The 60,832-nt window shown below is 38.9% G+C and overlaps 13 protein-coding genes and 1 pseudogene across 14 annotated transcripts; 7 read left to right on the top strand and 7 right to left on the bottom strand.

Moving 5' to 3' along the window:
* Positions 1-10,710: 10,710 nt before the first annotated feature.
* Positions 10,711-13,380, top strand: GCK72_015002 (uncharacterized protein; the record flags this gene model as incomplete). Its single annotated transcript, XM_003108506.2, has 5 exons — positions 10,711-10,760; positions 11,943-11,988; positions 12,555-12,907; positions 13,034-13,169; positions 13,273-13,380. 5 exons carry the CDS (start codon positions 10,711-10,713, stop codon positions 13,378-13,380), a joined length of 693 nt encoding a protein of 230 aa, XP_003108554.2.
* GCK72_015001 (uncharacterized protein) lies at positions 13,269-14,739 on the bottom strand (the record flags this gene model as incomplete). The annotated part of the gene is made up of 2 exons (XM_053730569.1): positions 13,269-13,397; positions 14,626-14,739. The coding sequence occupies 2 exons, from the start codon at positions 14,737-14,739 to the stop codon at positions 13,269-13,271; spliced, it is 243 nt and encodes an 80-aa protein (XP_053585341.1).
* GCK72_015000 (uncharacterized protein) lies at positions 13,858-15,002 on the top strand (the record flags this gene model as incomplete). Its single annotated transcript, XM_053730568.1, has 6 exons — positions 13,858-13,943; positions 13,993-14,064; positions 14,112-14,229; positions 14,276-14,578; positions 14,623-14,848; positions 14,905-15,002. 6 exons carry the CDS (start codon positions 13,858-13,860, stop codon positions 15,000-15,002), a joined length of 903 nt encoding a protein of 300 aa, XP_053585340.1.
* A 129-nt stretch (positions 15,003-15,131) lies between these two features.
* Positions 15,132-15,698, top strand: GCK72_014999 (uncharacterized protein; the record flags this gene model as incomplete). Its single annotated transcript, XM_053730567.1, has 1 exon — positions 15,132-15,698. One exon carries the CDS (start codon positions 15,132-15,134, stop codon positions 15,696-15,698), a length of 567 nt encoding a protein of 188 aa, XP_053585339.1.
* Positions 15,699-15,907: 209 nt separating this feature from the next.
* On the bottom strand, positions 15,908-18,945 carry GCK72_014998 (uncharacterized protein; the record flags this gene model as incomplete). Its single annotated transcript, XM_003108734.2, has 10 exons — positions 15,908-16,239; positions 16,290-16,392; positions 16,449-16,613; positions 17,097-17,257; positions 17,301-17,541; positions 17,588-17,711; positions 18,070-18,248; positions 18,294-18,411; positions 18,667-18,738; positions 18,788-18,945. The coding sequence occupies 10 exons, from the start codon at positions 18,943-18,945 to the stop codon at positions 15,908-15,910; spliced, it is 1,653 nt and encodes a 550-aa protein (XP_003108782.1).
* A 1,443-nt stretch (positions 18,946-20,388) lies between these two features.
* Positions 20,389-21,360, bottom strand: GCK72_014997 (uncharacterized protein; the record flags this gene model as incomplete). The annotated part of the gene is made up of 4 exons (XM_003108442.2): positions 20,389-20,496; positions 20,548-20,780; positions 20,834-21,211; positions 21,258-21,360. The coding sequence occupies 4 exons, from the start codon at positions 21,358-21,360 to the stop codon at positions 20,389-20,391; spliced, it is 822 nt and encodes a 273-aa protein (XP_003108490.2).
* Positions 21,361-22,094: 734 nt separating this feature from the next.
* Positions 22,095-24,104, bottom strand: GCK72_014996 (uncharacterized protein; the record flags this gene model as incomplete). The annotated part of the gene is made up of 3 exons (XM_053730566.1): positions 22,095-22,118; positions 22,164-22,328; positions 23,904-24,104. The coding sequence occupies 3 exons, from the start codon at positions 24,102-24,104 to the stop codon at positions 22,095-22,097; spliced, it is 390 nt and encodes a 129-aa protein (XP_053585338.1).
* A 4,521-nt stretch (positions 24,105-28,625) lies between these two features.
* Positions 28,626-33,740, top strand: GCK72_014995 (annotated as a pseudogene). Its single transcript has 7 exons — positions 28,626-28,663; positions 30,117-30,266; positions 31,077-31,160; positions 31,211-31,316; positions 31,363-31,791; positions 32,446-32,644; positions 33,619-33,740. Coding segments are annotated over exons 1-7 (1,128 nt in total).
* Positions 33,741-40,092: 6,352 nt separating this feature from the next.
* On the top strand, positions 40,093-41,603 carry GCK72_014994 (uncharacterized protein; the record flags this gene model as incomplete). Its single annotated transcript, XM_053730565.1, has 5 exons — positions 40,093-40,283; positions 40,332-40,481; positions 40,530-40,613; positions 40,665-41,349; positions 41,397-41,603. The coding sequence occupies 5 exons, from the start codon at positions 40,093-40,095 to the stop codon at positions 41,601-41,603; spliced, it is 1,317 nt and encodes a 438-aa protein (XP_053585337.1).
* A 7,187-nt stretch (positions 41,604-48,790) lies between these two features.
* On the bottom strand, positions 48,791-51,463 carry GCK72_014993 (uncharacterized protein; the record flags this gene model as incomplete). Its single annotated transcript, XM_053730564.1, has 11 exons — positions 48,791-48,826; positions 48,911-49,358; positions 49,405-49,615; positions 49,809-49,897; positions 49,954-50,172; positions 50,221-50,513; positions 50,563-50,709; positions 50,755-50,953; positions 51,001-51,217; positions 51,265-51,393; positions 51,439-51,463. The coding sequence occupies 11 exons, from the start codon at positions 51,461-51,463 to the stop codon at positions 48,791-48,793; spliced, it is 2,013 nt and encodes a 670-aa protein (XP_053585336.1).
* Positions 51,464-51,787: 324 nt separating this feature from the next.
* GCK72_014992 (uncharacterized protein) lies at positions 51,788-52,339 on the top strand (the record flags this gene model as incomplete). The annotated part of the gene is made up of 2 exons (XM_053730563.1): positions 51,788-51,983; positions 52,131-52,339. The coding sequence occupies 2 exons, from the start codon at positions 51,788-51,790 to the stop codon at positions 52,337-52,339; spliced, it is 405 nt and encodes a 134-aa protein (XP_053585335.1).
* Positions 52,340-54,674: 2,335 nt separating this feature from the next.
* GCK72_014991 (uncharacterized protein) lies at positions 54,675-57,070 on the bottom strand (the record flags this gene model as incomplete). The annotated part of the gene is made up of 8 exons (XM_053730562.1): positions 54,675-55,000; positions 55,051-55,153; positions 55,196-55,360; positions 55,820-55,980; positions 56,031-56,195; positions 56,472-56,655; positions 56,701-56,818; positions 56,985-57,070. The coding sequence occupies 8 exons, from the start codon at positions 57,068-57,070 to the stop codon at positions 54,675-54,677; spliced, it is 1,308 nt and encodes a 435-aa protein (XP_053585334.1).
* Positions 57,071-58,526: 1,456 nt separating this feature from the next.
* Positions 58,527-59,963, top strand: GCK72_014990 (uncharacterized protein; the record flags this gene model as incomplete). The annotated part of the gene is made up of 7 exons (XM_003091113.2): positions 58,527-58,610; positions 58,682-58,845; positions 58,895-58,984; positions 59,031-59,164; positions 59,210-59,370; positions 59,425-59,657; positions 59,729-59,963. 7 exons carry the CDS (start codon positions 58,527-58,529, stop codon positions 59,961-59,963), a joined length of 1,101 nt encoding a protein of 366 aa, XP_003091161.2.
* An 88-nt stretch (positions 59,964-60,051) lies between these two features.
* Positions 60,052-60,627, bottom strand: GCK72_014989 (uncharacterized protein; the record flags this gene model as incomplete). The annotated part of the gene is made up of 2 exons (XM_003091116.2): positions 60,052-60,150; positions 60,484-60,627. 2 exons carry the CDS (start codon positions 60,625-60,627, stop codon positions 60,052-60,054), a joined length of 243 nt encoding a protein of 80 aa, XP_003091164.1.
* Between the last annotated feature and the right edge of the window lie 205 nt (positions 60,628-60,832).

Genomic DNA, 60,832 nt, shown 5'->3' with positions numbered 1-60,832 from the left:
AATCGATCGTTTCGGTAGGTCAAAGGGGGCGGAGCCTAATCTGGTATGGTATAAAAATCTTAGAATTTTTAGGGTACTAACATATCAAAAAATCAGTCAAAACGGATCAACTTGGTACATGTGTAACATGGCCTGGTGGCTTGAGCGAGACATTGTCTCTTAAGAACGCCAAAATAATTAAGAATTCCCATCTTAACCAAAAACACACACAGATTTTGGTATTGGCACGCATACAGATTAAGTATTAGTGCAAAAAGATTCGGGTAAACAGGGTTCTGCGGGCAACTTTTTTCGGATTCTTCCGAGAAGTACGGTAAAGCGCGCTGTAGGTTTTCGAGTTTTAGCATAGACCAACGCATTAAATACAATATGAAGCATGTCTAGACCAGTACCGATCGGAAAATCGGTTCTCAGTTGATAACGTATTTCTTTAAAGGAAACCCTGAAGTCTCGGAATGACTGAAGTTTCAAAAATATTGTATATCGAATCTCGATCTTCATTTTTGTAACTGACCTTTTTTGCGCTGCACATCGCTTCAGAGATATGTACAAAGCATCACCCTAATGGTTTTTTCCACTTCTTCAGTTTTTCATTGTGAATTGCTAACTTGGAAAGTGTCTCATGGTCTCCCAGATCATCCCAAAGTTTTCATTTTTGCAGAATGTGTAGATCACACCTAGACCTATGTTTTTGCTGTTGGAAACATTTTGGTTTGTCTTCTTCATAGAAAGTTACAATCTACCGAAGTGAATGACCTCAAAACTGCTTCCATGTTCACTCCGTCTACTACAACTTTCTAAAGATTCCTATAAGAAAAATGATAATTGTAAAAGGAAAGATCTAGGTTTTTCCTACGTTCCATAAAAACATAAAAACTTTCGACTACATGGCACAACCTCATATTTTCCCGAACTCCTACAGTTCGTACCACCAAAAATGAAATCAATTTTATCAGATAACACAATCTATTGAAATAACTCTTTAATCTAGATTTCTAATGGTTTGATCTTAAACATCACTTCGAATTTCCTGATTCTCAATCCTGTCTGAATCCTCTTGACGTCTGTCTGCCTACATTCCATTTACGTCTTCCTGAATTCAAGAATTTTTAGAATTTTCTGCTTGTCACCAAGTGCACGTATTCTTCATCCCTCTCTTTCTCCTAATCGGCTCCGCCCTATCCTCTTCTTTTTTCATGTAATCTTAGGCTCCGCCCATTTTCTAAGCGAGCATCATCATCGAGATTCATAATTCACGAGTGCGCCTTAACTATTCTCCCATTTTCCGAGAACATTTGAATTTGAAATATTCGAGAATTTTTCAAAAATCGGCGGAGCTCTTTTTCTCAATTTTTGCTCTCAACAAGAAAAGAGCAAAAAACGAAAAAAGAAGAAGATTCTTTTGGGAATTCTCTCGACACCACATTTCGGAGAAGAAGGCCACACCTCTTTTTTCAAAGAGAAAAGCGCTCGATTTCTGTTTTCCTTTAAACTTTTTATTGTTTACTTTTTATATCCATTCTCTTCTTTTTTCTCTGTTTTTGGCATCTGAAAAATGGGAAAAAATGGGCGAGAAGGAGAGATGAAATTGAAGAAAAACACAGAGAATTTCTGAAAAAAAGAGAAATAAAAGGAGAGAAGTGAAAAACAAGTGACAAAAAGTAATCCAATTGATGGGATAGAAAAAAGAAGAAAACGGTTTTTACGGCCTGTTAAAGGGTCGGCCCTATTCAATTTATGTTGCCTTTTTGACGATGTATTGCACGAAAATTCCCTTTTTTGTTGAATTTGACCAGACGGGTTTACTCCGATAAATTCGGTTAGTAAAAGGAATCGGAGTTAGATTTTTGAGATTTTGAATAGACTAGAGTGATCTACAGGATTAGGAGCTGCTTAGATGCGGGAGCGGCTTAGCAGTTGGTAAGATGTATCTGTAAGACATGATATTTTTCATTCTGAATCTCAAAAGCATTTCGAAATGGTATATTTTGAAACCGAGACATCTCGAAACCCATTACTGCTCAAAATCGAGTAGACATAACCAAAATGAAAACGAAACAGTACGAAATTTTTGAAAAAAAAGTAGCAATCAGATCCATCGGAATCAGAATTTTCGATACTGAAACTGCTACAGATAAGAGCCACCTGTTGGCCTAGCGACTCTGAAACAGTGGTTCACTACAAAGATTTAATTGGAAACCATTCTAAAATGCGAACTTTGGAAACGGATGTTCCAGCGCCAACTAGTTTTCGAGACTAGTCTACTCAATCCTGTATGGCTCAAAAGTTTCTGCATGTCTTGTCCAGAATCGTGGTCCCCGCCATTTCGTTTTTTTTTCAAACCCTATTTCTCACCCTCTAATCACTCGTTGGTTTGATCTACTCTCTCACATCATCCGAACAACTTCTGACCTACCAGATCATATTACTCAGTTCCTTTTCGTATTGTCACACGATCAGCTGAAGATCAACGCCTCCAGAAACTTTCTGGTTCTCTGATCCCTTCTTTCGGAACTTCCTTATTTCATTACACACGGAGCTTTTGTTCCCAAAAAAAAAGAGAACGAGAAAGGGTTTCTGGGGGTAATCAAATTCAGCGCGTAGGTTTCTTCTCTTTTTGCACTTTCCTATGGGGATTTACAGTTATTTCGGGGAGAGCTAGAACTCTGGTAAGCAGCTTCGAAAGTGATTTGAAGCCTAGCAACGTTTAAGGAAATCGGGAAGATAAGCTGTTGGAGGAGGTGGGGTAGCAGTGCAGTGATACTAAATTAAATATAGAAGATTTTGTATGCATGGAGGCATTTTCTCTCTCTCTCTCTCTCTCTCTCACTTTTCACTCTAAAATTCTCACCCTTTTTCCTCTTTTTTCTCCTTCTTCTCATCCTTATACTACCAAATACACACCGCATGTATTTACATGTGCATATTCGAGACTCTCTCCTATTTTTCTTCGTTGGCATCAAAAATTGAATGAAGACAGAAGGGGCTCACTATTTTCAGCTTGTACCTTTGTGTTGTAGGTTTTCTGATAACTTTTAAAACTTTTAGAGAATGTGGTTTGGTTGCTATGCACTTTCAGTTTTACTTATTTTGAGTTGGTAGACAAATCTGTAAACCCTGGCATAACTATTTTCTTCTAATTCTAGATTTCCCTTGTTTGTATTTTTCACTAAACCTAGTTTCAGAGACACCTGTTTATTCCTGTTTACTATAATTTTCAGTTTTTTTTCCCATGTTTTGCTAACATTCTTATAATAGCAGCTTTTTGTTAAACCTGCTAAATATGATAACCTTTATCAGTTTCACAACTTTCAAAGCCTTAATTATAATTGTTTATAATTGGGGCGTTCAAATCTGGTTCTGAATATTCTTGGTTCCAAAACGTCCGATGCCAGATTCCTTTTTTTTTTGTGAGATCTCAATTTTCTTGATTCCAAAAATCTTTTCATAGCCAACTTGAAGATTTTTCAGTCCAGATAATGAGAATCCCTAATTTGTTCAAAAACCAACGACCAACTTCAAAGACTTCTCTCCGAGAGACCACCCATCTCTTCATTCAAGCCTCTCCTTTTTCTCGAAAACTTGTGCTCATCAATCTTCTGGCGTTGACTACGTAGCTATGCACTTTTTGAGCTCCTACTTCTTTTGAAAAGAAAAAGTTTTCCGGCGTGAAAATTCGAGGAGTTTGGCATTCTAGACGATGAAAGGTGGCTTCTGCTAACAGTAGAACCAAGAATCCATGGCTCCGGAAGTCCAGAGATTCGTACCCAGAAAAGTTGGGAGCAAAATTTTTCCGTTGATCACTGATTTCTATTCTTCTGCCTTTCTTCCTTCTCTGTTTTTATTACTCTTCTATTGTGCTCCATGCCATCGGCGGGTCCGTTGACTTTCTCTTTGTCTGATTTCCGTTTTTTGGAGAAGAGAAGAAGGCGACGACGAGTTGGTTGGTGCCAGTTTCCTCGTATTTCACACCCCACCAAATCTACGAGTCTTTTCTCTTTTCGAACTTTTCTCCATCTCATTTTTTTTACTCTTCTGTCATTTTCATGCGTCTCATTTTACATTCTGTTTGAGCAATGTGAATGTTTGTGAAATTATTCAACATGGATAACGGATACAACCACCCTTTTTTTCTATTTTATTTTTTAGTTTTGGCTTGAAAATTTCTTGATAGTTAGGCATAATCAACATTAAAGAAATATCACGGTACTGTAGAACATTGTATCTGCCAAATAAGATTTGGCTAACACTCTTCTCTTTCTCTAAATTTTCAATTCTTTCTCGATTCCAATTTAAAAAATTAAATCAAGCTCATCTCAATATTTTTCAGATCCATCTACTCTCTTTTTTGTATAGAAGACATGCAATAACCGCTTACCGCGCACACTGGATTTCCTCTTTAAGGTGAGCAAGAATTCTCCTTTCCTCTCCTAGACTTTCGAAGAATTCAGAATCATAAATCAACTCTTTCGAAAGTATAAATAATTCATTTCAGAAACTGCGGTTCGGCCGTTCAAAGGCGGCTCGACAGAAACGCATCGATGAGAGTTTTAATGTATTCGCACGGCGGAATCTTAACACGTAAGTTGCAAAAAAAATGACAAGGATTTTAAAAGATGTTTGGGAGGGCTCGAATCATGCAAAATCTTCTGAAAACTTGAAGCAGAAGTTAAAATTAAATTAAATGTTTTCCTTGTCTGTTCAAAATAACATTTTCCGTAGAGCCGTAAATGAAGGTTTCCTGGTTGTACGCGAATGGTATGGAGATTATTTGTTTAATTAATCAAATTTATTTATTGAAAGGCAGGAGCTAATTAAAAAACGATATTTACAAACTTTCTTGACCTAAATTTTTGAGAGCATCCACTACGGTACACAATTTTCTGGAACCCAGATCGCTTATCAATCGAAGATTCCTTAAACATCTATTTCCTGAGCTACAGTACACAACTATCACAAAAATCGTATGACCTTTAAAACAAACAATTTAGAAACTGGTAAGACTGTAATGCCTTACCTAATTTTATGTAACACACGATTGAAATTATAAAATAGACTCCCAATGAGAATGGTGAAAAAGGAAACTGACAGTAAGCTGGAAAAAGCTACGCGGTACCATCTAACAATTTTTTCAACTTCTAAGCAGACATTATCAAATAACTCCTCTCAAAACGGGCATCTGGTCAGAACTCTCCTCTGAAATTAAAGGTTGTCTAAAAATGCATTTTATAAAATTCAACTAGCACTGAAAACCCTCAAAACGTGAAGTTCTGTTTATACCCCCCCAATGACTCCCACTAATGTTTATTTATGTCTTGTCTCCATAAAAAAATCCCAAAAATATTTTCCTTTTGTCTTTTCTCTTGATTTCATAATTCTATAGAATAAATTCCTCGTGGTGGAGGGGTGAGTGAGTCGTTAATAATTGGTTGTCTCTTTTCTTCTCCCCCCGTTTTCTCAAGTTTTCCAAACATTTTCCAAACAAATTCTTGTGTCTTTTGATCCGAGGAGTACGGCACTTACTGCACAAATTGTAGTCGGGTAGGGATATTTTTTTTTTCAAATTCTGACACCGATGGAGGTAGAACAGTACCTCTCCAGACCCTGCTCCACCGGAAGTTTGCACCACCGGATTTGTTTATACCGCCCATCTTCCAGATGAGAATCTCCTGATTTCTATTATTCCACTCCTTCTTTTCCTTTTTCCACCACTACATTCTCCCACTACAACAATGAAATGCAAATCACACGATTCGCTCTACCGCCCATTCTCGCTCCCGTTTTTTTTCCTTTCTGGAGCACTTTTTCTTGTGTGGTGCTCTCTATTCAATCCATCCAGGTCTCCTCTACTCAAAAGAATTTGACCTCCGCCCGAAAAGATGATAATCTACGAAAAGAAGGTTGTGTGACGTAGAAGTTGTTAAAGAAATCAAAAACGACTTCCCACTCCGTGAGAGCATCACAATGGAACCCATGAGGAATCCCACCTTTTTTGCGGGCTCTTTTACTATTCTGGGAGGTTTTATTTCCATTTTTAGACTGCCCTGAATCCCTTTATATAGCTGGAATTATTTTGGTTTTGAGGAAGTTTTGGATTCAGAAGTTTCTTTTTTGATTTCTTATGACAGTTTTTACTCACACCTCAAGTTTCCGTCATACTTTTCGGAGTTTTTATATGATTTCATAAGACAGATCCCGTTATTAAGGTATTCCTTGAGTTTTTGAGAAATACCATGAAAATGAAATTTTGCTATAAAAATAAGCCCAGAGCTCAGAATGCTCAAACTGGTCATGTCAGAATTAAAGTTACAGTACCAGTCGATAGAGTTACATATATTTTTGTTGGAGTTGAAGATCAAGACTAATAGATTCATCTTTGTAGCTTATAATATTTAAGAACAGTCCTTTTCGCCGGTGGCACCAGGTTACAACTCTAGGAGAATTCGTACAAAAAAGTTGGCAACTACAAAAATGAAGATCCAGATTTTCTCTCTCTACTCTACAGAAATTGAAATCTTCTGACATCTTGATGAGTTCTTAAAGTCATCCACAGAAATTTGCGAGGTCCTTTTCGATGTTAACCTAGAAAACCAACAGATGGAATGTTAGTTTCTTCTAGTTTCCTTCATCTCGTTCGACTTCCTCCTCAACTCTATGCTACCACTTCCAGACCTACTTTACTCAAATCAGATTTCCAGTCTTTGGATACTCTAGAATACTCGTCTCCTTGTTGTTTCTTCTGTAAGATGAGTAGTAAAGGAGCCTGAAAAAAGTTAGACACTCACTCCTTCTCAGTCAGTGTGTCTTCTCAATTACTAATTGCATTTTCGACGTCGAAAAACGAGTCGAAAGGAGGCAAAAAGAAGAAGACGAGGCAGGTGAAATTGAAACTTTTTCCTCGTCGTCCTATGCTGTTTCTGTCCATTTTTGTCAGTTGTTTTCCACCCGTTTTCCCTTTTTGGCTCTTCCCTCACGTTTCATTTTTTGACTTCTCTTTTCCTTTTTTCGAAACTTTTGAATTACTAAGGGCACGTACCTTGGCAACTCTTGTTTCTGGTAGGCTTTCTCTCTTTTGTTTGTTCGCGGAGTGAATTTTTTTAAACAGAATTTAGAGAAGTTTAGAAGTTTTATGTAAAACTTTTATTGTCCAGGTCGTATGTACATGAAGTTTTCTAAATTCAGCCATAAATACTAAATGTTTGTGAAAGTTTCTGAAGGAAAAGTTTCCGATTCTAGGTACCTGGCTAGTTCGAATTTCTAGTTCAAGCGTTTATACCAGAAAATCTGTGATCGTAAGATTGCGGTATCTGTCTGCAGGAATTTACCCAACTGAAAACAGAGCTATTTTGTTTCAGTGCACGCAAAAGTTGGAAATCTGATTCATGACAATGCTTCAAGACAGAACGTTCATAAACATTTAGATGTCTCACTTACAGTAATACCTTCTGAATCTCCAAACTTAACCAAACATTTTCAAATCAATCCAAAAAACTCTTGCCTTTCAAAACCCCTTCCACCCTCGCCTAAAAGTTGGGGGATCCTCGATCAAAAATTCTAGATCTCTGAAATCATCGAGTATAATCTCGACTTTTTGATTTTCTAGATTATGTTTAGATTTTGCAATCTAGTTTTGTAGAGATTAGAACATAAAATTCTAGAATTTGCTCAAAACTCCCCAAGTACAATCTGAGTTGAGTATTTTCTCTATTCTTTAAGTCTGGTCCGTCTCAAGAGGCACTGTGACAAAGTTGGAGAATTCAGGTAGGAGAGAGAGCAGACAACGAGACTGTCTGACTTCTCTGCGCCCTCTCTCCCCTCCTCCGCGTTTACTGTTTTTGCCCTCTCAGATCTTTTCGAACTCAAGTTTCCAACGAAGTCCCAAAAGTGTGACATAAGTTGTATCCAATTTGTCCTATCTCCATCCGTTTTTTCCCTTCACAACATCTTCAGACTTCTCCCCCTCCTATCCTCCCCCATCATTTTTCTTCATGTCCTCAATTTTCCTTTTTTATGCTTCTGCATCTCCTTTAAGTAAGTAAGTAGTATCTTCTCTGCGTCACACACATTTTATCTGCGTCTCCAGAATCCCGCGAGCCGCCCAAAACTTGTTTCGTATGAATAGAAAAAAGGCTGACCCCTTTCTTTGTCCAGTCGGAGGAAAGAGGAGGACAGCTTTATTACTCCAGAAACTTCTTCTACTTCTCCATATTCTGAATTCGTCAAAACCATGAAGAAGGGCTCTTCTGAAGGCTAGTTCATCCAGAAATAGTATTGGCCTACGGCGAAGATTTTGCTAATTTCGATGAGAGAATATGGAAAAACTTCCATCATCACGCCTTCTTCTCCCCCCTTATTCGCTCCTTTTTCATATTCTTCAACTTCTTATTTATTCATTATTTTCCTTCAACAATTGGACGACGACGACAACGTCTTCTGAAGCAAATTGAAAGAGAATTCCTCATTTTTTATAGAAAAAGCCACGTCTTCATTCTTCTATTATTCTACTACTATCACCTTCTAATACACACCAAAAAACAATTCAAAATTCCTCCTCCTAAAGATTCGAAACCACCCAAAATTTCACTTCTACGAAAAATCATGAATCGGATAGGACCCCGAAGACGGGGGTTTCGAACGAGGTGAGTTGTTGGTTGACACTGTGTTGCCTCTCGCCTTCGACACACCTCTAGAACAAATAGGCCTCTGACGGCAGGTGTCAACCGTGGCCTTGTGGCCTAATGGATAAGGCGTCTGACTTCTAATCAGAAGATTGCATGTTCGAGCCCTGCCTGGGTCAAATATTTTTGTTTTTTGCTTTCAACATTTTATTTTAGGAATTTTTTCAGACAGAACGGCAACAATCAGCAAAAGGAAATAGTGGAACCGGTGATGGCCAGCGGTGTTTGTGTCCATTCGGTGCTTCCGTTTAAATCCGCCAATGCGGCAGACTGCCGTAAGTCTTTTTTTGTGTCTTTGTTTTGTTCTATTCTTTTTGTTATTGATGTGTTGTGTTCTTCTGAAAAAATGAGGAAGAGAGCCGTGCCCCATGGACACCCCGTTCCTCTTCTCTTTTACCGATTCTAGTCTGGGTGGGTGGCCGGAGCTTAGATTTGTTTTTGGTATTTCCTTAAGTGGGCGGGGCCAACAGAGAAACCAAAACCAATATATTCATTCCGTTTTTATTTTATTTTTATGTTTCTTCAGAAGATTTTTCATAGTTTTACCTCTGATGAGATTTTTAAAACCGTGCTCTACCGAACTTTAAAAAAGGCCACTGAAAAAAGGTTTCAGTAGGTCTTGACGCGCAAGTATGTTTTACTAACTTCACAGATGACCTAGAACTCCAAAAATGCAATACCTAGTCCACCAGCCAACACTCATTTACCAGAATTTCTCTCCCAACTTCTACCCTTTTCTCGGTTTTACCACAGTTTTGCTATGAAAAAATATCTGAAATCCCCATTTTCAGCACCCCCTCCCTCTATATACTATTTGTTTTCCATCACACATTCATTGAGTATCTCCCCCTCTCACACAACTACTGTGATCCCTTCAATCTCTCCCATTCATCTCTCCCAAAATCGCTTCCCATCTACTTCCGGTTTCCAGTAGGCGTCAAGTGTTTCTCGGAACAAAAAAACACTAGATATGACAGAGAGAGCTCATCGTGGATTCAGAAACCAATTAGTGTTTTTTTGAACGAAAAGAAAGCTGTCAAGTGAAATGAAACGAGTACTTTCTTTTTTGAGATATTGCATTTTTGAATTCTTAAGCAGCCACATTGACAGCAGATACTGTGATGATGTGGCCTCGATGGGGTCATTATGACTTCAGAATGCAAGGAATTGGATAGAGGATACGGCAGAGATGATGGTGTTTGTTCGTGAACACGAAACACATATAAGTCTAGAGGTTCGGAAGCATGGCCTGAGGATTTAGGTTTGGTCCCAATTTGAAGAAGTTTAGTCTAGTGGACGTCTTGTCCGCTGAACCTGGTTTCGGCTCACTGCCCAACTGGAATCGGGTCATTTCGACAATTTTTCACGGATTAACGGATTGTTCCATGAGTTCAATTTTTTAGAAGATGAAGAGCAAGTTTTGAGCTCTATTTCTGTATTTGACAATTTTCGTGTACGAGTCTAACCTAGAGAGAATGAAACCCACTTAAGCAGATAAAAATTGATCCGGATTTCAACTTTTCAGGAGGAAGTTGTATAGAAACGTTGTCAATTATAAAAATAGAGTTATAGGACATTCCAATCGCTGCCGGTACTAGATCCTGATCTGATTTTTCAGTTTCTAGATTGCTAACTTATAGGACCTCAAAACTTTGAAAAGCGATACCCTTACCCCAACATCCAGGCTCCTTTCGACGCTCCCCTCTCAGAGATTGAAACCTCACCTCTACCGTATCCCTCCACCTTTTTTGTTCCTTCTACTTCTTTTCTTCTTCTTCCTATTCCACATTTCCTTCCGTCATCCATCATCTTCTTCTTCCGAAAAAGCTCTTCCCTACAATCATTCCGTCAAAAACGTCTTCTTTCGCTTCCAGTCGATCGGACACATTCTGTCACTCCACCTCATCATTATCTACCTCACAAATCGTTCTCCCTCCCGCCTCACTTCATCTTTTTGACGGATTCGGGAATAAAGAGAAGAAGCAGAGCCACATAAAAAACGTTCTTATCCTATTCTTCTTGTTGTTTGCCAATGGAGGTGCTTCTTCTTCTTCTTCTTTTCAACGGACCCCTGTTGGACCGGTGTGTGTTCACTTGGACCCTCTCTCCTCTTCCCACACATTTCTCGTTTCTTTTTCTCATCTTTTGTGATTCTTGATCAACCAGAAAACGATGGGATTAACTTTTGGGAGCGAAGAAAAGAAGAGTAACAGAAAAACCATTTTTCACATTTTTTGAGGTTTCTCGGTTGAAGATCATTCTTGAATAACTTGTTATTGTTTTCGCCTGGAATACGGTACAAGTCTTAAATGTCGATTTACGAATCTTTGTGTTGATTTACGACGGCTCACTGTTTTCAACAAGGAAGTTACCCTGTGTGGATGGAAACCGACGATGGATCGTGTAGATTTACGATTGTTAGCGAAGATTCACGGAGCAGAATGTAGATTTACGGCGTCTTGTGTAGATTTACACAGACTTTTGTAGATTTAAGAAAGTTATGTGTCGATTTACACAGCTTTGTTTTTGTGTTGTAATATTTGGTGTCAGTTTACAAGAGGGTAGAATTACAAGATTCATTTCAACATTTGCTTTTTTTTCTTTTTGAAAGTTACATCCTCATTTTTCACGGATTGAACAGCGCTTCATTTTTCTAACCTTACAAATATGACAACCGGTACCGAAACATTCCGGAATCGAATCCTAATCACTGCCTGAACTTTTATGACCTCTTCCCCTTCCGTTTCCAAATGACACTAAAAGAAAAGGATCAAGAGTCTTTTGCTCTCTCCCTCCTGACACATAAAACTCGAAGATAGATGGACAATTATTTTGAGATGATCCAGGAGAAAAGGACCTTTGGAATCATGAAGGCGAAACGAGGCGAACTCTAGAAATATATAACCAGTGCCAAAAGCCACATGTTCAATTTTCCAGATGTGTCGCGCCCTCATTTTTCTTTTTCTTTTTTCTCAAGAAAAGATTTCTCACTTTTCATTGTGCTCCTCCGGAAACTAATGGAAGAATAACTGGGTGGGGTAGAGAATGTGTAGGACAGAGAGACGCAGAGTGAGATATCTCATCAATTCTTTTGACTCACCTCCCCACTGTTTCGCAGGTTTATTGGCACCGAGAGAGCACCGTTTGCTCCTCGGAGGCTTTTAGAGTTATTAGAAAATTGTTTTTCGAAGAGATCACGGTGTCCTTTGGACTCTAATACTTTTGATGGCTCTAGGTTCCCAAACTAAATGTTCGGTGTTTCAGAGCTGTCTGTAGTCTTCATGTGGTTACGGTATTTTTGAGCGTTACGGTAGGAGTCAAGAGCATACTGAATCTTTGCCTTGTAAGATAGTTTCAAGTTTCAGTTTTGTAAAAATGTGGTACAGTTTTACCAACTGTGCTCTACCAAAATCATTTCTCATTTCATTTTTGAGCTTTGGTGGAGCGCGATTGTCATGCTGAAATTACAATTTTCGATTTACAAAAAATGGGGATACCTAGAAAACTATGTAGAAAAGTAGTCTTCTGAAAAACCTTAACCCAGAATCCCAATCAGTTCAAAAAGTGCTTGTCCCCCCCTCCCTATCTCCATCAATCCATGTTCCTGTCATCTCTTTCTCTCCAATTTTGTGACGTCGACATTTCATTTCATCAAATTTTCTCAAAGAACTGAGAGCATGTCATTTCTTCTTGTTCTCGTTTTCCCGCCATATCTCTCTGCGTCTCTCTTATCTAACACTGTTTTAACACATCTCTCATTATGTAACAGACACCACAAAAACAACTCAAGTGTATTTTTGTGTGTAGAGAGTCGTAGTCTCTCTCAGAGGTCCAATTTATCTCCCTCTTTTGTTCGAATTTTCAGACACATTTCAGTCCTTTTCTGATAATTCTCATATTCCGTTTGCAGTAGCCCGACGAGACATGTACCGTCAAGGAACCAATCAATCCGTGTGCTCCGACGCCGATGAGTTCACTCAGGAGGAGCTTCAAGAGTTTGCTCAAGCGTTCAAATTATTCGATAAAGATGGTAACAATACAATGAATATCAAAGAGTTGGGTGAAGCAATGCGTATGTTGGGACTGAATCCAACTGAAGAGGAGCTTCTGAATATGGTCAATGAGTATGATGTGGATGGAAACGGAAAAATTGATTTCGGAGAATTTTGTAAAATGATGAAGGAGATGAATAAGGAGACCGATCAGGAGTTGATTCGTCTTGCATTCAAGTGAGTTTTCGAACTGAAAAGATCAAAAACCAGTGGTTACAGTACACACATTTCCTTTCGATTATTCAAATTTTGATGTTACTCAATCCGCTTATCAAAAAGTCTCAAAAAATAAATGTTTTTCAGAGTGTTCGATAAAGATGGTAACGGGTACATCACTGCACAAGAATTCAAGCATTTCATGACTACAATGGGCGAGAGATTCAGCGAGGAGGAGGTTGATGAGATTATTCGAGAGGTTGATAAGGATGGAGATGAACAGGTGAGACATCACAATAAAATGAGAGAGTGTGCAGAGAAACTAGACTGTATGCTTCTCTGTCACCTCTCTTTCCCCTTAACTCTCTAACTCCTTAATGTTTCAGATCGATCTTGACGAATTCGTCAACATGGTTGCTCCAATCGTCTCTGAAACCAACAAAACGGATCCGTTCGCCGAACCGGCTGCCTCAGCGAATCCAACAACTAAATAAGTTCGTTTATCACTTTCCTGAAAGAAAACTGCCATATATATTTTCTGTACATAATATCTCATTCTATCTCTCTCTCAAAAAGTACATTCCTTATCGCTAGATGGTTTTCCGGTAGACCCCTCGTTGTCCCAGTACACCCCAGTTTTCTGAATCCCCCTCCCAGTGGACCATTCCCAATGATACTTTTTTCGATCTCTGATATATTTATTTTTGTCTGACTTTAAAAAATAAAGAATATAAAATAATATGTATTATATAAACACATCACAAAACAAAGGAGTACAGGTTTTATCTGTCAGACGGACGAACAAGATATTTTTCTCTCTGACTCTCCGTCTCCTCTCTCTCTCCCATTCTGATTCAGTCCAAACAGTTTTTATTCTATTCGCAATGGTCACCGACACTGGAAATTTTCTTCATTTTCATGTCAATGACATCCCTCATTTGTCTGCAATTTTATTATTTGGACTACAACAGATGCTGGTTTGTTTCTCGGCTCTTCTAGTCACTCCGTATCTTTTATCTAATATGTTATGTGCTGGTGCGGAGACTATTGCTATAAGGTGAGTCAGGAGGACAAACAGATACACAGACAGACACCGTAGAATCTAGAGTACAACTGATTGCTGCCACTTTTGTAACGACTGGAATTGCAACGATTCTACAAACTACATTTGGCTTGAGGTATACTGTAACTCACCCTTAGGTACTGTACTTGTTAGATTCATCAGATTAGCAATACTTCACGGTCCATCTTTTGCATTTCTACCTGCTCTACACACATTCGAAGAAATGTATCCATGTACTCAAGATACAGATACAAGCTTGTGGAAAGAGAAAATGCAGTTGGTGAGTTTTCTGAAACAATCTTAAAACTAAGACTCAGAACTTCCAGATCTCCGGGTCCCTATTCCTCGCTGTCCTCATCATGCCTATAATGGGAATTACTGGACTCGTTGGGAAGATATCCAAGCACATTGGACCTATCACAATCGTCCCGATGTTGGTTCTTTTATGCATCGGAACTGTTCCAGATATTGAAGAAAAAATTTCCCTTCACTGGATCTCTATTATTGAAATTTTGCTACTCATAATTTTTGTGGTGTTGCTAGAAGACGTCGAAGTTCCAATCCCAGGCTATTCCTTCTCCAAAAAGCAATTTTTCACTACAAAAATGAGGATTTTCAGTCAGTTTCCGGTGAATTCAAAAAGATGATCCTTAGCTTATTCAAAATTTTTTAGTACCTCCTTGGTATCTGCTTGGCCTGGTTCTTGTGCTGGTTGCTGACTGTAACAAACATCGAGCCTGCCAGCGGTCCAGCTAGAACTGATCGAAACGAGAGCACATTTGTGTTCCATAGCACTCCTTGGATCCAAGTACAGTACCCAATGCAATTCGGATTTCCCCAGTTTAGTTTCCCATTGGTTATTGCTTTTACAGCATCTACAGTGGCAGTTATGATCGAAAGTGTAGGGAATTATGGTAGCGTATGATTTTTTTTAAATTTAAGTAAAAGTATTCAGGAATCTGCGCTCAGATCTCACAACAAGGGAGTCCACCATCTTCAAGTATCAACAGAGCATTTGTGGTGGAAGGTGTCGGAAGTATGTTGGCTGCTTAAATGGGATGCGGGACCGGGGTGACCACGTACTCGGAAAATATTGCTATCATGCAAGTTACTAAAGTCAGTTTTTTCTGGATTTCTAATTAAATTTAGCTTTGTTTCTCCTAGGTTACAAGCAGAATCACTATGCAATGTGCTGGTCTGCTCCTCATCCTTATCGGAGTATTTTCAAAAGCCGCAGCCTTTCTCGCCATGATTCCTGAAGCTATCATCGGAGGTGTGCTCGCTGCTGGAATGAGTATGATATGTGGAGTTGCATTTGCTAATCTCCAAACTGTGGATCTCCGTCTCTCTAGAAATCTTACCATCGTTGGATTGTCTATCGTTCTCGGATGCACAATCCCCGTTCATTTCGAAAAACACGGATTCCATACCGGTCATAAAACAATGGATGATGTACTGGGAACACTCTTAAAAATGAGAATGCTCGTTGGTGGATTGATTGCTTTTTGTCTAGATGTTATGGCTCGTGGAGCGACGAGAAAACAAAGAGGATTGGAGGGAAGAATGGAACGAGAAGCTGTGGCGGTGGAGAGGGATGGATTCGCTTTTTCGTCGTGGGCGAATCAGACGATTCTGAAGATTCCATCGATTACTAGGTTGCCAGTGGTGCCGTCGGAGAAGAAGATAAGAAGAGTGGAGGAAATGAGAGCAAAAAGAGTGAAGGAGAATGTGTTAGAAGATAAATTTTGAATGTTTTAGTATGGATAATTGTAATGTACAAATGAATACTTTGGGAACTTGAATAATTGGAAATGCTTTTCTAGTCTCGGGACTGCCAACGGCATCTAATGGACAGGTACTCTTTTTTTTCAATTCTTGAATCATTTATCCAGTTAAAGCTCTTTTTATACAATTTTTTACAATCTATTCACAATTATCATCAATATGTACAAACACAATTATGCTTTCTCAATCTTCTCAATTATATCAAGCTTATTTCTCTTTTCTTCAATTTCTCGAATTTCCCGTTCCGAAGGTATCACTGGCAAGTATGTCAGCCATGAATACTTTAAGAAGAATTGATTGACACACGATGGAAGTGCATATCCGTTTGATTCAACTGTTGGCTGCTCTTCCATATCTGATTGCTCCTCATCCATTTCAGAAATGAATCCTCGCTGTCTTCTAGTTGCTCCACCGGTGATATTATCCAGTACGAAAGCAATGACTCCTCCGATCAGCATTCGGATGGTTAGGAGAGTTCCAAAGACATCATCGACAATTTGGTTTCCTAAAATACAGAATCAAAATCCATTTACACTCAGAAACTGTGTATCTTACCTGTATTCAATGGAGTTTTTTCAAAATGAGTCGCAGTTGTCAATCCCATAATAATAGCGATTCCAATAATTGTCAAATTCCTGGATATCTTCATATCAACGGTCTGTAACAACCTGTTGTGCTGTTCGAGAATGCTCTTTGTCAGATTTCGAAACGTACTTGTAAGTTGCTCAATGAAACTCCGTTAATCAGACAAACACCCATTGCAAGAAGTCCTCCAATGATTGGTTCCGGAATCATTGACAAGAAAGCGGCAAATTTCGAAATGACTCCGGCGAGGATGAGAAGAACCCCGGCCATTTGCATTGTGATTCGACTCGTCACCTGAAAAAATAAAAAAAGTTCCTGCTTTCAGTTTCAGTTTCTCAATACCAACTTTACCTTTACTTTTTCTTATCAAATAATCCGACCAACTGGTCACTTGGTTTTCTTCCCCTTATCAGTTAAAAAACGTAATAAATTTTAATTCCAACTGGTCAATTCTATTGTTTTATTTACTATCAGGTTCAGGAACACAGTCGTAATTCCAGGTTGGTATACAATGTCATGTGGTTGAAAATCAAACCACCAAGTGGTTGTTCCGGTGATCATTAATACGCATTATAGTTTTGAACAGTTTGAAAAAAACTGGTAGGTGAGTGAGCATGTTGGTTTACGAGGCTTGTATACTTTACGGGGAGTCCTTCTATCTCTCAAAGCAGTGCAAATGTTCATCAATTGGTGGCAAGATAGTCAGCAAGTTTAATCCCCCACGTGGTTTTAGTTTACACACCGAAATTTATGACCGCTGAATAAAATTTGACCAACCTTCGTCACCGACATGATCGCAATATTTTCTGCGTAAGTTGTTACTCCAGTGCCAACACCCCAAAGTGCTGCCAGAATACATCCAACGCCTTCTACGACGAAGGCACGATTTGTGTTGGATGGAGGAGGACGGGCTTGTTTGGAAATTTTGGCGCATAGGTCTAGAATACTGATGGTTTCACAGTAACCATTTAAATGACTCACTATAATCCCCAATACTCTCAATCATCGCTGCGAAACAAGATGCCATGAAACCACAGACCAGAGCCAAATTGAATTTAGGAGGTCCGAAGAACAACGGCATTGGCACTTGTACCCATGGAGTCTGATCGAAGACGGTGATCGAAGCGTTCTGATCAGTTCTTGCTTCTCCGCCACGTGGCTCTGCATTGGTTACAGTCATAATGAAACACATAAACCAGACGATTGAAATTCCAAGGAGGTACTGAAAATGAGAGAGTTTAAGAGTGTTGAAGGTAAACGAGACTTACTGGGAACTGACTGAAAATCTTCTGACGGGTAAACTTGATCTTCTTTTCTGACATGGAGAACACAGGTAGAGGGACTTCATAACGTTCCAAAAGGACAACGAACAGAACTAATGTGAGGAACTCTCTGAAATAAAATGTTGCTCATATGAAAATTCCCAAGCAAAGAGTTTTCTAAACCCTATGTTACATGAACATCATGATCTACGGTGACACTTTTCCAAAAATTGTTATTCTCATTTTGCACACTCTTTTGCTCACTTCCTTTTTCTATCATCTAACATAATGGTCGCTGAAATGTTTACCCTCTGACACCATATTTCGGGAATTCCTTTTTGCGGGAAACCTCTGATAACCTACGTTCTTATCACTTTTTGACTTTTAAAAGTTGCCTTATACAGCTGATCAACGTCATGTGATCATCGGTCTCCTTGTCTTATACGAACAATTTTTCGTAGGGAAAGGGCAAAGTTTGAAGAACTTACACAATTGAGATCCAGTGAAGGGCCATTTTCTCTTCGATATCTGGTACGGTGCCAATTGTCAATAAACTCATAATTGGGACGATTGTAACTGGTCCAATATACTTTGAAATCTTCCCAACGAGACCCGTAAATCCGAGAATTGGCATGATGAGAACTGCGATCAAGCAGCTTCCGGAGATCTGAAATTTCCTTTATCATTCTAGAAGCCTTTCATCTATTATTACCATCTGCATTTTCTCCTCCCAATTATTGGTGTTAGTGTCTGCATTACATGGGAAAGTCGCCTGGAAGGTGTGGAGGGCAGGAAGGAATGCAAACGAGGGACCGTGGAGTATGGAGAGACTGAAAGATGGTAATGGTGTAAATATTTTTGGAGATGATTTTTGGAACTTTGCAGAAATAACTTGAGGTAGGGAATTAATGAACTTTAATGAGTTAGGTGTGGGAGCAAAATTTATGATTTGAGTTATTGGCGCGGTGCCATTGAACAAAGTCTCGATAGAGAAAATATTTCTAGTAGATCACAAAAAACTCAAGTCGATGCATACAATTTCTGGATGGTAAATCCCAATGTAGACTAATGGATCCCCTACTCACCGCATTCCAAAAGTAGTTTGCAATATTGTGGCGATACCCGATGTGACGAATGTAGCTGAGATCAGTTGAACACTGAAACCTCTTCTATCATCTCATTTCAGCACTTTTCCCGAGCACTTACCGTATTTGTAGAGCCTGGTCTCCTGCGCATAACATATCTGATACAACATAGGGAATAACTAGTAACGATGAGAGACAGATCATCATTTGTTGCAGACCGAAAAGCATAATCGAAGGGGGACTCGGCACCTCATTGACATGAAAATGCAGTCCACTCATGGTTGATTTTTGAAATGATTCTGGAAATGAATGCCGCTGGAAAATGAAATGAAATGAATGTTCAGTGAAAGAGATAGAGTGAGTTAGTAGAGGAGTTAATCGTTTTGTTTTCTAGATAACAAGCGTGTAGACCAAACTTGTGACTTTTCAGGGTGAAACTGTATAATTCTCCATCTCTACTGTTCTTTGTGTCTCTTGCAGGCTCCGCCCCCTTCTTTTCAATATATTTTGTTTGTGAAATGATAAGAGGTTAGACGTGGAGAGGAGAAGTGAAGAGGAGACTAGTGATCCTTGATTTGCAAAGAAAACTTTGAGAATTACAGATCTTGTTTTCTGATGTGGTTTGACGTCATACCAGGGAGAGTGATCTTCAAAGAGGAGGGCTAAAAATAATAATTTTTGACCTTTGAAGAATGTTTTGGGGGAACTAGAAATTTGGGGTACGATTCATTTTTTTGAAAGAAAACATTTTGAAACCGAAACAACTCGAAACCGGACATGTACGAGTGATCTGAAGAGTCTCACTCATGCTGTAATGTTCATGGGCTTCCCTAGTTCCTAGATGTCTCAGTTTAGAAATGTCTAGCAGATGACAATGTTCTTTCAGAAAAACTAAATAAAACCTTCTTCCATGTCTGAAAACTTCAATTTTAACTGATCAAATATTTTACATTTTTATCGACCAAAAACTAGACAAAAATACCACTGAAATTCACCAAACTATCCTGTTTTTGTTTGTTTGTTTTCCCATGTTCACTATTGCAAAACTATGTTCCTATTACTTTCCCAGTCACAACAAGGAACCAAATTTCGTGTTTTAATCATGAATTTATTGCCCTAGATTTCTTTTACTCGCGACCAAATTACTTTATGTCCCCATCTTTTTCGCTAACTAGACACTGATTGATAAGATTAGAATCTTTTTACTTTGGTCACGAAATAAAAGATTTTGGATTAGTTGAGAACGTTCAGTGAACAATGGTTTTATTTGAAACAGAAAAAAGAGACATATGAAATTCATAGTTACATTCAAAACGAGAAATGTTCGAATTTTCAAAATAAATCTGGATTATTAGAGATTAGGTAGAGAAAACGGGTAGGCTAAAATTGTAAATGAACAGTAACAAAATGAACAACAAGAACAATATGACAACAGGAGACAGGATGATTAGTGAACGGAAAACAAGGAAAATAGCGGAACTTTGGGTTTTTCTACGGGACTGTTTTGGGGGGGGGGGGGGGGGGGGGGGGGGTATTAGAAGCTCACAAAGATACGGTCCCAAGGCGGGAAGAACACTTTTGCAGTTTTCCTACCGTAGATCAAAACAACTTTTAGATGAGAGGGGTGGTCAGCCACCGGCCAGGCTTGAATAGATGAGTTAAAAAAGGCATTTGAAATAATGATGGGTGGTTTTGTGAAGAAAATTGAGAGCTCTTATAGAACTAGTATCCAAATATCTGGCGCATATCATACATGTAACTGTGGTATTCCTCAATGAGATCGATTCTAAATTCAGCGGGATGATCATCCTGTTCAGGTTGTTTTTCAGCCTGAAATTCTTAGAGGATTGGATTATTTCTCGTATTTTCTGTATCCTTTACCTCCTCTTTTTGTTGGGGCGGCTCATCCTTTTTTGTCTCCGGAACTTCATATATTTCTCTGCGAATTTCCTTATTGACCTTATTTACTGGAAACTTTTCCTTCTTCATCTTTAAACCAACAGGTTTATAAGGTTTGAATTTCGCACCGTGCTGTTTCAGAAGTTTGAATCTTCTTTGATACTCTTCTTTCAAAGCTTTTTTCACGGCCATGTCCATACTGCGCCATATTTTACCTGAAAAAGTATATGGATAAGTTTCATGACTCAATAAACTAGGACAGTCTCACCAAGTTCAATTGAAATTTCTTTGGCGTTCTTGCTAGGATATCTCATGCTGAGTTCACTTCTCTTTCTCACGGTCCATTCCATATAATGGTTCAGTGGCCTCTTGATAAATTTCTTTTCTTCAACGATAGACGGAGTTTCAGATTTGCTTCTGGAGTCTGATGAAATGTTTCTCAAAACGTCGAAAAGAACAAAATGTTCTCCTTTATGATTATTGGTAGAAATAGATAGTTGTGAGAAATCAGAATGAAGAGAAACTCCTCTAGAATCCGATTCTTCAGTGCGATCAGTCATAAGAATCGAAAAATCATCGATGTGATCGGACACATTATCAGAAGTGTTTCCACTTGAATCAGATGCTTCGGTGGTATCCATATCAACTAAAAATCATAGCTTAGTAGACCCTCAAAGAATTCCAAAACATACCATCAAGTGTCGCAGCTGCCATCAATTCCGTGATTTCCATTGACTCTTCACCATCAGAGCAATGGAAATCCCATTTGAAGTTGGGATGATTAACAGCAATCATCAAGAATAACAATACAATAAGCGATACATCTGCCTATTTATATACAGCTCATCCCGAAAAGAGGCGGGTGCACAAAGTGTAATATGATCAGGCGAGCTTTTGATTAACCTTGTGTTGAGACATAATAAAAAGTTTCACCAGATGTTGATGCGCATCTGATTTATGATGTGTTCTTGCGCGCTCCTTTGATTTTATCGCATCCGAGTTGTAAACATTAGCGAATACGGTGCAAACTACATATGTATGTATCAATTTACATAGAACGGGCCACGTGAGTATGGAGAAGAGGAGGATGAAGGCTTTATTGATGGGACAGATATTGGGAAACCGGAAGATCATATCTTCTCCATAGAAATCTCTCTTCTTCGATCATCTTCAATTTCCTGAATGGCACTTCTGGAAGGTATCACTGGCAGATAACTTATTGACAGACGATGGAAACGCGTAACCATTGTATTCAACGCCTAGTTTCTCTTCAATATCTTCGTCATCTAGAAATCCACTTTGTTTTCGTGAGGCTCCGGGAGCAATATTATCCAGTGTGAATGCGATAAGACCTCCGATAAGCATTCGAATGGTTAGTAAGGATCCGAAAACATCATCGATCGTTTTATTGCCTGGCAGATACAGCGTAAATTACTATGCAAAATCTCACCTGTGTTCAACGGCGTCTTCTCAAAATGGCTAGACATGGTGATTGCCATTATGATTGCTATTCCAATGAGGGTCAAGTTTCATGAAATTTTCATATCAACAGGCTATAAACGGAATCAGAATATGCTACGTTTCGGGGGAATACTTACTGCTAGGTTACTCAACGAAACTCCATTGATCAAGCACATTCCCATTGCAAGTAATCCTCCTATGATTGGCTCGAGGATCATTGAGAGAAACGCGGCAAATTTGGAAACGATTCCAGCAAGAATCAGGAGAACTCCGGCAATTTGCATGGTGATACGGCTAGTCACCTTTAAAATCAATGCTGGTCAAGGGTTTCTAGATTTGGTGATGTTATTTTGCCACTTTTAACAAATCTATGATTAGCAAATCAATATAATGTTTTATTTAGCTATCATCAGTTCTGCAATCTTCCTTTGCAAAGTTCAAACGATCAGTTCCATTTTTTAAACTCATTCTGATCAAAATGCAAAACTGCCAACGTGTTTATATTTAGTTCATTTAATTCCTTTAAACCAACAATCACTAAACCAACCATTGTTACGGACATGATGGCAATGTTCTCTACGTAACACGTGATTCCAGAGCCAACACCCCAAAGTGCTGCCAGAATACAACAACTACAAAGGCACGATTGATGTTCGAGGGGGAAGACGAGTTTGCCTTGAGATCTTAGCGCATAAGTCTGTAGAGTTTTCCATGGAGTTTTCTCCAAGACTGCTAAACTAGCATTTCTATCAGTCCTTGCTTCTCCACCGGGAGGTTCTCCGTGATTGTAAGGATGATACAGATGAACCAGGCAATGATGATTCCGAGCAGATATTACAATATGAGAAACATTTTTGTAATTGTTATAACTCTACTGACCGGTAACAGCCCAAAAATTTTCTGATGAATTTCTTGTGTGTCGTGGAGTGAGTTGGAATTGGAATTTCCGTCTGCGCAAGGAATATAACAAAAACTATGAGAATCAGGAATTCTCAGAAAACTTCAACATACTTTCAAGATTTTCAACTCTTCTACTTACACAATAGAGATCCAATGCAAACCCATTTTTTGCTCAATATCTGGCACGGTGCCAATTGTCAATAAACTCATAATCGGAACTATTGTAAATGACCCAATATGTTTCGATATCTTTCCAATGAGACCAGTGAAACCGAGAAACGGCATGATGAGAACAGCAATGAGACAACTTCCGAAAATCTGAACGTTTCTTGTAGACTGGATCACATTTACTGCAATCTATTCTATACCAATTGTAATTTCTCCTCCCAATTATTTACATCTGAGTTGGCAGTACAAGGGAATGCATTCTGAAAGGTATGTAGAGCAGGAATAAAAGCGAACGATGGATAATCTGAAAAAGTTCAATACATTTCGCTATTCCTACGTTTCGGTAACTACCGCAACCCAAAAGTAGTCTGGAAAATAGTAGCGATACCGGATGTGACGAAAGTGGCAGATATTAATTGAACACTGGAAACTCATTTCATTTCACATTTCACCCTGATACCTACCGTATCTCGAGAGCTTTCTGTCCAGCACATAACATATCAGATACAATATACGGAACAACAAGTAAAGCGGATAGACAAATAATCATTAGTTGTAAACCAAAAAGTAGAATGGATAGGGGACTCGGGATTTCATTTACATGGAGATGAAGACTAGTCATAATTGAAACTTGAAGTTTGTAGCTTTCTGAGTGAATCCAACACTAGAAATGAAGATGAACAGTTAGAAAATATTATCTGTGTTGAGGAGGTTTATAGGGTTGGTGAACCCAAACCACCTCAATGAGTGAGAGAGACAGTGACTTAGGAAACAAGACAACATTTAATACAAACGGTTTATTATCGTACTCCCAAAGGTCGAGCACCTTGGTTAGAGAGTTCTTGGATCCGGTGCCATTGTTGCAGTTGTTGGGAGCACGTCCTCTTGATGGTGTAGAACTTCCGGTAGGCGAGTAACTTCTGACGGTCGATCGGTGGATGGCTAACTTCCGATACTAATTGTTTGCAAATCAATAGCTTACATCGACAGTGACACGTAGCAAAGGTCATCCATATGTGGGTATGTCGCACGTGTCACTCGGTTAGTGGGTTTAACCTTTGAGGGTAACAATAAGTTCACCGTTGTATATATTAATAACCAGTCGGTTCACGTCGCCTAACGGCGACTGAACCTCTTTCCCAACACCACCTTTCTAAGTATTACAGCGCCTGCGGCGCTTCTCACATGGTTCAAACAATCAGGCTCTCAGAATTATCTTTTTCTTCTGGTCCTATAACTCAGCTTCAGTTGTTAGTAGTCTTTATTAGCTGAGCAGCCCGTTTCAGAATAAACAATTAAAACACCCTTACTTTTCTGATAAGATTTCGACAAATTACTTCAGAAGAACAGAAACTTGGTAACTCTGTTTTCCCCTTATCAAAAGGCAGGTGATCCTCTAAATGTTAAGTTTTTTTACTTTTGACTGATCGGCGGCGATGCCGCCTACCTCTTCTGAAGGCAAACTGAGGCGATATTTAGACAACTCCTTATTCTAGAACCTTCGTCGCCTGACGGCGACTGAACCTTCTTCTCAACACCACCCTTCTAGGTGTTACAGCTCCTGCGGCGCTTCTCACATGGTTCAAACAATCGGGGTATCAGAATTCTCTTTTTCTTCTGGTCCTATAACTTTTCTTCGATTGTTGGTAGTTTTTATTAGCTGAGCAACCCGTTCTAGAGAGAACTATTTAAACACTCTTATTTTTCTGATAAGATTTCGACAAATTACTTCAGAAGAACAGAAACTTGGTAACTCTATTTTCCCTCTCATCAATAGGCAATCGATCCTCTAAATATAAAGTTTAAACTTTTGATTGATCGGCGGCGATGCCGCCACCCTCCTCTGAATATGGCAAATATGGCAAACTGAGGCCATATTTAAACAAATTCTTATTCTAGAATTTGCTTCTTTTTTGAAGGTAACCGAGCTACGACAAAGTTCCTCATTCAGAAATCATGGGTCTCAGAATTAACTGTACTAAATACAGGGAATGTGTTCTTTGCCTGACTGAGAAACCTTTTACCAAATGAGAATTTCCTTTTCACATCTTCAAAAGATGCGTTTAAAGTATTCTTTTGAAGATTTTGACTTATCAGCGGCGATGCCGCCTCCCTCCCCCAAATTCTTTAAAGATTTTGTTTCATGAAATCTTCTGTTTAATTTGATTCAAAAAGTTTTGCTTCCTAAATTTTGGACTGTTCGGCGGCGATGCCGCCTCTCTTCTCTGGAATACTTCGAAACTAACACTATTTCACAAATTTCTAAGTTCAAAAGTTAAAGAAGCCCCTTATTCAGTCTATTTTGATTTCAATCCTTTTCATTCGTACCTGAGTGCTTCACAAAAATTCTCAAAGTTCTTAATGAAAACAAAACTCTTTATTCCCCTAAATATCTCACTCTTAACATGTCTGCCTACTAAGTTCCTGGTCGTTTTCTTTTATTTTCTCTTTGCATTAGTGGCTGTTGGTCCATCATCTCGAATAAAAACTAACTAACTAAAAAAAAAGGAAAAAATTTTGAGTTTTTTAACGATCGGCGACAATGCCGCATGACTTCCTCATGAAGATTCGGACGAAAGGTTTATTGTTAACTACTATCAGTTTCTGACTCGGTGTTTGTAGGATTGTGAATTTTTAAACACCGTCAAAGTTGGACCTCAATCATCCCTTCTGACAGAATTGTAGAGGTGTGTATAGAGTCAACAGAAAGATAGCTACTCCACCCTTTTGTTCTAAAATCTCGACCATAATTACAACTTTCATATACTGACTGTCTATGCTCTTATCAAAACAAAAAACCAAAAAACTTTTCGGACCTGGCGGGAACGAACTCACTACCCCGTGCGTAAGAGTCATCTGCGTAGACCGCTATACCAAATACGCGCGGCCGCGGCGCTCTCGAGAATGCAGTCAAGAAACACCGAGTCAGTAGTTTTGAGCTTTCAACCACCCTGTCGGGACACATCTTTTCTGAACGCTTTCTACTGTTGAAACCGACATCGTCTCCAGAGGACGTCAAATTTGATATTTTTGAAAAAAGAAAAGTTCGGGCATCATCTAAGGGAAATTTCCAATCTATCTATGTAGGTTTCATAAAAATTGGTCCACTACGGAGGGAGTTATGACATGCAACAAATAAATCGACAGACATACTCTGTTGAATATTATTAGTAAAGATAACGTAATAAAGTCTACGAGTTAGACGATACCAGTTGTGGAAATAATGATGGAGTATTATTTCCACGACACTGGGGGGACGGAATAGAACTTCCATAGTGGTAGCGTAATGGAAGTTCGTCCCATATTCTCTCAATAATAGAGTTTTTCTCGACAAGACGAGGGTTAGGTTGGAATCAGAATGGAAATTGTCGAAGTAGTCGCTTGAATCGATTGGGACTGAGTTTGATTTGTGTTTCTTCCTTCTATTTGAGTTTTCCTTCATGCTCTGGTATTATGACCAAGATCACGAGTTGATCAGATATTTGTATACTCTGTAGTTGATAGTTCTTATGTAGGTGTTCGGTTATTGATGACTGCAATATCCGAGCCTTTTACTGATTTTGTGAGGTCCTTTTATCGGAGAACACTTGCGGAAGTTGTACTGTAGCCTTCCTTGTCAGTTGCAAAGTGCTCCTGGTCCGTCTATCTTTCTTCTTTGCTGTTCCACTACTTTGGGCCCTTTCATGAAACCACAAATAGGATTGATTTTCGAAACCATCCTCAGAATGTCATCAGTGCGATGTTTCGGTGGAGTTTTCCAGGTGCCATGATGTGAGACATACGATACATCCCCTGGATCTTCGCTGCCCGATTTCTGACTGTTTTGAGTATCATCGCACTGTGATTATCACCGATTGTGTATTGTTTTTTTTTATCATACAATTTATGATATCTTAGTGTTTTGACCAAGTGTCATTGTGTTCTTCTCTTGCTGTGAAACAAGAGTAATGCATCCAGTCCATGTTCACGAATTGAACGTTGCTAAGCTTCAGTATGACCTCGATGGGATATTTTAAGGTCGGATAGACCAAATCGTGACATCGAGCATTTGTTTTTCGTAGCTAGGCTCGGTTATTTCCAAGTTGACATTCATCGTTTCTACGAATCAGGACGGTTTCCTTTGTTTGGTGTTTTCATTCCAGTCAGGTATAATCCGATGAGTACTGAATGAATTTAGGCGTATTGCGTAGTTTGGTTATAATTGTTGAACAACGTTGTGTTCCGGTTTGATAGAACCACAATTGGTTTGAACTGGAAAGGTGCACAGTTCTTTTTTTGTTGTTGCCTCGTCCGTAAGCCGATGACAACTTTGATGATCGACCATGCAAGTCTTACAGCTGCGTAGATCGGATGCTTGCTGTGTCGTTGTTGTCGCGGAAATTCCACGTTTCGCTTTTGGCCAAATTCACCAGTGAATGACTGTCGAGATTTTCAAGTTGGAAGACATCCAAGATGTTGTCGTAGTCCAGATTGCATATTGTAGATGATGTACAGAAGCTACCTTCGATTAGGTGCGATGGGTGTTGTGCCACGATTCAGGCTAATTCAATGCGATCATTGATATAATGAATAGATTTTAGTTATTCATGATGGGTAGGTACGAGACTTTTTGTTTTCAGAGAGAATGACTATTCAGATTTAGTTGTGGTGGTTCATTTTATAGGTCTGTTTCACGATTAGAAACTTCTCTCGTCTCGCTAGGATAACGTCCACGATATGACGCCCTACCAGTGGACCGTATGTTGCCACTCGTTTGGATCCTACCCGAACCCATACAGCCACGTATTGAGCAACAATTTTGCTTTACGATAGCTTTCTTCGAATAAGAGTTGCTTTGCTATGCGATTGGATATAGCTTATCTACGATAAGAGTAATGTATCCTTCGAGTAAGGTGATCAGAAGTTTGATTTAAATATACCGTGCTCACGTTCGAATAACGCGGCTTTAGTTGAATTGGTTCCGAGCCCTGCATTCTCTCACCCCACCAAAGTTCGACTAACTCTGGTCGATGCACCATGTTGAGGAGGTTTATAGGGTTGGTGAACCCAAACCAACTCAAGAAGTGAAAGGTACGGTTACTTAGAAGGCAAGACAAAGAGGAATAGATTAAACGGTTTATTATAGTTACACTTAAGATGATAGATACCTTTTCCTGACGACGAAGAACGTACGGTTCCAGTAGACGACGAACTTGATGATCGAGAAGCCGGCATGGCGAGGAAAGACGTTCAGAGGTGGCGGCGGTGTAGCTGCGATAACTGATAGATACTGATTAGATGTTTCTCGAGAGCTTCCGTTGACTTTGCCACGTAGTAGAGGTCGTTCCGGTGAGAAGAAATAGTGCATGTCATTCGGTCAGTGGGTAAGGTAGTTTATCAATCTTTGAGGGTAACAATAAGTTTACCGAAGTAATCTTTTTAATTATACGTGAAGGTGTCATGTTGAGGATGTTTATCGGGCTGGTGAACCCAAACCACCTCAATGAGTGAGAGAGACAATGACTTAGGAAACAAGACAACATTTAATACAAATGGTTTATTATCGTACTCCCAAAGGTCGAGCACCTTGGTTAGAGAGTTCTTGGATCCGGTGCCATTGTTGCAGTTGTTGGGAGCACGTCCTCTTGATGGTGTAGAACTTCCGGTAGGCGAGTAACTTCTGACGGTCGATCGGTGGATGGCTAACTTCCGATACTAATTGATTGCAAATCAATAACTTACATCGACAGTGACACGTTGCAAAGGTCATCCAGATGTGGGTATGTCGCACGTGTCACTCGGTTAGTGGGTTTAACCTTTGAGGGTAACAATAAGTTTACCGAAGTAATCTTTTTAATTATACGTGAAGGTGTCTTCGAGTAAGACTGACCCAGTTGGGGAAATATGGATGGAATATTATTTCCACGACAATCTGCCTACATTTTTCAAAAAAAGGTCGAATGAAACTGGTGATTGTAGGTGATCAGATTTTAGGTTTTCTCCACCTCTTTCTGAAAAAATTAAGTTCCTGCTGTTGCTCAAGCAGACCAGGAACTTTTGTAATCTTTGAAAATTAGATGGTCAGTATAGTATAGTTTGAAAGGCACATCTAACTATAATATTGAAAAAGTTTCGCAAATTACAGGAGGTCGGTGGCCAGGAGGTAGACGAAGGAAAAATACCTGAAATTTCCTAACAAGCTCCCCAGTTGCCTCCAGTTTTTATTTGTCTGTTTTTCATATAATCCTATCAGCAATTTGTCTTCCTTGTTGATACTTGTTGAACACCTAATAAAACAAGAAACGGGGACTTTTCTTTTTTAACCGTTTTCTGTTCTATCCCATTTCGCTATTGTAAATCAACAGTTATCTTTCTTTTTCATCTCCTGCGCTTTTCTGAACATTTCTTCATTTGAATTCCGCGCCAACATGTGCGACGCAAGCGCGCTCCGCTGGAGAAGAATCAAAAAGATTCGGCTATTTACGCGTTCCTTGCACTTCTTTTATGTGTCTGTGTTGGAGACTGTGTTTTGTATTTTAAATTTTTCTCTTTTTTCATTCTGGTGCGTCCAAAGTTGCTACAAAAAGCAAAAACGACAAATCTGCGCCAGCCAACGTTGATTTGTACATTGCTGATTTCGCAGGTTTTGCAGTTGAAAAATTAAGGATGAGCAATAACGCATAACTGTGATTAAGCAAATCTAGAAATCAACTTTCGCCGGCGCAGATTTGTCGTTGTAGCAACTTTGGACGCAACATTCTTTTTTAATTTTAAAATCAATAAATTTTAGCCAATTTCAGAAAAATGGCCGAAATTCCACCAAACATTCCAATCGATCTTCGCACCCTCATTTTCTATAATATTTATCAACAAAAAACGATCGAAAAATCATATGAAAACTACGAAAAATTGTGTTCTGCGACAGGAAAGCTGCCGTTTTCGTTTGAAAAATTCGAGAATTTTTTCCATTTATGTTCGAAGGAGAGTCTCTCTAGGCAAGCGTTTATGAATAAAAAAAATTCGAGAAGTTATTTAATTTTCAGAGATTTAGATATTCGTTTATGCGTTCTTTCCGATGTAATCAATGAAAAATCAACGGAAAAGTCATTAAAGGACTTGCGAAAAGTGTTTGGAAAAGAAACAATTGAAAAGGATGATCATGATTATTGGAGCGAAAGATTTAAAAATTCAAGGTGAGCAGTGTGTGTTTTTCGAAATTTCTTATTCGAAAATATCTATTTTCGAAAAAAATTCGAATGCTATTCGAATAATTTTTCGAATATTCGTTCGAACAGTTGTTCGAAATTTTAATCGAACAATTATTCGAACATTTCTTTCGTTGAAGAGCTGCAAGATTTTGGAACCGAAGAACTTTACTGTGAAAAAAATAAAGTTTGGCCAAGGATTTTCAAAAAAAATTTTCGCGCCCAAAACGCTTTAGTTCACAAATGCACTAAAGTGTTTTGGGCGCGAAAATTTTTTTTGAAAATCCTTGGCCAAACTTTATTTTTTTCACAGTAAAGATAAATATGAAATTTGAATTGATTTTCGTACGTTTTTTTTCAATGTATAATTATATTTTTGATTTAAAACTTTGCTCAATTTTAAAAAATGAAGATATGTGTCAGCTATTTCGAATGTTTTGAACAGTTCAGATGGAAATTTATCCACAAAACTAGCAATTCTTGCGAAAATTTTCCGTCGGGAAACAATACTTTTTGAAAAAAAGTAAAAATGTTCAAATTTTATTAGAAACGATATTCGAAAATTGTTCGAATAAAATTGCCTTCGAATACTATTCGAACAATTATTCGAATAGTTCGAATATTTATTCGAACATATTCGAATAAGTATTCGAACAAAATATTCGAACAGTATCCGAAAAATATTCGAATAATTATTCGAATAAATTTTCGAATAATTATTCGAACGTTGTCGAAAAACACAAACTGAAGGTGAGTTAGCGATTTAATTTTTCCGAAATTGTTGAATAATTGTTGCAGTTCTCCATTCAATCTTTGCACTTTTTCCGATTTGCCGATCGAAACTGTGGTGAAATTCGTTGAAAGCTTCGACATTGCAAAAATGTGAGTTCGTCATTCCTCATAAAATCTTTTAAAAATTTGAATTTTTTCAGTCGACAGCTTCGAAATGTGTCACATGGACTTCAGAACATTTTGGATGTAGAAGTGAAACCACCGTGCAAAAAGATTCAAATCAATATTCGAGATCGTGGCTTTTTCGTAGAGTATCGTGATAATCGCTACTTGAAAATGAAAGTTAATGCAGTCGAAAAAAAAGAAAGAGAAAGAAATAAAAGTAGAAGATGTAGCGATTCTATTCAAAGAGGTGTCTCCTGAACTGAAAAACCCGAAGCTTCGATTAAGTTTCCTATTTATTGATTTGGTTTATGGTTATTACAAGGTTTCGGGACATTTGGAATGGAGATCTCATCCTGAATTCAATGAGGCACGTCAGAAACGAATCGACGATTTCAAAGGGTTTCTCGCCTCAATGAATCACAAAATCCATTCGACATTTTTAACGATGACGGCGAGTAATGTGGAAGATGTGGTCACAGTTTTGAGATGTTTGAAGTCTGGAATTCTTCGAAAGATAACACTGACAATTGAGCAGGAGTCTGAGAGCACGCTGAATATTGGTGAAATGGTTGCGACGGATCAGTGGAAACAGGCCAAATATGTCACGATCAGGCTTGTTCGGAAAAAACTTTTCGGAAAATCGGAAACGGAATTTGTTTTCCGATTTTCCTTTTCGGAAAATCGGATATCCGAAATTTTTTCCGAATTTTTTTTTCGGAAAAACCGGAAAATTCGGAAAATTTTGGAAAATGACAAAAACGACTTATTCGGGCTTGAAATCAAGGAATATAATGGATATATCAATGATATTATTGAGAGTAAGCAATAAAAACAACATATTAATTGTCAGGCCCGCTATTCTGATGGCCAAACCCATCAACCGAATGTTTTGTTTTTTTTTCAGTACCTCAAAAAATCAAATTTTCCGACTTTTTTCGGAAAATTTTCCGACTCTTTCCGAAAATTTTCCGAAAACCCAATTCGGAAAATTTCCATTCGGAAAAATTTTCCGAAAAATAAAATCGGAAAATTTTCCGTCGGAAAAATTGTCCGAAAAAAGTCGGAAAATCGGAAAAATCGGAAATTCCGATTTCCGGTTTTGAACAAGCCTGGTCACGATCAATAAATTAATCTCATCGTCAATCGAGCATTTTTACCACTTTGATACATTTGATATTCGTGTCCAAGAGATTTCAATTGAAGAGATTGTCAAGTTAGTAGATGTAGGTGCCTTTTAGTTGCTGCCTAATCATAATAATTATTATTTCAGGCACTCTCCAAATCGCCCGACTTCACTGCATGCACAATATACAAGAGGAACTGTTTGGACACGGAAGCACTCAAAAGAACGCTGAACCTTGAAAATCGTGATCCTTTTCAAACATACCCGATCCCTAATTCAAATCTATTCATCAACTTTGTCTCTGGTATCAAAATTACTCGAGGCGAAGAAGATCCCCGTTCACCGCGTTTGTAAAAGCTCTCTGCCTAATAAATTATCAATATCCGGTTGTGCGTTATTACCATCTTAAAAAACGAATTAGGTCAATTACCACTCGGAAATTATGAACTCTTATGTTGTTCAAACAATTTGGAAAACGAAAAAAAGGTTTGAAAATTGGTAGAGAATTTGAAAAAAAAAGTTTCGAGATCAAGTTGAAAAGGAACTGGAGGAAAAAGAGAGATGTCAATTGAAATATCCACAATGAATGAAGTTAAAGAAAAGGTACAATATAAAATTGAGAAATTGCAATCAGTGGTGTTTTAGAATATGCAACTTCTCTCTGAACAATTAAGTGAGAATGCAACCGAGCCCAAAGACAGCCGGCATTAGTGGAAAACGATTGAGATTGGCGGAAAACAAGCAAGCAGTCACAAAGTATTCGGAATCTACGATTGAAGATCTCTTTTTTTCTTTTGTATTTATTTATTGTAGGAGGGACATGCCACTTATGCTACACCAGATCTGGAAAATAAGTTTTCAATGTCCGAAGAACGATTAAGAAAACGGAGGGATATAGTAATGATTATGCGTTTATGCTAGAACACTAAACAGTTATGTGCTTTACTAAAGGTTTATTAGTCTATTAATCACGATTACAGATAAAGGGGCGCGGGGATAAAGGATACAAGAGTGAGTAAAAGGCAACAAAGGTGGGATCAAGAAGATCGGCCTGGAATGAGCTTGCGCTCGGCCTTATATACTGGTGCGGGGGTGGGAGACATTGGCGCCCGCGGGCGTCAGGCAAACGGGAGAGGTCAAATGGTGTGAAAATGACAAAGGGTGAGAGATAGAAGTGCGCGTGGAGACGCAGACATTAAAAGTTAGAATTATCAGTCCGTTGAATCCAGTCGATACCTTACACCTCCCTTCTTTTATTCGAGATCGTCCTCGATCGTTCGTAGAACGGACTGATGATTCGATCCATTGATCATCCTTCAGCTGCTTGGTTTGGACCACGGTGTTGCCTGATTGACACGAAGTGTGTTGCCGAAGTGGCCAGAGCTCACGTGACTAGAATGTCCAGTGTAGAACCAACGGTTGCAGTGAACGAGTTTCTCTAGAAACCGAACAAAAGTCATGGAAATTTGGGGTTCAAAAAAGGGGTGAAAATTGGTTTTGGAAACCGCTTTTCCTAGGTCTACACCAAGAAATTCATCCAGGATGACATTTCCCGGCTCCCTTTTTTACACGAGACCGTCCCTGGTCTACTAAACCAAGTTAAACTTAGACCTAGGAAACTTATTCTTTTGGCCAAATATTGTCCAAAGGGCCATGGCGCTTGGTGGGTCTGCTTGACTTGTCTGGTCCCTGCTCGCGGAGCTGCTGTTGTCTCTCCGGAGTCTATCATTCCACTCCTTGAGCTCGTGGATTCGGAGGTCCTGCCACAGAATCATCTCGCGAAGGCATGACGCGGTATATTTCCACAATCGCCCCCCACTCCGGAAGGACCCCCCACGTTATGGTATCACCCCCCATCCCACAGGTTTGGGGTATGATTCCATGGTGGGGGGTTATAACAGAGCGGGGGGTGATCATGAACTTTCGACAGTCCATGATCGCCCCCCAAGAACGGGAATGGGGGGTCATTCTGAACCCTTAGGTATACTTCCACTATCACCCCCAATGAAGTTCACAATTGCCCCCCTACTTGTACGGTATATTATCTCCCCCCCCATGGGGGGCAATCATGGAATCACTATCAGAGTGGGGGAGGAAAGTGGAAGTACTATATGTTTCCACAATTGCCCCCGCCCGGTTCGAGTAAAGACTGGATCTTTGAACCTAAGCCTAAGATCTAGAAGAATCCTAAGCCTAAGATTTAGAAGAAGCCTAAGCCTAAGATCTAGAAGAAGCCTAAGCCTAAGATTTAGAAAAAAACCTAAGCCTGAGATTTAGAAGAAGCCTAAGCCTAAGATTCAGAAGAAGCCTAAGCCTAAGATTAAGAGAAAAACTAATTGATGAGCCTGAAAATGTGGGGGAGGAATGTGGAACTACTCCAAGTTTCCACAATCACCCCCCATAGAGTTCACAATTGCCCCCCTATTTTTACATGGGGGCAATTATGGAATCCTTATCAGAGTGGGGGAGGAATGTGGAACTAGTCCATATATCCATAATCACCCCCAATAGAGTTCACACATGACCCTTACTTACCCCTAATGGTCCCTACTTGCCTCTATAACCATCCTGGAGTCTTCGATAAGTCGAAATAAATAAGAAATCCTAATAAAAACGAACTGCTACTACGAACTCGAGGGACACGCGGTGCATTGAAAGGTCACGAATTTTTAAAACTGAATCGATAATGAAAGGAAAATGGGGGGCCATTCCCTACCGTGCAGGTGGGGGGCAATTGTGATAGAGGTGGGGGGTGAAAGTGAACGTACACCGCATGACGCTTCTTCTTCAGCATCCACCTGGATGGTCTGGTGGTTGCTCATGGGATCCTTTGACTTTTGCTGGTTGGCCACTGACCGCTGCTTCAGCTTGTGGCTTCTTGCCATGTGTCCTACTTTACCACAATAGTGACACTTTCCTGTAAAAGTAAGCAAGATTTCTCTTCGACTTACCTTGGGATCGTTCTCAAGACTGCGACCTCTGTAGTCGTCGTCCCGACCGTGTCGTTCTGACCGATGGTCCCGACAGTCATCTTGATCTTTGTGATTGGTTGTCGTGTTTGACAACGAAGCTGCCGGTGGCGCAAGCAATTGGATGGGCTCCGGCGGTTGCTGGTTGGGAACGAGACATGCTTCTCCTTCACGGGCCGTGTACCGGGTCTGATCTATCGTCGATTGTGCCCCCCGTATGACCAGGCTTTTGATTGCCTGGTTCAATCCTTCCAGGAACTTCTCAAGTGTGACGTCTTCCTTCTGGTACTCGAGGTTCTTCTGATACTCGTGGTACGACTGCTTAGCCAGTTTGATGGTCCTGTGGAAGAGGGAATCGGCAGATGACTCGCCTGGCAACTCATTGCTTGATCGCGAACGAGTCTTGTTCCGCTGCACATGGCTAGTGCACTCGAACATCTCTTTCAAACCTTGAACCAGTTCGTTGAGTGTCGACTCTGGCTTTTCTATCAGCATGCTTTCAGCTCTGTGTCGTGCTCGATACTTGAGGACGGTGAGGAATGCTCTCCTGGAGTCTTCTTGTGAAGCATCTGGATTGATCGTGACCAATTGATCTTTGAATGACCGCACGGAATTGTTGATGTCTTCATGGGCTGGTAACGAAGTTGCCGACTTGAACGGTGGTGCCATGACGTGAGGTAGAAAGCCTTCTTCTTTGTTAATCTCCGCTCGCCTTTGATTGACTTGATTGGCTTCATCCTCATCCTCATCGTTGGCTTCAGAAGCAGCCGCTTCCTGGATCTTTGGAAAGTTTCCGTTGCTGAGTCTCAATGGAGGTGTGCTTCCGGGAGATGTGGTTCCTCCGCTTGCTGTCACAGCTGCTTGCACGTCTTCCGGATTTGGCGATGTGATGTCAGGATTAGCGTGTGGAATGCTCTCGTCTTTCTCCTCTTCAGGTTGAGGGCTTCCGTTCCTAATCGGAGTCATATTGTTAGCCATGGGTGGATGACTATTCTCCATGATGCCTTCTCTAGCATCGATCAACCTCTGCGACCAATCCATGTCGGCAGCAGATTCATCACGAGAAACGCCCTGCTGTCTCATGACAACAGGGGTGTGTGAGATCTGTGGGCGTAAGCCACGGTTCGAAGACAATGAACGAGCTCTTGGAGAAGTGGGGGTAGTTGGAGAAATGACACGGTGGTCATCCCATTTTCCGACCATGTCCACTACTCCGGAACAGAGACACGTTTCACTTACCTTCCTTTCTAAGCATTTGATCTTTGTCGACGGGGAATCCACCAATTGGCTTGTTCTACTCGCTTCGAAGATTGTTCGGTTCATCTGACCGGTGCGCGATACCAAGTTGTTCGGTTGTTCGGCTTGGATTGTCTCGACTGCATCCCATGTAGTTGCCAGATTCTTCCGTGCAGTGGGAAATGCTCTTTTCTTGTCGTCTTCTGACGTTTTCTCATCGATTGTTGCTATTCGATCTTTGTTTGCCGAAGCGGAGACGTTGCAGTCTTCTCTGGCTGTTTCTGTCAATACTCGAGGGACAGAATCTTCTCCATTGTCCTCTTCAGTTGCCTTGACTGGTTCCTCGGTGTATCCAAGCAATTGATGCTTCCATGTACCATCGATATCTGAAAGGCTTTTCAGATCTCGGAGTTCTCCAATCTCTTTCAATTGGTTAACAATTAGGTTGGCATCCGAGCCAACGCCCGACATACCACCTGTTTCGGTTGGGTTTTGACTGATGCTCGGGTTTACACCCGACGCATCCTTCGGTTGGGTGTGAATCACTGTGGAGGCTTCGCCGGTGCCACAAGCGTTCGACGGAGGGATGACACGGTGGTCATCCCATGTTCCGACTTCGCTCGTGGCCACGCCTGCGGCTACGCCTCCTTCTTTTTCGCTGTTCGATGTTCGCTCCAGCCTGGAAATGTGTTTAATGAGCGTACGATTTAAGACGAAAACGAACGGAAATAGGCTGAAATCGACGAATGTTAACAACAAAAACGAGGAAAATTTTAGGCCAAGACGAATTTGGTGTCTTTATAGGCAAATTCTACAATTTTGACAGCATTTTGTCGTTAAAAATTGCTGAAACGCTTGCGAAAAATTTCTTAAAGCATCTGAAACGCGAAAACATCGACAAAAAGGAGCAAAAATGCGACAAAACGGCGTCGGCGAAGTTTCGAAAATGACGAAATGACGTTTTGTTGTTGTTTACGTCGACTGTGGGCGACGCGGCTCGCGTCGCGCGCGCTCTCGTGTTGAGACCCGTCGACGGCCGCCGCACGTGTGCCTTTACTACAGTAACCTGAAAATAAGTTTTTACTGTACTCCATCGATTTTCGGTGAATTCCTCTGCCGATAACTGGAAATCTGGGGTTTTGAGAGAACGCCGCAGACTTTTCAGATGTTTTCCGTGATTGGACAGTGATGTTGCGTCCGGTGAACAACTTCGACGACGAAATGCTTCCTTGAGCGGAAACTGATGACCATTTCGCGTCTACTTCGTTGAAAACCCACTTCTGGCGTGGTTTTCCCTGTGCAAAAGGGCTAAATTTACAGGTTTCTTCCTTCTACCTGTCTCCAAACTTCTTGCTGCTCCTGTTGGAGGCTTCTGATACCATCCCTAGCCTGCGTAGGGGCTAAACTTACTATTTTTCTGCTTACTGACCATCCCTTGACTGCGAAGGGGGTGTATGTACGCGAATCTTCTGTACATACCACTTCCATGCTCGCGTCCGAGCGCTGTCTCTGCCTTGCACCTACGGCAAGTCATCCCTAGTGACTATAGGGGGAGCGGACACAGTCACGATGCTGTTCTCACCTCGCTATGTCCGTGTCGACCTTGCGGACCATCCCTGCTTTGAGGGGCTTGTGTATACAGGCTTGCTGTTCTCACCTTACTTCATGCTCTGAAGCGGAGCAAATATCTTCACTTTTCATCCGATCAGCTGTACTTCGACGACCATCGCGAATGGAAAAATTGGCTCATCACTTTCTGCTATCTCGCGACAACAGAAATGCAATGGTTTTAGTTGTGGAGAATGCTTTCACACTCAGTTACAGATTGAAACTGCGAGGCCTGAGAGTTGTGGGGTTCGTTTGAGAGATGACGCGGTGGTCATCCCATTATCAAACTTCCCGCACTACTCTGTACCAGGACCTCGAATAAATTTACCTTTTGTGTGACTGCGTGCAGTTGTGCAGATGTTCTTTGTCGTTGAACTATTCCTTGGCTGTTGACGATGCCAGATTGTCGTTTGCGCGTCGAAGTACCAAATGTGCTTCGTACCAGCTGAAACGGGATAACCGAGGGGGAGCTCTGCCGGCGGGAATAACCGGACAGAGAAACGATAACGAGTTTAAACGGGCCGAAAAATTGTAATGCATTAACAATTTTGTTAAGAGGGGAAGTAGGGAATGCGACAATGGACGGCGGTCCAATGTGAGCTCACGAATCTAGGCAACCCCAGCAGTTCCTACTTTAACCGGTGAAGACGGTTCTTACAGTCGCGCTTCCCAATAACCTAAATGAAACCCAAAATGTTAAATTTTACCTAAAATACTAATGAAATCCTACAATTACTAACCTAAAACTACAGGCGGGCCCTCCTGTTAACTAGAAAAAGGAAGTAAAAGCCCGTGCGCACTAAAAATCAATAAAAAACGGGGTGGGTGGGTGGGTGTTTAAACGTCTCAAAATTGAGACGCAACTCGCTGCTACCAGTAATGATTATGCGTTTATGCTAGAACACTAAACAGTTATGTGCTTTACTAAAGGTTTATTAGTCTATTAATCACGATTACAGATAAAGGGGCGCGGGGATAAAGGATACAAGAGTGAGTAAAAGGCAACAAAGGTGGGATCAAGAAGATCGGCCTGGAATGAGCTTGCGCTCGGCCTTATATACTGGTGCGGGGGTGGGAGACATTGGCGCCCGCGGGCGTCAGGCAAACGGGAGAGGTCAAATGGTGTGAAAATGACAAAGGGTGAGAGATAGAAGTGCGCGTGGAGACGCAGACATTAAAAGTTAGAATTATCAGTCCGTTGAATCCAGTCGATACCTTACAATATGTTGGTAGAACACACATACCAAAAATTGGAGCACCTTGACTATTCTAAATTTCGTGGTCCTAGCCGAGGCATATGATACACATTCGCTGAAGAGCTGAAAAGTTTTGAGGATGATTCCCACTTCTACGACTCTGCATCAAGCTCTAATTTTATTTAGTTCGTTAATTTTGTCCATTAATTGTATTCTTCGATCAACTGAAATACTGCGGAGCTCTTCGGAATTAATCAAATACCTTGTATTTTACAGTAAGAAAGTCGACTAACGTTTGCTCGCTTTTTGCTATATTTTTATGTTAAAGTGTTTTGAATCATACTGGATTCTTTATTTTCATGTTCTTCTCGATGTTTTTATCGAAAAAATAACAAAAAACTATCCCGATTTCACTTTTGCCTTCATTTTTCCTCTCTACCTTCTATAACACTATTAGAGAGGTGAGAGAGTGGAAGGCGACAGGCAGCGAGACAAAATCGCGATTTCGCTTGTAGAAGACCGTGTAAGGTTACGGTGGCCGAAGTCACTGATTTTTCTAGGCCACGAGTAGTAAAATCCCGACAAATCTGCGCCAGCCAACGTTGATTTGTACATTGCTGATTTTGCACGTTTTGCAGTTGAAAACTTGAGTATGAGCAATAACGCATAACTGTAAATAAGCAAATCTAAAAATCAACTTTGATCGGAGATTTTTCGTTGTAGCAACTTTGGACGCAACATTTTTTTCATTTTAAAATCAATAAATTTTGGCCAATTTCAGAAAAATGGCCGAAATCCCTCCAAACATTCCAATCGATCTCCGAACACTCATTTTCTATAATATTTATCAACAAAAAACGATCGAAAAATCATATGAAAACTACGAAAAATTGTGTTCCGCGACAGGAAAGCAGCCATTTTCGTTTGAAAAATTCGAGAATCTTTTCCATTTATGTTCGAAGGAGAGTCTCTCTAGGCAAGCGTTTATGAATAAAAAAAATTCGAGAAGTTATTTAATTTTCAGAGATTTAGATATTCGTTTATGCGTTCTTTCCGATGTAATCAATGAAAAATCAACGGAAAAATCAATAAAGGACTTGCGAAAAGCGTTTGGAAAAGAAACAATTGAAAAGGATGATCATGATTATTGGAGCGAAAGATTTCAAAATTCAAGGTGAGTTATCGATTTAAACTTTCAAAAATTGATGAAAAACTGTTGCAGCCCTCCATTCAATCTTCTCACATTCTCCGATTTGCCGATTGAAATTGTGATGAGATTCGTTGAACGGTTCGATATTGCAGAAATGTGTGTTCGTCGTTCCTTTGAAAATCTCCTCAAAAGTCTCATTTTTTTCAGTCGACAGCTTCGAAATGTGTCACATGGACTTCAAAAAATTTTGGATGAAGAAGTGAAACCACCGTGCAAAAAGATTCAAATCAATATTCGAGATCGTGGCTTTTTCGTAGAGTATCGTGATGATTTCAACTTGGAAATGAAAATTGAAGCAGTCGAAAAAAAAGAAAGAGAAAGAAAAGAAGAAATAAAAGTAGAAGATGTAGCGATTCTATTCAAAGAGGTGTCTCCTGAACTGAAAAACCCGAAGCTTCGATTAAATTTCCTATTTATTGATTTGGTTTACGATTATTCCACGGTTTCGGGACATTGGGCATGGAACTCTCATCCTGAATTCAATGAGGCACGTCAGAAACGAATCGACGATTTCAAAGGGTTTCTCGTCTCAATGAATCACAAAATCCATTCGACATTTTTAACGATGACGGCGAGTAATGTGGAAGATGTGACCACAGTTTTGAGATGTTTGAAGTCTGGAATTCTTCGAAAGATAACACTGACAATTGAGCAGGAGTCTAAGAGCACACTGAATATTGATGAAATGGCTGTGACAGACCAGTGGAAACAGGCCAAACATGTCACGATCAATAAATTAATCTCATCGTCAATCGAGCATTTTTACCACTTTGATACATTTGATATTCGTGTCCAAGAGATTTCAATTGAAGAGATTGTCAAGTTAGTAGATGTAGGTGCCTTTTAGTTGCTGCCTAATCATAATAATTATTATTTCAGGCACTCTCCAAATCGCCCGATTTCACTGCATGCACAATATATAAGAGGAACTGTTTGGACACGGAAGCACTCAAAAGAACGCTGAACCTTGAAAATCGTGACTCCCTTCAAACATACCCGATCCCTAATTCAAATCTATTCATCAACTTTGTCTCTGGTATCAAAATAACTCAAGGCGAAGAAGATCCCTGTTCACTGACTTTGTAAAAGCGCCATGCTAAGTATCAAAATCCGGTTGTGCGTTATCACCATCTCAAAAAAACGAATTGGGTCAATTATCATTTGGAAAGTGTGAACTCTTATGTTGTTCAAACAATTTGGAAACGGAAAAAAAGGTTTGAAAATTGATAGAGAGTTTGAAAATCAGCAAAAATTTTCAGTTGCGAGATCAAGTTGAATAGGAACTGGAGGAAAAAGAGAGAATGTTCACTGAAATATCCGAAATGAAAAAAAGGCGCTTTTGATATAGAAAAGGTAAACTATAAAATAGAGAAACTGCATCTAGTTGTGACCAATGTGTAAGTATCGATATGACTTTCTCGATACTAGCCTATTTCGAGAAATTTCTTGGGAAAAATTTCTCGAAAATTTCCGGGAAAGGTATCGAGACGTCTCGAAAGTATTGTAAGGTATTCGGTCAATACCTTAGGCCTGCTAGCTGTCTTAACCAATCCCCCATTCAACCCTCTATCTCTAACCATTACAATCTTACATCTTTCAGGTCGAAACTGCTCGCGTCCGCTCACAGTCTCTCTCAAACAACATCGTAGACCTGCCATTGTCATCATCACCGCCGACGACGCAACGACACTCCGCTGTTCCTGGTTCTCCCGCTCATCACCCAAGGCACCACCAAAAGAGACTCATTAACTCCGCCCTTTTTTCGCCCTGTATAAGCTGACATTTCTCTTAATCTAGGCAGTTCTTACGGGGTTCCGACCCGAGACCACTTTCCTCCTTGTTTTCCACCTTTTAATTCCTTTATTGTAAGCTTAAAGTTTCTTCTAATAAATTAGTAAGTAAAGTACAAAAGTCGTATGTTGTTACTGTATTTCTCGAGAAATTTTGAGTGATTTCTCGATACTTTCTCGATACTTTCGAGACGTCTCGATACTTTTCCCGGGAAGTTGTACTTTTTCAACACTGTTATTTTTCTTCAGTGTGTTTTGAAACCGGACGTTTCAAAACCGGTCATTTCGCCACCGGACGTTTTGAAACGGTTGAGAAACGGCAGGTTACGAAATCTCCGGTTGCGAAATGACCGGTTTTGAAATGACCGGCTGCGAAATGACCGGTTTCTAAACATTCAGTTTCAAAAAACACTGCAGACTGTTTGATTTATCGGGAAATTATCGAAACTCCGGGTCTCGATACCATCAAAGTAGTATACAGATTGTTTTAGGTGCATGCATAACGCAGGGGGCGGGGCTTGCGCCTCTTCCACCCACTGCGTTATGCATACGCTCCTAAAACAATCTGTGAAAGTAAATGGTACTACTTGATAAGAAAATACGATATTCACTGATTGGTGATAACTGATAAGAGTGTTGAGTTGAAAGATGGAGTAGTATGGAAATTAGGTGTTGAAGGGATATGTTGAGATATGATAAAGAAGGAAATAAGGAGGTGATTACTGATAAGGTGATTACTGATAAGGTGATTACTGATAAAATGATAACGGATATGATGATCACGGTAAAGTGGTTATCCGAACTACATTGCTCGAATTCCCAAAAAAAGTGATTAGTGATAAAGTGATAACTGATAAGGTGATAACTGATAAGGTGAGTACTGTGAGGGGATCATCAGTTCACTACAGTATTCCAAAATCCAAAAGTAATTATTTGAGCAAGTGATAACTGATAAGGTGATAAGAGATAAGGTCTGACTGGTAGAGGATAACCAGTACTCTGATAGAACCAAAAAAATTACGGTGAGGAAAATTTCATGATAAAAAAAAGATTACTGATAAGTTCAAGGTTAAAAAATGATTCAAAAATGATTCAAAAAACGAGAGCGAAAAAAAACCGCAGCTCGCTAGACCGCATGACGACAAGAATGAGCTTTTTCACGAAAACTACCCATATTTGTAACGAAATCTGAGAACCGGTTTCAAGAGATCAATTAATCATGTTTTTGAGTAAGAATTCAAAGTTCTTTCCATGTGTGAACATTTCCCGACACGGGAAATTTGATTTTCAACCCTGATTATTCCTATTTTACTGTTTTTATTTTCATGTGACTATGGCTACGTTTTAAAATTTCCATTCTCTCCAGTAATAGCAGATGTTCTAGTTCGTTAGTAACAACTTGTTACCACCCAATTGAAATGTGTGCAGTTCGTATTCAATGTCATTCAACAAACTCGGACATTGATTAATAGCTCTTTTCCAGTTGTGGGCGGAGCCTAAATTATGTATATAAACTTGAACGAATGAACAAAGCCTCATTATGCTTTCCCGTTTTGAGTATTTTCTTGACCAAAACTTCCCCAATTGGAAATCTTTATCAGATGATGTTCTCAACCAAATTTTGGACGATTTTGTCGGAAGTATTCATTTACGAATTCGACACCGTCGCTGTACCATTTATGGAGTTCCACAAATCTCAAGAAAGTAAGCTTCATAATGATTAATATTTATCTGAAACTATTTTTAGCCCCAAACACGAGTATTGGTGGTCAAACGGTCATTTAGTGAGTATAGTCAGCTACATACAACGGGAATGGGCGGTCCAATCCAACCACCCATCAGGTCCATATGTTTATATCAAAAAAAGATAAAGGCAGTTTGTATCCAATCGATTTGATTCATCACATTGAGACGGAGACAGATGAAGAGATACGAGAGCGACAACAGTTGGAGAAGAAGGAGAGATGGGATGCATTAATATCTGTGTCAAAACAGATTACTGTTCTAGGAAGAAAACATGGATATGTTAAAGACTTAAACTTCAAAAATGATATTCGTAGAAAAGTTGAAAAATTAGCTCGACGAATGATTGGAATAACCCTCAACTCTTAAATGACATTTGTTCTGTTTGTTCTTGTTTTATTTTCTTATCCTTCAATTTTCAAATAAATTAATTCATTAAAAATAGCCTTCAGTATCAATGATTGAATTTCACTAATAGTCAGAGTGTTTTTTCAGTTCAAAGTAAGAGTTTGATTTTTTACCATCGTTTTTTTTTGATTGGCGTGAAATTTTGGAAAACAGTGATTAAATACCCCAAATGTATGCGTACACAAACATGTACCTGAAAATAGTCAGATGTACACACAATAAAAACAGTGAAAAATACCCTCATTTTGGTGGAAAACTAGAAAAACATTGATAAATGTGACGAAATACCCTATTTTTAGCATATCAAAAAGGAAAATTGATAAATTAGTGCTTGAAATCCCCCTCGTGCACATACATTTCCACACTCATCCACACATGTATCCATAAATTTATCCACACATAGTCACATAGTTACGCACAAAAAGTTGGTCAGTTCCCCGTTTTTTCTATTAAAACCTTTAGTTTCTTGGAAAAAAGTGAAAAATTACCAATTTTCTTAGACATAAATTTGAAAAATTTACACTCCTACATATCAACCCATGTACTCACACATCTTCAATTCCATGTGCAACCAAAACAAATAGATAAATTACTCTCATTTCCTCTTGAAAAGCGAAAAAATATTGAACCAAAGTGGTGAAATTGACAAATTTTCGTACATATCCATAGGCAGACATAAGTCAATACCAGGACCCACACGCTTATTTCATATATTCACGCTAAAAAGTGTGTAATTATCACTCTTATGCATACATACTCATGCATGCACACATTCATAGCCTGGATACACACAAAAAAAAGTATTCAATTACCCAGGTTTCATATGAAATTCGTCAGAATAGAGAAAAAATTATCAATTAACACTCTTATGCCTACATAAACCGCATATGTACTAACAAATAGCCACACATAATCACATGTGTACACACTTAAAAGTTTCAAACTACACTAATTTTGAAGGAAAATGTACAAAATCTTGTGAAAAATTATTAAATTATTAAGATCTTCCATTTAAATCATGAAAATAACTTCGAAATGAACAATAACTCCTCATATACAGACATACTCATACAATCACATGAATACACACGGAGAAATACTCAGTTACCCATTTTTCCAATGGCATTCGTCCGAAAGTACAGGAAAAAAGTGATTAATTACCCTCACACGCTCACATTCCCGCACATGAAACTAGATAAACCTAGATATATTACCCTCATTTTGGAAGAAAATTGAGAAAATCATGGAAAAAAGTGATGAAATACCCTTATTTTTTTGTATATCCAAAGGAAAAATGAAAAAATTGAGAAATTAGTGATTGATTAACCCACATAAACATACATTTCTACACACATCCGCACATGTATCTACACATAATCACAAGTTACGCACAAAGAGTTAGTCAATTCCTGTTTTTTTCTATTAAAAAACATCTAATTTCTTTAATAAAAGTGAAAAATTACCAATTTTCATAGATATACTTGTAGACCACCCTCATATTCATACATATCCAGCCATAAATACCCATGTATCCACATGTACATACAAACTGAATACATATGGATACATGCTGAAAGGTTTTATTAATCACCACTAAATCCAACCAATGTTCTATTTATCACAACACTTTCTTTTTGAAAGTGAACGATATCTAGTGTGTTCTTCAATTTCCAGTTTAATCTCAGTATATTGAAAATGTTATGGGCCTATTCTTGGACAGCGAAAAACGTTTTTCGTTGCCCAAGAATAACCCGTTATTGAAAGGACACATGCAGAGATAAAACAGCAGGAGGTATCTCTTTCGGAATGTGCGCGCGCATGTTTTTCCATTTTTCATACAAAAATGAAATAATTTATCAATTTTGTGGACATATTTTGTGGATTATTACTGTTTTCCAATTAATTTGGACACTTGTGTGTTTCTTTAATTAAGAAAGTTAGTTATTAATCATGTTTCGGGAATACTGGAGTTTTTTTAATGAACAAAAACATGTTTATAGAATAGAAAAATTGTAGGACATAACGAAAACACAAGAGTAAAAAACTAGTTAAAGTAGGTTGGAGCGACACCCTGCAGAGTTTGACTCTTGAGAGTTTGATAGTAAATAAAGAATTTTAAAGATTCAACAGTACGGGTAATCTTCAATTAATGGACAATTTAGATAATAACCAGAAGGTAGTGTTTTACCATCTGGTAGAACTCGAACTTTGTCCATCACCGGTTTGAGCTGTTTGACAAAAGGCGTTGTCGTAACATTCCCCAATACTTGTGCTCGACGCATTGTTCTTTCCGGGGCCAAAATAATGTTCGTCTGGCCATCAAGAAACTGTCTGACCTGAAATTTTTAAGTTTGTAAATTTAAGTTTAAATAAATTTACCGAAGATTCCATGGTTTCCATGTTGATTATTCGACTGGTTGACGAATTGAGGACTACTCCTTTGAACTTTGTAACAATTTTTTCTGCTTTTGTTTCTGTGTGTACCAATCGATAAGAATACACTTTTGATGCCATGCAAACAATCTTCTTCATTCGATATCCTGCAGGAATTTCTGATTTCAGTTTTCCAAGACCATCTCCAATCATCTGCTCAACCGGACTTGGTTCTCCAATTTTCTTTTTATATATAACACTATCCGTGTCTGAAAAAAATGTTTAGATTCATAAATTTTCTCTTTTCTTACTCACCAACATATATCAAATTTTCAGAACTAATTGCCTCCATTGCCTGTAAGAGGCGCAGACGTGCATAGGAAGTGGTGTAAATCCCTGTCCAAAATGTTTGTAAATTTAAAAAAAATTAATTGTTGACATACCTATTGCTACATTTGTGAACGGTTTTGTTTTAACCGATTCGGTTTTGGATGACCTTGTTATCAAAGTCCTTCCACAATCCCAATCTTCAATCCCTTTGACTTCAAATCCTTGGGTACTCATGTACTCGCTTTGAGAAACATGATCTAATGTTTCAAATATTTTTGATTCCGTCCTGACCGGGTTCTCCGCGAATTTTCCTGAATTAAATACGTTTTCGATTTTTTTTTCTGTTTTTCAAACACACCCCAACATGTATTCAGAAATAGTTTCGACATTTCCCTCATATTGTCCGCCTTTCTGACGTTTTCTTTCACAAGTGTCACACCATCTCTTTGCGCAATCTCGCTGATATATGCATCTTTTTCGTTATCGGTCATATCATCTTTCGGCCAGCCGGACGATTCGTGTTTGAGTTGTATCATTGGTTTGAGATAGTTGACAAAGTAGTCTGCAGTCTCCCATTTACTATCAGGCCACCACCAAATTTCGTGAATTTGAAGCAAGCGGTATCCTAAATTAGAATGTTTCCCTTTCGTCTATTTTTCTCTTTCTCACCTCTTTCAATCGCCGCATTTAATTCGACATGTGTCCAAATTCCTGTCAAATAACGATCTGATACTTTATTGTGAGTGCACGCAGTTTTTTGATTTTTTTCGATGCATGTTCTACAACTCGGGAATGTTAAAAATCCTGGAATTTTGTAGGGGAGTACGGTAGTTTTGATATCCGCTGGTGCTAGTATGGAACACAAGTAGAGTCCTAGAAATGCAATTTTTTTTTGAAATATTATCAAGTATTCTACCTCTTTTATTCACGGGCTGACCAACTACAATAGGAGGAAAATGTGTCTTGATGACAATTGGCTGACCTCTAGGGTATTTGAACATTATGTTGACAGATGGATAAAGTGAATTGAAATCATCATAGCATAACTCTTCATCATCTTCACATTCGACAATCATTTGATATGGTTGAGTGCGACCTCCATACATTCCTTCTCTTGGTCGGAGATGTGTTGCATGACGGCACTGAAATTTTTTAAATATATTCGTAGATTTTCAAAAAAATAAAGCACCTTGTTGAAAAAATCTCTCATTTCCGAGTTTTGTTTGAGCATGTCGTTGATCTCATGCTCCCACCAACTAATCACGTTGTAATTAGCTTCTTTCAACCGTTCTTCTCTCTTTATTGTACCATCATAGATCGCCTTATTCTCGATACCTGGGTGATTGGGGTGTTCCAATGTAGGGTTAGTACACTTTGGACAGCCGTGGTAGAAACATCCATGAATTTCGTAAACAGTGTCGGTGGTCTCATCAAATCCATCGACAAAATAACAATCTCCGTTCGACATTCTGATCATCTTTTCAGGACCACGTAGTTTGTGATGAATACGAATTCCAGTTTCTTTTTCGATCCACATTAGCGTTTTTAGTGCAAAAACAGAATTATTTCTTTCGGGGAAGCCGTTTTCTGGAATAATTCCTATGTCGCCTCGTCCAAAGTGATCAAATTTTAGAATGTGATGGACATAACTGGCAATTGTGCAGGCTGACATGATGGGGTTCCAGTTGTTGAACAAATTTTTGCAAATCTATAGAAAAAATTCTTTAAAAACAAGCAAAACAAGAGTACCTTGATATACTCGGCCACTCCCGCTGCCAATATTTCTACGTCACTTTGACAATACGCCAATAGTTCTTGGTCAGCGTCGAATACATCATTTTGGTGTTCTTCGTACCATTTCTCAAACTCGCTCAACGGTTCAGGTTTCATATGCTCCGGATCATAGAAATGTTTTGCTGGAAGACGATCCAAGATTTTACCGTAGTTGTCCTTGTGATTGAAGTAGTAGGGGTAGTATCCCTTCTTCAACTCCGTGATTCCAAAAGTTTTTGGCATTTTTGAGAGAGCCATAGGTATAAACCGTAAAGAGTCTCTAAATTTCAAGTTGTTGTGCTCTTGAGTACGCCACATTGTTTTTGTGATGTCCGCCATTATTAATGAGGTTCCATTTGAGACGTAGTCAGGGATGATGCCAAAGTTTTTAATCATAGTTGACAGTACAAAGTTGTGGTCGTACCTGAAATAAAAAATAAGTTTTAATGACTAAAATTAAGAAAACTAACCGTCCTCCATTATGTGCAATGACATAAGCTCCGTCCAACTTTTTTGTGTACAATAGAAACTCTGTGAAATCTTCCAACGGATCCACGTGTTCAAAGTAGTGAAAGTTTCCAGATTCACAGTCACATTCCAATCTCTCTTCGACACATTTGTTACAAATCATTTTGAAGCAAATGAGGTTGACCTTATGATTAGGCTGGGGTTGAGAATGATCTAAAAACTTTGTTTTTTATTGATTTAATCATCACATTACCTGGGCCATTAGATGAATTGACCACTATCGATTCAACGTCGTAACACAATATTTTGTAAGTTTTCTGTGACTTCATTTTTGACTCTCGAAATCTTTTTCTTGGAGGTTGGAAACAGCAGTTGTGATAACGAGTTTTATCATACATTTCCATACATTGCATACATCTTGAACGTTTTTCACACTCGTGAACTTCATCTTGTGACATTTTGTCTTTGCACACTCGAAAAAAGCATTCACGACATCTGGAAATGCACTTTTTCCCGGTACTGACATTATTTTTTAATTTTAAAAAACTTACGTATATCTTTTATCACACATTGATTTTTTCGAATTGTATGCACATTCCAAATGCCCATTGTAACAATCTTGATTAGAAAAGTTTGTATTACACTTGTCACAATAAATTGTCTCGATTTGAGTTCTGTCACATTCATAAAATCCACATTTTCCACACTTGGCTTCACAAACTTGAGAATGGCCTGTCGAAGATGTTTTCTTTTTGCATTTGTGACAAAAACTGGAAAAAAGTTCAATTTCAAAACAAAAAAAACTTGTAAACACTTACGAAGTTTTCATGTATACTAATGACGGTTTGATGAAGTCATAATGACCAACTTCATCTTCCTTTTTGAAAGCAATGGTGACAATTTTTTCGCCATCAAGATTCAACTCTTTGATTATTTGGTAAACTTTTTCATAAGCGGGTCTGCTGTAGACTTCAAACTTGTATTCGGGATAAACTGCAGCAATTTTTTCCAAATCATCAATGTTAAAGACTAGCTGATCTGTGGGCAGCCCCGCTTTTTCCAGAATGACATTTGCAGCTTTGAGCTGTAGTTTCTCATTTAGACTTCTGTACTGAAAAACAAGAACAAATCGAAGTATACCATCCGTTTACAGTACTTACCATTACTCGGATCATTCTTTCCCATTCCAAACGTTTTGTCTCGTTTTCCTTTGATGCAAGAAATGCCATCGAAATAGCTACAGATTTCGGTAGACATTTACCGCTTCCTACGACGTGGGCAGGTATTTTGAGTTGCTCATCAAAAAGCTTAATTAAAATCAGATATACTAATGTTTGAACTTTTTAACTAACTGTGTTTTTTCGACGTGCTCCTCCTTCAAATGTATTAAAGACGTGCATGTGAATAATAAATGTATCATCAATGTCCACTCCTTCTTTAGATTGAGTAATGCGTTCCAATTCATCAAACAACACCTGTCCATTGAAGGTTTGATACGTCCTTTCATTGATCCAAAAACCTTGAGTTTTGTGGAATCCTTCGTGGAAAAATCTAAAAATAAAACATTTTTTCTTTGAAAAAAACACAACAACGTATACCCAAAACTCATTCTTGTCTTTTCCAAATTTCCTCCGGCTTTTCCCAAACAATAACGTATAAATTGATCAAATGTCCTTTGCATTATTTCCGGAGTATTGGTTTTGTTTTTGAACCGGAGCCGAGTTTCTGGTAAAGAGACGCGGCTCTCATTACGGTACACAAATCTTGGTTCATATTCAAAGAGAATGTGTTCCTTCATTTCAGAAATTTCTTCTTCTGTAGTAACTTTACTTTATTTTTTACATTTTTTAAATCAATCTAACCTGTCATGAATTGTGTTCCATCCTTATTTTCAAATTCAATGGCAATTTGTTCAAGTGATTTGACTTTTTTGCCAGATCCAGTAATTCGTCTGACTTTTGATCGAACTTCTTCGATAGTCTCGTCGATAGCTGTAAAAACAAAATTAAAATCCGAATATATGAAATGAAACAAACCTCCAGGAGTATTCCATTTCTCCATTTCAAAGAAAACTGCCCCGAAGCCGGCCTTATAAAGCTAGTGGGCGGAGCCTATTTTACCGAAATCTTTGGACTCTCTTACTTAAAAACACTATTAGATGAAACAATTCCGCCTTGGTTGGCTTCCAAAATGTGATGGATCTAACCTATTTTTGGAAAACAGGTTTTTGAGTCGTCTTCTGTGAAATGTTTTTCGATGACATCATTTCAATTTTGGCTGCAACTAAAGGGTGACGGCTCCGAAAACCGGTTCTAGGTGATACAATTTTAGGGGCGGAGCTTAGGAATAGGTATAAAACTGAGGAGTTTGAGAAAAAAAATCACAATGTGGTCCGATATCACTGCTTGCGCTCTGGTTAATGGAACCGGAATTTTGGTATATTCTCTGTGTGATTCTTGTGCTAGTACTATTACTATTCGGAATGGCAAATATCGTTCAAAGTTTTGCAATTTGTGTGAAAAACGTACCTTTGCTCTGAAGTATCCTGCACATGCTCAAAAGTTCCCGAAAACGTTATACGGTTTGTTTGATGAACAAAAAAAAAAACTTTTTTTTTCAGAAGTGAAAACGACAGTTGATGGAAAATTGGTAGAAGAAGGAGAAAGTAAATGGAAGAAAAGTAAACATAATAGTAATAAATTACAAAAATTGAACAGTGTTATTTCAGTGCTACCGTGTGTCCTCACCGGACGTGGCGCAAGTGTGACAGTTGCATTGGCACCCTGCTGCCGGCCATCAATCACCATCAGTAATGAGGTTCTTGAATACGATTTCTGTGTCGATTGTCAAAAACGAACAACCTTGGCTAAATTTCCTAAACCAATACCGAGAATGTCGGCCAATCATCAATCAACTTCCACTGAACAAAATAAATAGTAACTTTTTTCTTTTTTCTGTTATTTACAATTTTTTTGAAAATAAATTTTAATTAAAATTCAAAACTGTGTTTTTTATTGAAACGAGGGATGGTGTGTCAAAGGAAAAGTGAACTTTTGAAAAATGTCAATGACCTATGGTGATGAGAGAGAAGAGATTTTAGAGAAACATAGAGTACATAATAGTCTGATTTTCCAAATTAGCTCATTCTTGTCATTATGCAGTCTAGCGAGCTGCGGTTTTTTTTTCGCTGTTTTTTTCCTTTTTTTTAATCTAATCCGGTATCACCATATCCGTTATCACTTTATCACTAATCACTTTTTTGGAAAATTGACCAATGTAGTTCTGATAACCACTCTACCGTAATCATCATATTATCAGTTATCACCTTATCAGTTATCACTTTATCACTAATCAATTTTTCGAGGATTTAAGCAATGTAGTTTTGATAACCACTATATCGTAATCACGGTATTGCCAGTTATCACCTTATCAGTTACCACTTTATCACTAATCACTTTTTCTGGATTTTGACCAATGTAGTTCTGATAACCACTCTACCGTAATCATCATATTATCAGTTATCACCTTATCAGTTATCACTTGCTCAAATGATTACTTTTGGATTTTGGAATACTGTAGTGAACTGATGATCCCCTCACAGTACTCACCTTATCAGTTATCACCTTATCAGTTATCACTTTATCACTAATCACTTTTTTTGGGAATTCGAGCAATGTAGTTCGGATAACCACTTTACCGTGATCATCATATCCGTTATCATTTTATCAGTAATCACCTTATCAGTAATCACCTCCTTATTTCCTTCTTTATCATATCTCAACATATCCCTTCAACACCTAATTTCCATACTACTCCATCTTTCAACTCAACACTCTTATCAGTTATCACCAATCAGTGAATATCTTATTTTCTTATCAAGTAGTACCATTTACTTTCACAGATTGTTTTAGGAGCGTATGCATAACGCAGTGGGTGGAAGAGGCGCAAGCCCCGCCCCCTGCGTTATGCATGCACCTAAAACAATCTGTATACTACTCATCAATTATCGAGAAAAGTATCGAGAAAGTATTGATACTTTTGTGAGCAAAAAAGTCTCGATACTTTCTCGAGAAACGTCTCGATAAATTTCTCGAGAAAGTATCGATAAAGTTTATCGGGAAATTTCTCAATACTTTTTCGAGAAATTTCTCGAAGCGGTCTTGAAACCACACACTGGTTGTGACTTAGGATATGCAACTTCTCTCTGAACAATTAAGTGAGATTAGGATCGAATGCAACCGAGCCCAAAGACAACCGGCACTAGTGGAAAATGAGCGAGAGGTGGTAAAACGATTGAGATTGGAGGAAAACAAGCAAACATTCACAAAGTATTCGGAATCTACGATTGACCTCACGAAGCAACGGAAAATGAGTGAAGATCTGGAAATGAAATTTTTGATCTCAGAAGAATGATTGGCAACAAAGCATCCGGAACCTCTCCTCTGCAGTAGGGTTCCAACCAGCCATCGTAAAATGCTGGTAGACAATCGGCTTGTTGGTTTCATGAAGTCTAGCGCTCCTAATCCAGATGATTATCAGGAAATGTTCCAAAAAATTGTCATACTGTAGGAAAAAGAAGGATTGTCTCTCTTTGCACTTCTGTTTGTTCAATATTTTTGTCAGATGGTCAATTGAAGGATATGAAGAAGTTCTATACCGATAAACTTAGATCATATATAGTTCAATCAAGAGGTGCGATCTCGTTTCCGGAAGTCACTCAATATCACAGGAAACTACATTTTTCATTGATGAACTGGAGAAGGCAGACGGTAGCGGTCTGACAAAATTGTCAAAAGTAGTAAAGTGGTTATCAAAGATATTGACAAAGCTCTTGTCGCCAGACTGGAAAACTAGGATTCGAATGGAATATTCAAAGGAGAAACATCAGGGAAACCCTCTTACTTTCGACCTTAAGGAAGAGGCGTAGGACTGAAAACCTGCTCGATCAGAAACCAATTGCCAAGAAATTCCTGAAGCCATAGTTTGTTTATTATAGGTTGTAGTTGTATTTGAGGTTTGTAAATAAATTTAATTTAATAATACACTGTCTTCATTGCAAGAAAATATAGCAAAGGAGGCAGCAGCGCCAGAGCAGCACAGAAGGAAGATTTCCGCAACACGTAGGCTACTGTACCGCAACACCACCGCAACAGGCCAGCACTCTACGCTTGCCTGATGCGTCTATGCTGCTTGTCTGATGCTGGTAACTACCGAGAAATATTATTTACATCATAATTCATACATGTATACATGTTCACGTCTTGTTTCAACATTATATTTTCTCCTTTCCAATGTCTCCTTGCCTCTCGTCTTCAATATCTTTAATCTCCTTTCTTGAAGGTATCACTGGTAGATATGTTAGCCAAGGATATCTCAAGAGGAACTGGTTTACAGATGATGGAAGTGCATATCCATTGTGTTCAACACTAGTCAGTGCCTCTTTTTCATCATCGTCATCATAATCATCATCATCCACAAATCCACGCTGCTTTCTAGTAGCTCCAGGAGCAATATTATCTAGTGTAAACGCTATGAGACCTCCAATGAGCATTCGAATAGTTAGGAGAGTTCCAAAAACATCGTCCACGGTTTTGTTGCCTGAAAGTTGAACGGAAGGATGAAAAAGTCTCCTGGATGGGTACCCATACCAGTGTTTAACGGGGTCTTTTCAAAATGGCTCGCTGTCGTGATCGACATGATAATTGCTATCCCAATGATAGTCAAGTTCCTGGATATTTTCATATCAACGGTCTGTAAGTATCACTTCAAAAAGTGTTTTCTCCAACTCCTCACTTGTAAATTACTCAATGAAACTCCATTTATCAGACATACTCCCATTGCAAGAAGTCCTCCAATGATCGGTTCAGGAATCATTGACAAGAAGGCGGCAAACTTTGAAATGATACCTGCGAAGATAAGAAGAAGCCCTGCCATCTGCATTGTGATACGACTTGTCACCTGGAATTCAGTCTGTTATTGCCTAGTTCAAGCATGTACCCGACTCGTCGTCACACTTTCACACTTTTTCTTTTTATTAGTTCTTATCAAAAAACTTATGATGTTATAAGGAAGTATACGAGGCGTCAATCACAGTTTCTAGTAATAAAATATGCATTGTTATTGGTTTTGGCATGTTCTTGAACTGTACTGATTTAAAACTTGGCTCGATTTTATTGGATGATAAAATGAGATTGTACTGAGTGCTTCCTTCAGGATTACTCAGTTTTTTGTTTACTTTCCTTCATGAATCAGAAGATCAAAATCTAAAAACTTTTATAAGGACTGGATTAATCTGTGAAGTCCAAACAATGACAAAAAAGTATCAGTCCACTTAAAATTCAAATTCTTCCCCCACGTTTTTGTGATCTTTGCATATAATTCTCGTAAACCAACAATCACGTTTTCTCAATGACCAACCTTTGTCACAGACATGATAGCAATGTTCTCTGCGTAACACGTTATTCCAGTACCAACACCCCAAAGAGCTGCCAGAATACAACCGACGCCTTCTACAACAAAAGCGCGATTTGTGTTCGAGGGGGGTGGACGAGTTTGTTTGGAAATCTTGGCACAGAGATCTGGAAAGAACGATCTACGTGTTTTCAGAAAATCATCATTATATGTTTACTGTAGTCGCCGATACTTTCAATCATTGCTGCAAAGCATGATGCCATGAATCCACAAATCAAAGCTGCGTTGAATTTGGGTGCTCCGAAAAACAAGGGTTTTGGAATTTGAATCCATGGAGTCTTTTCGAAAACAGCGAGACTGACATTCTTGTCAGTTCTAGCTTCTCCACCGGGAGGTTCCCAATTAGTCACAGTAAGGATTAGGCAGATGATCCAGGCGATGATGATCCCGAGAAAGCACTCAGGTTTTTGGTTGCTCAGTCAACAACACTCACAGGAAATTGACTAAAAACCTTTTGCCGTGTGAACTTAATTTTCTTTTCTTTAAATGAAAAAACAGGTATTGGAACTTCCGTTTGCCCGAGGAAAACGATGAAACCGATAAGAATTAGAAACTCTCTGAAAACACAGTATTCGTACTCTTGTTCATTTTTGAAAACCTGACACAATAGAGATCCAGTGTAATCCCATTTTCTCTTCGATATCTGGCACGGTACCAATTGTCAATAAACTCATAATTGGGACTATTGTAACTGGCCCAATGTATTTCGAAATCTTTCCAATAAGACCAGTGAAACCGAGAAACGGCATGATGAGAACAGCAATGAGACAACTTCCGGAAATCTGAAAATCGTTTAGACGCAATATAAAGAGAAATGAGTCAGGTACCATTTGCATTTTCTCTTCCCAGTTGTTAGTGCTTGTATCTGAATTACATGGAAATTCCGCTTGGAAAGTATGGAGAGCAGGAATGAAAGCGAACGAGGGACCATGAAGGATAGAGAGTCTGTGAAATGGTTTCCTCAATATGATTATCTTAACAGAAAGAAAGTAACTAACCGCATTCCAAAAGTAGTCTGAAGAATAGTAGCGATACCCGATGTGACGAAAGTGGCAGATATTAATTGAACACTGGAAACTCATTTCGTTTTACATTTCACGATGATACCTACCGTATCTCTAGTGCTTTCTCTCCAGCACATAGCATATCTGATACAATATACGGAACAACCAGTAGAGCGGATAGACAAATCATCATTTGTTGTAAACCAAAAAGTAGAATGGATAAGGGGCTCGGGATTTCATTTACATGAAGATGGAGACCAGTCATGATTGAAACTTGAAGTTTGTGGTTTGTTGCTGTGTCGAGACTGAAGAATGAGAATTTTGTCAAATATTTCAAAGATCGTTAAAAATCAGTTTGTTGATTATTTTCAGATAACATCGAGTGTATGTTTCATGACAATCAAATCGGTTAAAGTTTACCTGGTTTTTAAGAGAAAGCTCCACCCACTTTTCAGATCAATCGAGTTTCATAATTCGTCAAATGCGTCTCGGCCTTTGACCGGATTCCAGAAGATAGGCAAACACGACATCGATGCATAAAGAAATAAAACAAGACTGTTCACTTTTACTTGTAAAATAAGCATGAGTTACCACAAGCTAGTTAAATACCAACTTTACTTCCAAAAAGACAAACAGTTCTACAGGGTGGCTGATATTCGAAAATTTAGCACTTTTTGGTCATTCCATCAGTTGCTGGATTGGAATTTTTCAGAATTTCTAGTTTCTGGTACATAATTATGGTTCATTCCCTTCTAAATATCAAATCTCTTAGTATGACACATCAAGATATATGAAGCCACGTTTCCGGAAAACATCTGCGGCGTACTGACGATTTTGGCAGACGACTTCTGAAAGCGTTTGACATGTCCGACTCCAAATTACGAAATAATCGTCAAATCATGAGTTCACATACTTATCAACCATCTTGTATATAATATGTTTCATAAGTTTTATAACTGAAAATTTTCAAAAAAGTTCTTCCACATTCTGAAAGTGATCTTTCGTATATGTATAGTTTATACTTCTTTTTCTTCCTTATTACCCTTATTTTCTTTTGAAGTTATTATTTGCCGACAGTGTGCCATTTGACGTAGTGTACATTTTATCATCTACCATTACAATGAGCATTTCTGAGACTGATATCAAATGTTCAGGGAATGATTTCAAACAGAGAAGTATAGAATACTCGCAAGGAGGTGTTCACTGCAAAACATGTGGTGCCTTAAATTTTTAGGACCGGTTTTAGGTTTTTCTGCTTTAATCATCTAATCATGAACATTTTAATTATCCAGGAGTATTCATAACTTAAAATAATTGAAAATATCAACTTTATTGACTAAAAAAAACTTAACTTATGAAATGGTAAAAGTAGAGAGGACAAAAAGAACAAGAAAAAACAATAGAAACAATTCGTATTTCAATTTTTCAATATGCATATAAAATCTGAATCACAAGAAGTTTCTGGAAGAAAATCACTTTCACCCTCTCCCCTAGTCCATCGGAGCATTCATCATCAAAGTCCATTGGCCTGTTCTAAATATGTTATCAGTGATATCAATTTAAAATTGATTGTTATCACCCGGAAAAGACGAAAAAAGGAGAGTCGTGCTTCTTTTATCGATAAGAATCGTGCCATTTGTGTTAATAAAATGCTGAATCAACTCCTTCTTGTTTCGCTCATTGGAGCTTCTATTCTGGGAGCAACTGCTTATAAAACAAAGCAGTTGGCTCATGTAAGTTGAAAAATATTCAACATCTTTAGAATAAGGAAAAATCGATAATAATTTAATGATGCAACTTTTAGAGCCACGCCAAAACCATTTCCTCTAACGATGACTTCATCGGATGCCCTACAAACAATGATTTCTACTACAATGGTACCATCAATTCCCCAATGTACCCATACAACTATCCACCAAATGATAAATGTTACTATTACATTTCTGCAGAGCCTGGAAAGGTTTTGAAGTGAGATAAGAGCTTTAGATGATGATGGTGACTCAAAATTGATTTTCAGATTCTCCTTTTCTCACTTCGACTTGGAATCTTGTTGTGACTTTGTGACAATTTATGATGGACCAACTGTAGTGTCGAAGAAACTTGTTCAGTGAGTTATCTTCATAAGATAATTAGAGTTGATTTTCATTTTTCAGAATCGGAGGACCTGGATCAACTGTCACAACTCCTGGAACTTATTACACTACCACTAGAAATGCAGTCATCACTTTTGAATCAAACCCAACTATTCAGAAATCTGGATTCTCTATGCAATATTCTTCGGTAAACAGTAAGTTTTCTGAGAATCCAAACATGGGATAACTGATGTTTTCAGCCGTTTCCCCATGCAACCGTGACATTTTCCTCGTCGTTAATGGTTTGGCCAACGTTGGTACCCAGTCTAACTTTGAAAAGGAAATCAAATTCATCGCAAACCAATTGACACCCACTTGGAATGTTGGATTAGATAAAGTCAGAGTTATGCTCAATCTTCAGGCAAGTAAAGGGGGGGGGGGGGCTGAAATTTTTTTCTATCCATAAGTTCTGCAGACCGACATCGACTACGCCATCATTTGGGCCGCAGATGACGTGCCCACCAACGCCAACGTTACACAAGAAGTTCTGACTATGTTGGACTATATTCCAGATGTTACCCAAGATAACAACACTGATTTGGAATGCCTTTTCCGATATGCTTATGATGGAATCGGTGACAGCAAAGAGTTTGATGAGAGATATGGAATCGAGAAAGTTGTTATTGTTTTCGTGGCGGCTAATGCGAAGTGAGTTTTAATTAAACTCTTGGGATTATACAGTTACAGTACTAGTAAAACCTGAAAACAAACGATTTCAGCGACGACCAAGACTACAACGAATCCTTTGAATTCGCCCACAAGATCCGGACAGAGCAAGACGCAAAAGTGATCGTTATTGGAATGGGAACTGGTCTCGATCAAGCTAAACTCTCTAAGCTTGCGTACGCTTCTGGATTTGCTTTCTTCTCCACCAGCTACGATAACTTGCAATCGTTGATCCCTCAAATCAACAATGCAATCTGCTCGGGACTCAGCTCTCAATGTGGGCCGTAAGCGTGTTGGTTAACATTTCTTTATTAAGAAAAAATGAAGATTTTCTATTGAAATTGAGAGTTTTGAAATGAAAGTTGGTTGGGGAGAGTTAATATTCATGTCCATCCTCATCCACGTGTTTTTCCATAGCAGACTTCACGAGGGAGACACGATGTGGTCCAACGCGGAGATTGTATCGAGCACCGAGCTGAAATTTATAGTTTTTCAGATAGTGTGTTTTTAAAAAGTTTTTGTTTCATTTTTGCAAAAAGTACGAACACCAACTTCCTCCACAGTCATGGTCACCCTTGGCTAACGGTCACTATGCCAAAATGAAAACATCGAACAAGGTTCCCAACTCTTGCCCAATATCTCTGGGCCGTGTCAAGGAATCAAATCAAAACAATCAACACATTTTCATACCCTAATCTTCACTATATCAGACTCTAGACGTCATATGAAATGACTTTATTGGTCTCTAGACCACCTCTGGAATATAATCAGCTGCTCTTCTAATCTCTTGGTCTCCTGATTTCCTTACCTTCTCAAATGCAGTGACCTCATCGGTTCTTCCAATAAACGCGAAATTAATAAAGAATGTGAGCAAGAAAACAACGAGTGCAAAAGCTGCTCCAACGAACAACGGAGCCGCGTAGTCGATGATTTCAAATTGTTGCTTTGGCATTCTAAAAGAAAGAACTTGAAGAGGAAGAGAATGAAAAGGTGTTGGAAGGAAGGAAGGGAATGTGCCGATGAGAAATCAATGCGTTTGATGTGCCAAAAATGAAATGTTACCATAGAGACAAATAGAGAAAGAGACCCAGATATCGGATATCCGACTCGGATGAAAAAAAGAAGAAGAGGGGGAGGAAAAGAAAGTTTATGGAGAT

This window comes from Caenorhabditis remanei, chromosome IV, assembly GCF_010183535.1.
Source record: "Caenorhabditis remanei strain PX506 chromosome IV, whole genome shotgun sequence".
In the NCBI taxonomy this organism is placed as follows: domain Eukaryota; kingdom Metazoa; phylum Nematoda; class Chromadorea; order Rhabditida; family Rhabditidae; genus Caenorhabditis; species Caenorhabditis remanei.
The sequence above is the reverse complement of the archived record's forward strand: the minus strand, read 5'-3'. Positions and strand labels throughout refer to the sequence as shown.